We start from the raw sequence: 72,089 nt of genomic DNA on the forward strand, positions 1-72,089 counted from the left end.
GCTTTAGATCCCATTGTACAATAGTAGTACTTCAATCTCATTAAAATCAGACCGTGGTTCTCGCTACCACTTAACAAAGATCTGAGGACATCCCATTACGGGTCACGTCAGAACGACCTTTCATCCGACCAATGAGAATGTCGCTTACCAGATCATGAAAGTGACAGTCGGAATGTGATTTCTGATCATACAACTTCGAAAACTTTAAAAAGGGGTATTCCGAATGATAGTTACAGGTTTAACCACTGAATGCATACAATCTAGACCATCTATTAACCATTCCAGAATGTTCTTTTGTTCAGGTTTCAAATTTGTAATCGAGAATTTGTCAAAATATGTTTCGAAGCGTAATCGCCAATTTGAAATTAGTGCCGTAAAGCACGAGAAAGCTGCCTTCTGATGGTCATTCTATTGGTCGGTCAAAGTTCCGCAAAGTCGGTCTGACGTGACCAGTAATGGGATGTCCTCAGATCTTTGTTAAGCAGTAGCGAGAACTAAGATCTGATTTTAATGAGATTGGTAGTACTTATACTTTCGTTGTCTCATTCTGGGCCCTACATTGTTTCAATGTTTCTTGCCCCGGCGATACTAACATTTGAAACTTCTGGCTCAGCCATTGCTCCTGATAGATAGCTGTAGTAAACATTAAACAACAGTCTCGATTAACTGCTGATTCATTGGGCATAAAAGGCTAAATATCTATTACCGTATTCGACGTAATAAGCACCCCAGTCTAATAAGCGCCCACGGCGATATTTGCTAATGTATTGGCTAGTGAACGATCCCAATTAGCACCCCTTCCGATTGATCAATGTACACAAGACTTATTCGTGTATAATACGCACTCGTGTGTTATATGCACCCTTAATTATGGGCAATTAAATTCTGGAAAAATATATGTCATATGTAAACATTTCAGGCTGTCAGCATAAACCACGAAATTTATTGCCTTCCAACTTGTTTTTTCTCTCACCAAAATAATATTCTAATAAGAGCCCCCTATTTCTAATTTCGAGAACGTCCTGGGTGCTTATTACATCGAATACGGTATATGAATAGTTCACTGAATATCAATCCTGACAACAGATGTCAGCGGAAAGGGTACTCAGGTACTTGTTGTCTAAGTCTGTGCCCTAAATTGTTTCAATGAACTTTCTTGTCTGGGAAATATTAACATTTCGAAAATCTGGCTTAGTCACAATCTCCAATTCGTCTTACTGATAATGTAGACCATAACCTCATACTGAGGATCTCCGTGTAACAGCAGGGAGATACACACATACAGGATAACGAGTAGATAACACACCAGGGATAACGGTGATAACAGTACATAATGAACCAAAAAAAACAAATGTGAGTGATCAAATGTACAAATGTGCAAGATCAGATTTGAATTTTTTACATTTTTATTTCAAAATGTTCTGATACTCCATAATGAGCAGAAGTATGTAAGTAGGTCAATGTAAGGTTTGTTTGTTTGTTGTGTAACGCCTCACTCAGCACTATTCCAGCTATGTGATGGCGGTCTGTTCATAATCAAGTCTGGACAAGACAACCCAGTGATTGACATCATGAGCATCGATCCACACAATTAGAATCGATGACACGCATCTACCAAGTCAGCAAGCCTGACCACCCGATCCCGTTAGTCGCCTCTTACGACAAGCATAGTCGACTTTACAGCAAGCATGGGTTGCTGAAGACCTATCCTAACCCAGATCTGTAAGGGTTTGACTTAACATACTTTCCGGCTGTAAAATGTAAGCACCCAAAGTATAAAGTATTCCTCTGTACGTAATAACTACGATCACAAAGTGTGTTTGGTGTTACCTAGACTAACACTTAGTCTGCGAAAGCGTTTCTTTGAAACTCAACTCGGTTTTGTTTCATCTGGTTTTAAAAAGTATATAAATTCAATTCATGGCTCAGGACAAGGTGTTACCCCACTTCCAGCAATATTCCAGCTATGGCATGACAGGGCACACCAACTAAGGGGAATAAAACCCAATTATCCAGGTCTTTGATGTGCTGAACCATGCACAAACAACAGGCTATTCCACTGCCCCATCTTCACCCCAGGTCATCGGACACAAAATGCAAATCTGACCTTTCACCTCTACCATGACTGGAGATGTGGACATGACAGATCATATATCTTTGTGGGGAATGTTGATTTTTCACACATATAATGGACATATTACTTAATGACTGTGTGCAAGAAACGCTCCCCCCCCAAAAAAACCCTAAAAACATACAACATTTGAATTATTGGCAAAACAAACATGGTACAGAAAGACATCCCCTGTTCAAGCTATGGCAATCTACTCAGACGAGCTCACCCTGCTCTTTCAGATGAGCTTGAAATGGCTTGTACTGCTACAGTAATTATTCAAATTAAACAAACATTGTAAATCTGGCAATTGTGGTTGCCATGATTATCATCCATGTAATAAAAATGAATTCCTAAGTTTTGGATTTAACTTAATTCAGTAAGTTTTCTTCAGACAACATGAACCAAAAAAAATGTCTTTTAGACTATGAACTGTATCAAAAACATATTAAATTCAGTACTCTGTCACAACAACTTAATGCATCAGTGAGTCGGGGTACTCATACTCACACACCCCTCCTTCAAACAAAGAATGGGGGTTTCTACATCCCCTTTATGGAGTCCGGATGAACTTAGTTTTGAAAATAAAAACATTTTTTGAATGTTTGTTGCAATATTCCATTAATGATGGCTGCCTGTAAACAATGGAGTCTGGTTGGTTGGTTTGTTGTTTAACGCCGCACTCAGCAATATTCCAGCTATATGACAGCGGTCTATATAATTGAGTCTGGACCAGACAATCCAGTGATTAATGTCATGAGCATCAATCCACGCGATTGGGATGGATGACATGCATCAACCAAGTCAGCAAGCCTGACCACCCAATCCCGTTTGTCGTCTCTTACGACAAGCATAGTTGCCTTTTATGGCATGACCCCTGCTTTTGCGTGAGTTGTGAGTGAGTGAGTGATTATTGTTGAACACCGCATCAGCAATCTTGCAGCTATTCGCGGAGAGAGTTGTGTGATGAAACCTGAGCACTCATTGGTACGGAGTCCAAGCTGGTGTCCCTCTTCCTGGACCAGGTAGTGGCTTCATCTGATGGTGATAAGTGAGTGAGTGAGTGAGTTGGGTTTAACGCCGCTTTTAACAGTACTCCAGTTATATCACGGCGTGTCAGCTTAATGTGGGAGGAAAGCCCGAAGTGATGCAGGTCTAAGACGTTTACCACTTCGGTGAAACCCACGAGCACGGGTATGGTGCTGACAAACCTAGAAACATAATTGCGGCGAACCGGGATTCAAACCCACAATCATAGGTTTCTGGCGTGCCCAAGGGACGCAACTCTGCACAGCAAATCGCGGCGCCTTAGACGACTGGGCCACACGTGCCCCCGATGGTGATAAGTAGCAACCACACCTCAAAGCAGCTATAGTATTCATGGGTAATGGCAGAACATAGTGCATATACAAGCCTGTCAAGTACTGACAACGCATATCTAACTTCTTTGGTCCAACTTCTACAAGCATGCCCATCACATCTTCAAAACATATCACAGAGACAACATTCCACCATGTTTAAATCATCTTAACATCAACAATAAATACAGAACATCAACAGAACTCACTCATTTCACAATCTTTTCACTGAATTGAAGTTAAGTCTTTTCCATTTGGAACAATTTCCAGTACACTTCTCCTCACTCAACAGTACAATAACAATGGCTGAAGTCACATCATCAATAATTACATTCACAACATTTTACCTCAGATGGTAAGTGTCCATGACAGGCAATATGGGCAAAAACATCATATTGTTCATAATGGTGATTTAATAGATGCTTATGTTCGTAAACATAGGTAAAGATATAATTCAGCGTTAGAAATTGGCACTAGTCCTGTAATCCTTACCAAACTGCCCAATAGTAAAGGTATCCTAAGGACTAGTAGAAATTGGCCCATTTTAAGGGTTTTGCTGTATGTTATCATTATATGGACTATTGGACAAAAGCTGTTAGTTTCTAACCCTGATATTATAGGATTGTGCTCAATGCAATTATGCAAAACGAAATATATGTGCTCTTTTTCTCTTAACTAGTCCTGCCGTCAGTGAAATACAAGTCAACTTTGCAAGTTCAAATTATTGTTATAAAAACATAAATCTGGTATTTTTGTTGTACTGGGGTCAGATATGACCTGAGATCCCTATTCATGGTAGAAACAGTCTGTATTACGGTGACTAACATACTGACTAGAACCTCTCGGCCTGTGAATCCCAGATACTCCTCTCTACATTACTACTATCAGTCTTGATGGGAGATCAGAGTTCATCAGATTCTGCTGCCCTCACATTATGATTTGACTGCAGTTGTCATGACAACCAGACACCTGACCCAGCTATGTTAATGCTATAACTTCCATACTTAAACCTTGTTTAACAGAACTATTACTAGTCAAAACACAAAGCTTTTTTGTGTGCAAGTGATATTGGTTCCTTTGCTGAAATATTTGTCACAAGCCCTTGTGGTCTCCATACATCACATTAGGCATAAACACTAAAAATGGCTTGACTATATTTTTTCAAGACCGATGTCTTAACCCTGTTTACATGTATTATTTATCACATGTATCAATGGAAGTACAAGGTTTTTTTTGTAAATATGGCATAAAATTGTTACCAGTAATTGGTATACATTTCCCTCCATGTCTTACCAGCAAAGTCTGACTCAGAATTGACATCCCATTTTGGCAAGGCAGTCATTCTGAAGTTGTTTGTGCACAATGAAATCAGAAAAAGGTGAAACGTCAATGATGGATATCACTGTGCTGACATGACAATAGGTTTACATGTAAGCCCACCATGTGTACTTGACAACAAGGAGAAAAGTGTACACTGGAAAGACCTCTAAACTGAGGGCCCATGTTACAGGACACAACAGCACCATCACTTCCACCATTGGAAAGACCTCTAAACTGTGGGCCCATGTTACAGGACACAACAGCACCATCGCTTCCTCCACTGGAAAGACCTCTAAACTGAGGGCCCATGTTACAGGACACAACAGCACCATCGCTTCCTTCATTGGAAAGACCTCTAAACTGAGGGCCCATGTTACAGGACACAACAGCACCATTGCTTCCTCCAGGCTTCAATATTTGGCCAGTTGAATAATCAATATCACAGACTTTGAAACTTCTCCTTGAAGAGGATATCTGCAAGACACATACGATGCTGAAGACAAATAGCTGTGCTAATAGCAGATTCAGAAGACACACATCTGTCCTACAGCAGATTCTGAAAAATGCATCTCTTCCTACAGCAGTCTGAAAACACACATCTGTGCTAGAAGCAGATTCTGAAGACACATATCTGTCCTACAACAGATTCTGAAGACACATCTAGATGCAATTTGATGACATATTTCTTAAAGAAGATTTCCCGAGACACAAGTGCCGACACAAGAATGCCATTATTAGGACATGACACACATCTAGAAGCAGCATCAGCATCTCTCGTTTGGTGGTGACCTTGTCTGTTACCTCTGCTTCTTCCGCGACCTCTTCCCTGTGGGCGAGGCCTGCGCTGCCGCGGCCCCCACGATGACCTGCCCCTCCTGGATCTCCTCCTGGGAGATCTCAGTGTTGTTGGACAGCTTCTGCTGGGCCTCCAGGTAGAACATGATGTCTCTCAGCTGATCCTGCAGGTCGCGCACCTCCTGCAGGGGCACACAATAGGCATTTTGTCAGTCAGTGAATGCCAGTATATAATTCAGTCTTGTTAAACCCCTAGTCTCTGAGTTTATGCTTGTTAAGCCCCTAGTCTGTGGGTGCATGCTTGTTAAGCCCCTAGTCTGTGAGTGTATGCTTGTTAATTCCCTAGTCTGTGAGTGTATGCTTGATAAGCCCCTAGTCTGTGAATATATGCTTGTTAAGCCCCTAGTCTACGAGTGTATGCTTGTTAAGCCCTTGTCTGTGATTGTTTGTTTGTTAAGCCCCTAGTCTGTGAGTGTATGCTTGTTAAGCCCCTAGTCTGTGAGTGTATGCTTGTTAAGCCCTAGTCTGTGAGTGAATGCTTGTTAGCCCATAGTCTGTGAGTGTTTGCTTGTTAAGCCCTAGTCTGTGAGTGTATGCTTGTTATTCCCATAGTCTGAGAGTGTATGCTTGTTAAACCCCTAGTCTGTGAGTGTATGCTTGTTAAGCCCCGCCCCTAGTCTGTGGGTGTATGCTTGTTAACCCCCAGTCTGCGCGTGTATGCTTGTTAAGCCCCTAGTCTGTGAGCGTATGCTTGTTAAGCTCCTAGTCTGTGAGCGTATGCTTGTTAAGCCCCTAGTCTGTGAGTGTATGCTTGTTAACCCCTAGTCTGTGAGTGTATGCTTGTTAACCCCTAGTCTGTGAGTGTATGTTTGTTAACCCCTAGTCTGTGAGTGTATGCTTGTTAATCCCTTAGTCTGTGAGTGTATGCCTTTTAAACCCCTAATCTGTGAGTGCTTGTTAAGCCCCTAGTTAAATAGTTTGAAGCGATTCTCTGTTGTTTGTGTCCTATTGTACCCCTGAGGACTGTGCCAACGTTCTTACATCAAGCATGACACCAGGAGTTGACAGAGGGGCTGATTGCGATCATGTTTGTGTCCTACCTTGTCCTTGATGTCGAGGCTGTCCTTCAGCTTGTTCTCCAGGGCCGTCACTTTGTTCTGCCACAGCTGCTGGTTCTCCCGCAGACACGTGTTCATCTGCTGTTCCTCCTGCAGCTGCGACAACGACTTAGTCAGACGCTCGTGGTACTGCCAACAAATCAACAAATCTGATCCAGCATTTCAGCAGTGCGCATTCTAGACTTGTCAAAATGTCAGCCAAGAAAATAAGAAAATTAATTATTCGATTTTGGATTCATATACCTTAAAAAAATGTGTTATATGAGAACAGAGTACTCGACTTATTTTTATACTTATCCTGACACAACAATAAGCAATATTCCTTCTTGCTTCGATTAATAACAGTGTAGAACAATGCACCAGTATTTGAATCCAGGGACCCCCTTAATGTTCCTCTGGCAACAGTAGACCCAGTCATCAAAGGACGACTTGACTTTGAAGCTTAATTTCAACGCTGACAGTGATGCTAAGCGGCCCTCAACTCACATGAGAACACTTCTTATCAAGACTCTGTCTCTCCTTGCTGACGTCTGTGAGTTGTTTCTCCAGTTTCTCCCGCTCCAAGTTCACCTTCTTCCACCTATCCTTGGCTTCCAGCACCTGGACACACACAAACCGAGTTCAATCTCATTAAAACAGATTTTAGTTTTCGCTACCACTAAACAAAGACCTGAGGACATCTCATTACGGTTCACGTCAGAACGACCTTTCGCGCATTTTGACTGATCAATGAAATGAATGATAAGAAATCGACATTAGCCAATCAGAAGGCAGCTTTCTTGAGCTTTACGACACTAGTTTCAAAATGGTGACTACGCTTCAAAACATATTTTGATGTATTCTCGATTGAAATTTTTCAAACTGATAAAAAGAACATTCTGGAATGGCTTATAGATGGCCTAGATTGTATGGATATAATCATAAAACCCTTAACTGTCGTTCGGAATACCCTCTGTTGAATATTTTGAGGTTGCATGATTAGAAAAAACACATTCCGTCTGTCACTTTCATGATCTGGTAAGCGACGCTCTGATTGGTAGGATGAAAGGTCGTTCTGATGTGACCCATAATGGGATGTCCTCAGATCCTTGTTTAGCAATAGCGAGAACTAAGATCTGATTTTAAAGATGACATCATTCATGAGTATCTAGTATGTTTACATAATGACAAATTCTTTTCAAAAAGTACACAGTTGAAAGTGGTATTAGTCCCTCCTCACACTTTAGCATCTAGATCTTCAGAAGAAACATTCCTGGAACCAGGTGTTAAATAATTGAATACTCACCCTCTCCTCGGATTCTTTGATCGTCTCCTCCATCTTTTCCTCGAAGTATTGTCTCTGAGATTCCAGTTGAGTTGTCAGAAGGTATGTGTACTAAAATGATAAATACAACACAACTATTAGACCAACACTGTGTGTAGCCAGTATGTCAAATGAGTGAGTGAGTGAGTGAGTGAGTGAGTGAGTGAGTGAGTGAGTGAGTGAGTGAGTGAGTGAGTGAGTGAGTGAGTGAGTGAGTGAGTGAGTGAGTGAGTATGGTTTTACGCCACTTTTAACAATATTCCAGCAATATCACAACGGGGGGGGGGGACACCAGAAATGGGCTTCACACCCATTGTACCCATGTCGGGAATCGAACCCAGGTCTTCGGCATGACGAACAAACGCTTTAACGACAAGGCTACCCGACCAAACGCATGTCAAATGAAAGAACAACAAGAGTTTGCCACTAACATGGCTATATCCCCTGCCCCTGTTGCAGAATTTATGACATAATTAAATCTAAACAAACCCTAACCTTTCATAACCGAGGTGGAACTTGTCATGGAAATTGTGAAAAAAGAGGAGTTTTTAACCTAAGTCCATCTTGTTGCCATGGAAACGTAAAAAATTAAAAATTTCTAAAATTTTTAAATAGCAAAAGGCACCAGTTCAGCATGTACTTGACAGACCTGCAAAGTTTCATGAAAAAATATTGAACAGTTTTTGAGTTATGCTCCGGAAACGAAACATGATGGACGGACGGAGCCCGTTTCTATATCCATAGCCCAACAAAGTTGGATAATGAAAGAACCTTGAGTGGCAGAGAGTCAAGTTCAGGTAAATTAACAGAGCTCCAGATAAGCTGCATATCTGCGTGAAATACGCATCAGAAATGCAGAAATACGCAGTAAAATATAATCCAAGCGTATCAAATACGCAACAAACATTACAGATACGCTACAAAAATAAAATTTGTGCGTATTATCAAAATATTGTGAAGTAACCCTGCGTATTCGATTAGCAAATCAGCAAATTATTTTGAAATTATAAACGGGCATTCCGTCAACCTTGCCAAACTCCACGATGACAGTCACATCATGATCATTTGCCATCACACTTTCTTGTCGAAGTATCGTGGTATTTTTCAGTCCTATAAAGCTCTCGAACCCACACGACACCAGTTTGCAGGGACTAGATGAATAGTGTTTTCAAATATTTAACTTAAATACCCACTTGTGTAAAAACTAGTGGGTAACAGAAATTTGAATACGCAGATAGAATTACTGATACCCAATGATTTTAAAATGCATGGGTAAAATACCCACAACACCAAAAGCTTATCTGGAGCTCTGAATTAATATTGTGTTGCACAGAGAAAAAACTAGCATGTCCACTGTGGACAGATGTTCCATGCATTATTCACCTTGAGTGTGAGGGAGTCAAGGTCAGATGAGCTAATAACCGTGTTAAATATATGTTTTTTGTTTTCAATGTTTTATCATTCCACCTGATGAAGGGGCAAGAAGTAGCCCTGAAACATTGTGTATGTATGATATAGAACTTGTTATCCATAATACTTCTGTGAGGTTAGAAGTGAGGTTAGAAGTGATGTTAGAAGTGAGGTTAGAAGTGAGGTTAGAGGTGAGGTTAGAGGCGAGGTTAGAGGTGAGGTTAGAAGTGAAGTTAAAAGTGAGGTTAGAGGTGAGGTAAGAGGTGAGGTTAGAGGTGAGGTTAGAAGTGAGGTTAGAGGCGAGGTTAGAAGTGAGTTTAGAACTGAGGTTAGAGGTGAGGTTAGAGGTGAGGTTAGAGTCGAGGTTAGAAGTGAGGTTAGAGGCGAGGTTAGAGGCGAGGTTAGAAGAAAAGTTAGAAGTGAAGTTAGAGGTGAGGTGAGGTTAGAGGTGAGGTGAGGTTAGAGGTGAGGTAAGGTGAGGTGAAATGGGGTTTAACCTCGCATCCAAGATTATTACACTTATATTGCAACTTGCATGCACGAGTGTGCGTGGCTGCTTGTATTAGTCTGGACTAATGCCGATTATCTAGTGCTAGCCCACTGATATACCATACCACAGTTTAACATGAATAACCCAATGCCGAACACCAGGAGGGTACCAAAAGTACCATATTTTAATGTCTTTTGGTATGACACAGCCAGGGATCGAACCCACGACCTTCCGCTCTACGGACGAACGCTCAACCACAAGACCATGGAGGCGGTCAATCCTGGTTAGAATAAGAATCCGCACTACTCCTTGTCATGATACATACATCCAACTTCTAAATACCTATAGAGACTCATGTGTCAAGTACGTCAAACATCATGGAAAATGTTGTGTTAATTATTCACCACCAGTGCCAGAGAATTAGATTCTGGTGAGTTAATAACACTGTCCACTATGTCTTATGTCACAATTGGAATCGATGACACGCATCAACCAAGTCAGCGTGCCCGACCACCGGATCCCGTTAATCGCCTCTTACGACAAGCATTATTTACCTTTAGTGTAAGAGTCAAGCTTAGATGAGTTAATAATTGTATCTAGTAGGGCTGAGTCCAAATTTACTACCCAGGTACCCAGGTACCCATCCCCGGGTATCCTCTGTAGGCCTCAAGAGATAGGTACAAAATATTTGATTGGGAACTTTTTTACCATAGCCCTGGCAAAACGTAATTTGGACACATGTATTAAACAATCTGGTCATGCATACACTGAAATTGACTTAAGTTATATCTTTTATCAACCACATGAAAAGTCAGAAGGAATGGGTGCAAATTTTTTGTCATTAAACAATATATCACGTGACTAACCATGGGTCCTGGTAGTCCTGTGGGTACCCGGGTCCTACTCAGTACCCACCCGACCAGGGTACCCGAGTTACCCGTCCCAGCCCTAGTATCTAGCAAGTCTAGTGTGGACATATGTTTCATTCATTATTGACCACAAATGTGCAAAAGTCAAGTTCAGGTGAGCTAACAGATGTTCCGTTCACTATTTACCTCGAGTGTAAGAGAGTCGAGTTTCTCGTCCTGGACGACATTCCCACCTTCATCTACTTCCACCAGTTTGCCGTCAGACTTGTTCTGAACGAGACGGTGGACGTAGTTGTCACCGGCGTAGTCCCACACACGGTTATTGCCAATCTGCATGGCGTAGGTGTGGTTTGTGTCCTGGAAATGTCTGGGGTAAAAACAGCGAGGAGTCAAAATATAGTGAGTGAGTGGGTGAGTATGGTTTTATACCACTTTCAGCAATATTCCAGCAATATCACGGTAGAGGAAAACCAGAAATGGGCTCCACACATGTGAGGATTGGAAACCGGGTCTTCAGGTCAAAATATAAGTTCTGTTGGTCCTTTGGATAACATTGAGGAAAATACAAAGTAATGTCCTTATAATCCTGGTATGGCTGTCCTCTCACCCTTAATACAATAGATTTAAACATGTTAAATATGAACTGGCAATTTCCTTAAAAAACATAACGGCTACTGTAAGTAATCATTCATAATATACATAATACCCAAAGTTCAAAACATCATAAAATTTTTAAAAAAAAGAAGTGTTTGACTGTAATCAAGTGTGGACCAGACAATCCAGTGATTGATATTGTGAGCAACAATCCACGTCTTTGGGGTAGGATAACACACTTTCAACCAAGTCACCAAGCCTTTTTCACCCAATCCAATTAATCACCTCTTATGACAAAAATAGGTTGCTCATGCCCTTTTCTAACCCGAAATCCCTACCGGGTTCCAAGTATGACAGTTAGGTGACTGATTTCATTGATTGTAATGAATGCTACCTGTAGGCGTGAAGTCCGACGTATCTCCCACATCCAACATGGCCGCAGATGAGACAGATCCACAGGCTCTGTGGAGAAACAAATGTGTAACAACACTGTCACTATCAAACATTATGTAACAAAGAAAGTTAACTTTAAAAATATAAATAAACGCATCGTGGATCTGTTGTCAATGTGACCAATTTTGTGGAAGGAAAAGATTTTATGCTGCTTTTATCCAACACGTGGACACACAAACTGGGCTTCACAATTTTTCCTCAACAGGGGAAACAGATCTGTTTGTTTGGTTGTTGTTTAACTCTGTACTCAACAAACTCAACAATATTCCAATTATATGATGTGGCCTGTATACAATTGAGTCTGGACCAGAAAACCCAGTGGGCAAATATCGAAGAGTTATTATACTCCTGGGGGCACATGTGGCCCAGTCGTCTAAGGCGTCTTGATTCGCTGTGCAGAGTTGCGTCCCTAGGGCACACTAGAAACCTATGATTGTGGGTTCGAATCCCAGTTCGCCCCAATTATGTTTCAAGGTTTGTCAGCACCATACCCGTTCTCGTGGGTTTCACCGAAGTGGTAAATATCTGCGACCTGCATCACTTCGGACTTTCCTCCCACATTCAGCTGACACGCCGTGATATAACTGTATTACTGTTAAAAGCGGCGTTAAACAAAACTCACTCACTATTGTACTCCTACTTTCTACCCTTATGGGTAAGTATAGGAAAGACCACTTGGATCTGATGTAAATCATTGAAATTGTCAGTTTAACCAACGATTAAACACTCCAAGCATAGGGAGTGGTCTATTCTTATAAATGTTTAACAACATTGTTTCGACAACTGTTTGAAAACAGTGTTATCACTTTCCCCCGCCATTCTGTTTGTTCATATAGTGGAAAATATTAACTATAAAAAAAGTCCTTCCAAGTCTTAAAAAACATAGGCACTTGGACTGCCTAACGTCATCAGAAAAATGGATTAAATGTGAAATTAATACACTAAAAGGCTCCTTCTCCAGAAAAAACAACTCAGTCTTGATAAGTATCTCTTAGATAAGTTAACTTCAGTAGTTTCTGAGAAAACTTGTGAATGTATGATACCAATCTTCTGACTCATTTGAGGTTGTGACCAGTGTGTAAAATTTAATTTCTCTAACTTGAATAGTTTTTGAGAAAATGTGTCCATATTGAGAAGCAGACGGACAAACTCTGTTCCTATATCTCTTGCACCACTTCGTGGCGGGGGATAAACAGATATTCGACTGTGAGAACACTGTGTGAATTGGTGAGGGTGGTGCACATGAAAGTGTTCCTCAAACCCTTGGCATGTGCACCTTGCTCTTTGGCGACTCACGCTATGAAATGTTGTCCTGGGACACATTTATCACCAACATAGGACCTGCTCACAGATAGAATAACATGCTGAATAAATCACAAATATAGCAGTTCATAAACAGATTAACTCTTAGTCTTGATGTCAGTAAATACGTCATTGTTAATTCCACACAATTGTTGCCATCAACTGTTATCCTTCGCAAACTTCCTGGGTTCAAATCTCCCACTTTTCTTGTAATTGTTCTATCAAGTGAAGAAGGAGGTTATGACACTGCCAAGTGGTGTTTAACTTACTATTCAAGTAATTATTGCCTGGTCAACCTGGTCAAAGACTCAGCCGTGGTTGCTGGATGCCCTAAAAAAACTTACATTTGCTACACAACTCACCACATCCCTGCTGTAAGACAAACAATTGGTGCATATAATCACACAGGGGCCAGCCAAGTACATTCACGTCTGTGTCTCACCTCATTGGATCCACACTTCATGCAGTGGTTGTCTGCCACCTCCTCCGGTGTCTGGCTGTACCGACACACGGGGCAGCTGTAACACAATAACACAACTAACTGTACCAACACACGGGGCAGCTGTAACACAATAATACCTCTGTACCGACAAACGGGGCAGCTGTAACACAATAACACAACTGACTTTACCGACACACGGGGCAGCTGTAACACAATAACACAACTAACTGTACCAATGCATGGGGCAGCTGTAACACAACTACTAACTGTACAGACACATTAGGCAGCTGTAACACAATAACACAACTGACTGTACCGACACACTGTGCAGCTGTAACACAATAACACAATTAACTGTACTAACACACTGTGCAGCTGTAACATAGTAACACAACTGACTGTACCGACACACTGTGCAGCTGTAACACAAAAACACAACTGTACCAACACATGGGGCAGCTGTAACACAATAACACAACTGACTGTACCAATGCACGGGGCAGCTGTAACACAATAACACAACTGACTGTACCAACGCACGGGGCAGCTGTAACACAATAACACAACTGACTGTACCGACACACAGGGCAGCGGTAACACAATAACACAACTGACTGTACCGACACACGGGGCAGCTGTAACACAATAACACAACTGACTGTACCGACACACGGGGCAGCTGTAACACAACTACTAACTGTGCAGACACACAGGGCAGCGGTAACACAATAACACAACTGACTGTACCGACACACGGGGCAGCTGTAACACAATAACACAACTGACTGTACCGACACACGGGGCAGCTGTAACACAACTACTAACTGTGCAGACACATTGGGCAGCTGTAACACAATAACACAACTGACTGTACCGACACACTGTGCAGCTGTAACACAATAACACAATTGACTGTACCAACACAAAGGGCAGCTGCAACACAATAATACAACTGACTGTATTGACACATGGGGCAGCTGTGACACAATAACACAACTCGGGTATCATATTGTGCAAAGTCTGCCGATGATGTGTAGCGATGAATTGCAATATCACCATGTAGCCTGCAACCTCAAGGTATCCAGTACTTGTCATGTACGCTAAACAGAACAAAATGCACTCACTAACCTTTAGGATTATTCGTGGTCTCTATATCAGATGTCATATATTTTTTCTAACAATGCATATTTTACTGATAAAAGTTCATTATTTACATTAGCAGCTCCGAGTAAAAGCCGGGCCTCGCGCTCAGTTTCATCTAAATTCTAAAAGTTAACAAAACATTCACACAAGCATACCTGATCTATGTATCTCGAAAAGAACTTAAATGATTAGTTTCAAAAGTAGAAAGTTTGTATTTTGTTCTGGAATTTCACGCATCCTGTCGTTTCTGAGAGCCATGGCATCTGCACCAAAAAGGGAGCACCATGGCAGAAATATTTGTAATCGTAAAAGCTGACAGCTGATTGGCTCAAGAACCCACTCAGCATCTTTCCAGATAGTTTGCTATAGAGTAAGTGAGTTTGATTTGATGCCGCTTTTAGCAATACTCCAGCAATATCACGGCGGGGGACACCAGAAATGGGCTTCACACATTGTACCCATGTCGGGAATCAAACCCGGGTCTTCGGTGTGACAAGTGAACACTTTAACCACTAGGCTACCCCTTCTACAGAGGTGACCTCAGACCTTAACATAGAAATGTAGCACATCAGAGTAAATATCTGTCATAAAGAGATTGTATTGTCCTGTAAATTGTTATGTTGGTATAGCAGCCTACCTTGTGTCTCCCCACTTGGCCAGACAGGAGGTGTGGAAGGAGTGGTTACACAGCACGGTCAGCACCCCGTCCACAGACTCATCCTGGAGACAGAGGACAACACACACTAGTGTCACGTAATGGCATCTTGTGACTTCAGACTTTGACACAGTAAACCAAACTTTTAAGGAAAGTCCAAAGTTTTGTTTGTTTGTTGTTTAACGCTGCACTCAGCATGCTCAGCAATATTCCAGCTATGTGACGGCGGTCTGTAAAATAATCGAGTCTGGACCACACAATCCAGTGATTAATATCAGGAGCATCGATCCACGCAATTGGGATATGATTACATGCATCAACCAAGTCAGCGAGTTTGACCACCTGATCCCTTTTCACCTTTTACGGCAAGCATGGGTTGCTGAAGACCTATTCTACCCCGGAGTCTTCATGGGTATGGGTCCAAAGTAAAACCTGACCTAGAGATGATCTTTCAATACACCAAAACATTCTTCGAGTGACAAGCTTGATAATGTTCATTTCATTATCAATGACCTTGATCTTTTAAGCCAACCAATTAAGTGCCATGTATATCAAGTATTGTCATATTCTTTTCACAAAGAATCAAGATATCATATTCACAACTTTATTTAAAGACAAGTAGGTATAATTTTCTTTTTTAACCCTTGTTGACCCTTGTTAAGGAGGTACTGTATTCAACGTAATAAGCGCCCAGGGTGCTCTCAAAATAAGAAATAGGGGGCTCTTATTAGAATATAATTTTGGTGAAAGAGTCGAAAGATCATAAATTTCCTGTTTTATGCTTACAGCCTCATATGATACAAAAGAAAAGTCTGTGCGTATTATACATGCAAGATATATTTTTCCAGAATTTAATTGCCTGTAATTAAGGGTACACATAACACACAACTGCGTATTATACACGAATAAATAAGTCTTGTGTACATTGATCAATCGGAAGGGTGCTAATTAGGATTGTTCACTAGCCAATATATTAGCAAATATCGCCGTGGGCGCTTATTACGTCGAATACGATAATTGTTTTAGAATTTCCTGATGGTTGAAAATCATCTCTGAAATACTCATATTTTCTAAGTAAGCAATGTGGTTCACATTTCCACATGACCAAAGTGGTTTACCCCGTCTGCAAGCTGACAAGGTAAGAATGTCATCTGTGGGATGACTCCACATCCTGCTTCAAAAAGCTTGAAGTTTAGAAACAAAACTTGGGACATTCCAGTATTGGTGACATTCCAGCAAACACGTTCATCAGTCCCCTGCAACTTGACCACAAGTGTTACCATGGTGACTCACCATTCTCTCCAGACAGACCGGACATGTGGGAAGCTCCAGCAGACCCGGCACAGGAAGGGTGGCACCCTGAAACATCATGGTCAGTTACTGACTGCATCACTAAACACAAAACAGTCAACAACTGTACATGATCAGCAGCCTGTATTAGACAGGCAATGTAGTCAGCTGGTTCACATAGGTCCTGAAGTACTTTAATATATAGAGTTGGTTGATGGGTTCATTAACGCTACACTGTACATGATCAGCAGCCTGTATTAGACAGGCAATGTAGTCAGCTGGTTCACATAGGTTCTGAAGTACTTTAATATATGTAGAGTTGGTTGATGGGTTCTTTAACGCTACACATGGCAATATTCCAGCTATATGACAGCTTCCTCTAAATAAACACGTTGTTCTATGTACAACTGACTGCATCACTAAACACAAGACAGTCAACACATTCTACCATATATCATATCAGTCTGCTGTGTAACAAATGATCATTTGAACATGTTGAAGAATGTTGTTTGTTTGTTGTTTAACGCCGCACTCAGCAATATTCCAGCTATATGACAGCTTCCTCTAAATATTCAAGTCTGGATTAGATGATTGTACATGCAGATAATATTTTCTTTCCAGTGAAATAACTATTACTGAGCATGGTCAGTTGCCACCATTTTGTAGTCATGGATACAGGGGAGATAACAACGTCGGAGAAAAGTCACTTCTCTCTTTCTGCTATTTTGTCAATCAATTTCACAGGGAAACATCATTTGTGAATGAATTTCTGTGTAAATTTAGGTTTAAACATTACAAACAATAACAAAATTGATGTTATGTTTAACTATCATACCAGAAGAGAAAACATATTGCAATACAGATCGTTTGAACAGCGTATTGCAGTGTACCGGTAATTCTGTGCAGTCCTAATGGTTACTATGGTTACCTCTGATTCCTTCATAATCTCCACCTTCGCTACATACACCAGGTGGCAGATGTCAGGCTCGATGGAGTTGAACGGACGGTTGTTGAAGTGGGTGTAAAACTCGTCAGCTGATTTCTGTCAACAGAGCATGACAAATATGATATTGATTATGTAAGTGAATAAGTAACTATTATTTTATGTCACAATCAGTAATATTGTAGCTCGTAACAATAGTCCTGACCAAGAACAGCAGTTATTGAAAACATGAGTAACCATCCACGTCAGCGTTAGAAATTGGCACTAGTCCTGTAGTCCTTTCCAAACTGCCCAATAGTTAAGGTATCATGAGGACTAGTAGAAATTTGCCATTTTTATGGATTGTCCTGCTGAATATGACACAGGGAGTGACTGATGTAGAGCACCTGCTGAATGTAACACAGGAAGTGAATGACGTAGAGCACCTGCTGAATGTAACACAGGGAGTGACTGACGTAGAGCACCTGCTGATTGTAACACAGGGAGTGACTGACATAGAGCACCTGCTGAATGTAACACGGGGAGTGACTGACATAGAGCACCTGCTAAATATGACACAGGGAGTGACTGACGTGGAGCACCTGCTGAATGTAACACAGGGAGTGACTAACGTAGAGCACCGGCTGAATGTAACACAGGGAGTGACTGACGTGGAGCACATGCTGAATGTAACACAGGGAGTGACTGACTTAGAGCACCTGATGAATGTAACACAGGGAGTGACTGACGTAGAGCACCTGATGAATGTAACACAGGGAGTGACTGACGTAGAGCACCTGCTAAATGTAACACAGGGAGTGACTGACGTAGAGCACCTGCTGAATGTAACACAGGGAGTGACTGACGTAGAGCACCTGCTGAATGTAACACAGGGAGTGACTGACGTAGAGCACCTGCTAAATGTAACACAGGGAGTCACTGACGTAGAGCACCTGCTAAATTGTAACACAGGGAGTGACTGACATAGAGCACCTGCTAAATGTAACACAGGGAGTGACTGACATAGAGCACCTGCTAAATGTAACACAGGGAGTGACTGACGTAGAGCACCTGCTAAATGTAACACAGGGAGTGACTGACATAGAGCACCTGCTGAATGTAACACAGGGAGTCACTGACATAGAGCACCTGCTAAATGTAACACAGGGAGTCACTGACGTAGAGCACCTGCTAAATTGTAACACAGGGAGTGACTGACATAGAGCACCTGCTAAATGTAACACAGGGAGTGACTGACATAGAGCACCTGCTAAATGTAACACAGGGAGTGACTGACGTAGAGCACCTGCTAAATGTAACACAGGGAGTGACTGACATAGAGCACCTGCTGAATGTAACACAGGGAGTCACTGACATAGAGCACCTGCTAAATGTAACACAGGGAGTCACTGACGTAGAGCACCTGCTAAATGTAACACAGGGAGTGACTGACATAGAGCACCTGCTAAATGTAACACAGGGAGTCACTAACGTAGAGCACCTGCTAAATGTAACACAGGGAGTCACTGACGTAGAGCACCTGCTAAATGTAACACAGGGAGTCACTGACGTAGAGCACCTGCTAAATGTAACACAGGGAGTCACTGACGTAGAGCACCTGCTAAATGTAACACAGGGAGTCACTGACGTAGAGCACCTGCTAAATGTAACACAGGGAGTCACTGACGTAGAGCACCTGCTGAGTGTAACACAGGGAGTCACTGACGTAGAGCACCTTCTAAATGTAACATGAACCACATCATCTCAGCCCCCTCGGAAAAGTTTCCAGAAAGTTTTCTCACCTGATCAGTAAACTTGAGCAACACCATGTACTGATTTGGGATTGAACATCGAATGATCCTCATGTACTCTATCGTAGATGATGAGCTTAAAAGAAACATGTTGATATTACAGCAGATCAGATGCTAAACGCTGAATTCAGTTTAAGTTGAAATTGAAAAAATGCAATTTTCACTCATATCCTTCATTTCAATGGAAATAACAGTCTTAATCTCAATCATATCAAAATTACCTGATCTGAACAATACTGATGTAAATATATATTGGCAATGTTGCATGACCAAATATTGATTATGTTTTTTTAAATTCTGTTAGACTGGTCATATCAGCCTAACTGTTTCCATAGAAAAAACCAAGAAGTTGTATAAAGTCCCTAGGTTGAGCACAACTTAGGTGGTTAGATGAATCTAAAAGAAGGAACTGAGGTCATGAAATAAAAAAGATTGCTGCATAATTCTACATGTAACAAAGATTTTACGAGAAGTAAACAAATAATCATGATAATATGTTTGGTACAGGTAAATACAGTTCAGTACAGTTCAGGTAAATTTGGCATTATTCCACGATCCCCTCCGGCAAACATGTTCCCCCCTGTGTATTTGCTGTCACTCACCTCATGGGGGCGGCAAACATGAGCAGGTCGTGTATGGTGTGCGAGGCCGGCACCCCCAGCATGCAGATCATCTCACTCCTCGCAACACCCTCATCCAGGGATGTACGCTCACTGAAACAACAAGACTGCAGTAACAGAACAATCTACAGACAGGACAGAGGAAAACCTGCATTTTATCCTATCAGTGATAGACACTGCGCCCACAAAAGTAAAAAAAGACTGACTGATTGACAATGTTGCATAGTCGTCATTATCTGCTGCTGCTGCTGCTATGGCTGCTGATATTCTTCCTCATTATCAATAATAATAATAATAGGTCACATAACAGAGCAGTGCTCCACACAATGGGGCATGTTCAAAGCACATAACATCCTTACCCTGGTCATTGGATCAGTGCGCATCTTAATAATATTCTCAACACCATGAGGAGTATACAGTATATCAGGACAATAGTTTGTATATAAATAACTCATACAGTTTACTAAAATTCCCATCCAGAATGCAGGATATATTTGAAGTATAAGTGGAAACAAACATGAGTGAGTGAGTGAGTGAGTGAGTGAGTGAGTGAGTGAGTGAGTGAGTGAGTGAGTGAGTGAGTGAGTGAGTGAGCGAGTGAGTGGGTGTTGGGTGAGTGAATGAGTGGGTGGGTTTGTGAGTGAGTGAGTGAGTGAATGAGTGAGTGAGTGAAGGTGTTGGGTGAGTGAGTGAGTGAGTGAGTGAGTGAGTGGGTGGGTGGGTGGGTGAGTGAGTGAGTGAGTGAGTGAGTGAGTGAGTGAGTGAGTGAGTGAGTGAGTGAGTGAGTGAGTGAGTGAGTGAGTGGGAATAATAATCAGGGTGAATCTGGGAGTCACACACATGATCATTGCAACTATAGACAGAGAATAATGGAGCCTTAGATGACTGTGACACATGTGCTCCCGGTCATAAAAGCAGGATAACAAGACAACAACCATCAGAAACACCACCACAACACAGACAGCCCTACCTGTCCTTGTATATGTGCAGGATGCCCTTAGTGATCTCGACACATGGGTTGCCGCTGAAGAAGTGAATGGCAGAGGGCATGTGTGACGTCGGACTGTGACTCTTGGGTCTCGCGCTTCCCGCCCTCTCAAACACAGGCTTGGCATCACTCGAGGGTACTGGCTTAAATGGGGTCTCGGTGCTGTCATTCAGACCTTTGGATGGTCCAGGACTTGGTACTGGGGTCTTCTCTTTTTCTTTGCCAGATTTCTGTTTGATGACCTCCATGTCTGCCCCTGATAAAAGTATGTCTGAAACAGAGAATCCATAAAGTTTCATCATTACAAATATTAGTCTGTGAATGAGAGCGCTGCTCTCATTAATCAATGAATGGTTCTAAACAATTCAGTATTTGAAATTATGAATGGAAGTCAGGGGATGAGCATTCTAGCCTTAGAAATGTGAAAAGTTCAGATTTGAAGAGTCCCCAGGTTTAAAGTATCTCCATATTTGAAGTATCCCGAGATTTGAAGTGTCCCTAGATATAAAAACTATAGCATCAAACAAGGACATGAGGACCCCTGTCATTTCTAACTGTAATGGCAGAGAAGCCCTGATTTCCAGACAATCACCATCAAGAATAAATAAGAACATTGCTTCAAGACACCCATGGGGATTCCAAGTAAGAACATAGGTCCCCAGCAACCAATACTGATTGTAAAAGCGACTAAATAGATCGAGTGGTAAGGCTCGCTGACATGGTTGAAGCATGTCATCATATCCAAATTGCGTAGAGTGACATTCATGATGTCAATCACTGGATTGTCTAGACCAGACTCGATTATTTACAGACTAGTATCATATAGCTTGAATATTACTGAGCGCAGCATAAATTAAAATCAAACAAACAAACCTTCACAAAGATTTGTTGAACCAGAAATTTGATCAACAGTCTTCAGCATTTTCAGTGCATTTAAGTTCTTTTTGATAAATATTTGGGAATACATAGCTGTAATAAATCATAAACGTCTCATAAATCATGACAATAGAGAAGCTTTAAATGCATGTTGCTAAATACCACAAGGAATTGTCTCACATGCCTAAGCACTTGGACACTGTGTGTGAAAAGCTCACCTTTGAAATCAAAACTCTCAAGGGTTATATCATCCAGGAGCCTGAGACCTCGATGTTCTGACACCTGGGCCTGGAGTGATTCTGGTGTTCTGTAGTTGCAGGCTTCTTCTGGGGAGGATGTTACAGTGGTCGGGGACAGCACCGAGGCATAGCTCAGCTTGGACTCATCAGTGGCCTGCCTCTCCTTATAGCCTGGGGCTGGAACATGAGGGAGACGGTGAGTTGGTTTTACTTTGGTTGGTTGGTTGGACCTACTCTACCCCGGATCTTCACGGGTCTGGTTTTACTGCCGCTTTGTGCAGTATTTCAGTTACAGTAGAACATGATGTAATGAACTGATAATGACCGGAGAAATCAGTGCGATATACACAAACTGCCCTAATCACAACATCAACTGGGACAACGTCCAAATCCTCTCCAACAACCTCCATGATTTCACTAGAAGAAAACTAACAGAAGCAGTCCAACACTGGCCGCCCAAGAGATCAATCAACAGAGATCAAGGCTATTTCATTCCATCCGCCTACTATGAACTCATTAAGCAAGAGTCACTACACCTATACAAACTTATCCTGTCTAATCATGCTAATTGGCTTCATGTCTCATTGGCTACCACCTACAGTATGCGTTCTCTGCCCATCACGTTTTGACAGTATTATCCTTCTGTTGTCATTAGTGTCTCATGTTATCCCACTCATGTATGCTATTGTTGTTACTGTTAATCCTCCACCTACTATATATATTCTGTACTATGTATCTCTTTCTTTGCTTGACAACAGTATATTGTATTCAAGAAGTTGTTATCCATAAATTGTGTCTACTTTGTCATCCGTCAAAGCAAAACCTTTAAAAATGTCAAAATTCTACTAGTCCTTAGGATACCCTTACTATTGGACAGCTTGGCAAGGACTATAGGACAAGTGCCAATTTCTAACCCTGCAATACACGTAATTGCTGCATTGCCTGCCTGGATAGCATATGCAAGTGAAGTGACACTTCAACACAATTTTGTGAAATTTATGTTTGTCTTACAGGTAAGATTAACAAGGTTGAATCATCTCCGCTGATTGTGTTGATTCACCTCTTACTCACCTCTTTCAATTCGCTAAACATATAATTAATTAGTGATATTTGGGCTTGTCATGGATCAGACATCAGTTCGCTATATACATCAGTTCGCTGTAGAGAGTTTGTTATTTATGCACATTTAATATGATGATATAGAGGAGATAAATCGGGGATTTTTTAACAGTTCGTTGTATCCGTTTGTTGGCTCTATCTATGTACATCACAAAATGCCAGCTTGATGTGGGAGGAAAGCCCAAACTGAAGTAGATCCTAGACATTTACAACTTTGGCGAAACCCACAAGCACAGTTGGTGCTCAAACCTTGAGGCCATGCGGCTCAGCTTCTGACATGCGTAAGAGACGCAAGTCTGTACAGAGAAGTGCGCCATCTTAAGACGACTGGGCAACCTGTACCCCCCACCTTTAACATGAACACCCAGTAATCAGGCCTAAAAGTTAAAATTTTTACCAGTAGCCACATGGCCACAAGTATTTTTTTCCAGGTAGCCAGTGGTAAAATCAACAAGACAAGCCAATATTGTAGGTAGCCAAAAGCATTTGAAATTATCTTTAATCAAATAACTATTATATGAACAAGTCATAGCACTAGTCTTGGAATTGTATATTAGTGGAAACTGTTCTTGAGTTTTTTTATTTGTGACTCGAACAATGATGCATATTTTGTTACTTGATTATATAGGTATATCCTTGCTCTATCAACTAAAATAAAATACTAATTACATTAATATTTATGTATTTTGTTTCATTGTTGACTTTAGGAATTATTTGCGAGTACAATTAGTAGTAGACATGTTTATCTTTGTTTCTACATATGTGTAGCAATAGAATTAAGTCGCCACAAGATATGTTTCAAGGTAGTCATTTGGCCACCTCTGAATCTTAGACAGTAGACAAATTGAAATTTAGGTCACATCGGCGACCGTTTTAGTCGCACCTTGAGGCCTGGTAATACTGTTACTTGGCAAACAACGTATGTAAGTACATGTATAGCAGTGATGGATGCAACCACTTGTCTGTTAGTCTAAAACTAGTGAAAATCTAAGGACTTCTCCTAAATCTAGTTATTTTGAATAAGTCACAAGTCATAAATGAGTTGGATATGACCAATGGTATCTACCCCTGTATTGTGAAATACCTCAGGCCTCAAAGTTCACTATGCTATATTTCCCCTAATAGCTGCAGGACCGCCAAAAGGCATTGGGTCAAAACAAAATTGGAAGAAAAGAGGCCACGTTTTAAAAAGATGCTTGGTCAAGTATAACCATGATAACAGTAAATCAAATTAATGAATGATCACCATTTAAACTGACCGTAAATTGTCCCTAATTTACGGTCAAGCAAAAGAGGCAAATAGATGCTGGATCACCAAAGCATGTCAGGTGATTATTATGTGAACAATATTCACAAGGGGTGCATCTATTAGCAGGGATTTATCTAGACCTGCTTGGAGGCTTATGTCCAGCCCCAAGTCTGCAGTAAATGTCGGTATATATTCCCAAACTGGAATTACACATTTCTTAAGTCATCCTGTTATAGTTTCAACTAATGTTATGGGTAAGTAGATGTGACTTGTATTTCACTGATAACAGGACCAGTATAGAGGAGGAAGAGACTTTAGGGGGAAAAAGAACATTAAAATCCCAAATTTGAATGAAATAATGATTCTTCCCAATTTGCCCGCCAAGGATGCTTAGTTTTGAATCATAGATAAATCCCTGATCAGAAGAATAAACATTGATAAATTCCAAAATTCAGTTGATTTAAATACTTATCATAACTCCAATACTCAACCATGTTGTTGTTTGTTTGTTGTTTAACACCGCACTCAGCAATATTCCAGCTATATGACATCAGTCTCAGAGCTCCAGATAAGTTTTTGGTGTTGTGGGTATGCATTTTAAAATCATTGGGTATCAGTAATTCTATCTGGGTATTCAAATTTCTGTTACCCACTAGTTTTTACACATATGGGTATTTAAGTTAAATATTTAAAAACACTATTCATCTAGTCCTTGCAAACTGGTGTCGTGTTGGTTAGAGACCTTTATAGGACTCAAAAATACCACGATACTTCCACAAGAAAGTGTGATGGCAAATGATCATGATGTAACTGTCACCGTGGACATGGTGGAGTTTGGCAAGGTTGACGGAATGAAAGTTTATAATTTCAAAATAATTTGCTGATTTGCTAATCGAATATGCAGGGTTACTTCACAATATTTTGATGATATGCACAAGTTTTATTTTAGTAGCGTACCTGTAATGTTCGTTGCGTATTTGATACGCTTGGATTATATTTTACTGCGTATATCTGCATTTCTGATGCGTATTTTACGCAGATACGCAGCTTATATGGAGCTCTGAGTCTGTAAATAATTGAGTCTGGACCAGACAATCCAGTGATTGACATCACGAGCATCGATCCACACAATTGGGATACGATGACATGCATCAACCAAGTCAGCGAGTCTGACCACCCGATCCCATTAGTCGCCTCTTATGACAAGCAAAGTCACCTCCAACAGCATGCATGGGTTGCTGAAGACCTATTCTCTACCCAGATCTTCACAGGTCTCATTTTCTCTTAAAATGTCCATGAGTAATATTTAGAATAACCATGAGAACGGAATTATGGATCATCTGCCTCTCGTGAAAGATTGCTGAAAGTCCATTTGCCAAAGGCTTGGGATAAACACCTTTCATTTTCTTGAGACAGATATTTCCTGGTAGCTAGTTGGCCTGTTGTCTATTCTCTAAATCTTCAACACTGATTACTGAAACCAAAAGTGATATTTAACTCACCACAGTAGTGTTGAAAGGCCTGGGGAAAATCGCAGTCGTCCGAGATCTCCAGACGAAACACAACCATGTAGATTAACATTGGAATGGAGGGAGAGCAGCGCGCTCACTTGTGAATAACAGCATGCTAGTGCTGAAAACATGTAAAAAGAACACCCTTTAAGTTAACTTATTTATCACCTACCATACATAAACAAACTGAACATTGTTCAATTTACTCACCAAGACATAACATGCTTACTTGACTTGCATTCATCATGTGTTCACAGCTTGTTTTGGGGTTGTGGGGTAGCCTAATGGTTAAAGCATTAGCTCGTCAGGCATGCATACAATGTGTGAAGCCCATTTCTGGTGTCCCCCGCCTTGATGTTGCTGGAATATTGCTAAATGTGTCACTCACAGCTTCTTTTAATTTGACCGCCTCTGTGGTCTAGTGGATAGAGTGTCTGCCGGGAGAGCGGAAGCTCCAGGGTTCGATCCCAGGCCAAGTCATACCAGAAGACATTAAAAGATGGTACTTGTTACCCTGCCTGGCTCTCGGCAGTAAGAGGCTAAAACAAGGACGGGTCGGTATTATGTGTCATGAGTGGGGTATTTATGTAAAACTGCGACATGGTATCTCAGTGGACCAACGCTATAAAATAATCATTAGTCCGGACTAGTACAAACAGACAGCCACACACATGCATGTCACTATATAAGTGCAATAATCTTGAACGCAACATTAAACCCCATTCCACCTCACCTTGTTGTATTTAACTAAGTGGGTAGTCCTGTGTTGAGTAACCCTTTCCTGTGTCCTTGTTACATTTGTATTGCATTGTTAACTAATTTAAAATACAGTGTCAGTATGCTAAATGTATATATGGTATACTTCATCTGCATGTGTTGTGGCAACTCTTCATATGCTCACTTAATTTATTCACTGGATTCTTAATATTATATTAAAAGTAACATATCAAGCATCATGTCATAAGTAACAGTGTTTAAATACAACCAAATGAAATTCACATCTCCAAGATCAGGTTTTCAAACTTAAGACATGTCCGCTTCAGGAAGGGCTAGGGAAATTTCCTTGGGAACTATCAGTTTAACTTTGAGGTATATGACAATTTGGCAACAATGCAGATTACCGGACGCAGCTTTTCCCGCTACCAACAGCTCAATTACCACGCAATAACACTACCACTGTCTTGCTATACTGTAACTGTGGCTCACACTCGAATGCATTCATACTCGTCTCAGGGAGCTGACATGCCTTGGTGATCCAACACCTCTTTTCAATCTGAAGGAACTGACACGCCTTGGCAATCCAAAACCCCTTTTCGATCTTAGGGGCTGACACGCCTTGACGATCCAACACCCCTTTTCGTTCTTAGGTAGCTGACTTGCCTTTCCTAACCAACACTCCTTATTGATTCTTAGGGTTAGCCTGGTGAGGGCTAGGGTTAACCATAAATATTTACCATTTCACTGTGTTTCCAACAATCCATTGAGGGTAATCCTATGAGAGTATTTCGCTTTAACACGTTTTGTCACTCGACTGGTTACTCATTTTGATGTGTGAATTCCTCAAAATGGTCCACTGGTCCAGCATCAGCTAAGTAATGCACTAATTGGCCAAGCTGGTAAGTCAGCGTTCGAGACCCCACAGCACAAATTGGATCTGAAAAAGTGCCCCAGGTAAAGTGCACTACTCCCAACAATTCTGTATCTGATACGTTCTTGTGGACCAGTGGAAATAAAGGGAAATTTCTGCCCCCGCAGAAGACTAATTTTTTTAAGATGTTTGTTGTTTGACATGTTTGAGGTGTAGGATCAGGGCAAGCAATGTAGAATTTGGGATACCATATTGTCCAATTATTAACAAGTTTTATGTCAAGAAAACATCTGAAACAATAAACATGATACTTTACATATTTCGAAGACCCATTTATTGTTGGGAATATATCTGGCCTGTGGCATGTATGACGCTTTGCTCATTAGGGATGAGAACGGACGTTTTTTTTCTCACTTAACACGCCTAACATTGACTGTGATCATGTCCATATTATACATCTCTGTTTGAGGCCTATGTTTCCGACATTTTCTTCTGATGTAGGTCACACACTTGATCACACAGAGACCACACTGCAATCCTTGAGTCGCAAAAATATGAAATCTTATATTCCCTTACACTCGAATGTTATTCTCGTCACATTACCTTCCTCTCGGATACAAAAAAAAGATATATTTTGTGTCTAATATGTCGTTACGACAACAAGTGCATCGAAAAAGTACTTACCCACTCTTTAAATAACCTTACTTGATGATATTTCCTAATCAAAACAACCTTCTAATTCTACGTCTCTAGAAACCGGAAGTTATTCTAAATGAACCGGTTGATTACAAAAGTAGGAACTACATGCTGGAAATAGGAACCGATACTAAGCTTGACGAAAAGAATAGGAAGTCCCCATCATATATCGACATTCCACCCGTGATTATCCAGTGTATTATATATTTATCCATAAAGTAATGAGAAATATGATACACTGAATAATCGAGTATACCTCTTTTCTTGTGTGCAATGGGGATACACCAATCCTTTAACTAGCCTGATAAATGTGCTATTTCATGGAGAAATAATGATAGTTTGATGAGTTTGGCTACAAAAACAGTTTTACTGAACAAGTTTCCTGAAAACTATAATGCACACTCCAGCACTTGTCTAAGGCGTATACAGAGGTTCACAATTAAAAATTGAACAGGTCATGAGTTATACTCTGGAAATAACATCTACCCTGATTTAAACATTAATCTGACTTGTTACTTTGAAAACGTAAAATAATAATACAAATAAATGCGACAAAACCCTTTCCATAGCGGACAGAATAGGTCTTCAGCAACCGTGCTTGCGGCAAGAGGCGACTATGCTTGTCGTAAGAGGCGACTAACGGGATCGGGTGGTCAGGCATCTGACTTGGCTGATACATATTATCGTATTCCAAATGCGTAGACTGGTGCTCATGATGTCAGTCACTGGATTGTCTGATCCAGACTCGGACATTTACAGACCGCCGTCATATAGCTGGAAAATTGCCAAGTGAGGCGTTAAACAACAAACAAATTGTTATAAACACCGTTTTTAGAATCCATTCGTTCAGAGACCATCTATTATATGGTCTCTGATTTGTTCAACTATTAGAATGGACATGAGTGAGTGGGTGCCTGCGTGAGTGAATGAATGATTTGAACCTACGATCTGTCACGCCTTATGGATGCAACTGCATAGTGAATAGCGGCACCTCAGCCTAACCCCATTTTAAAGCTGAACCGTTTCTAGTTGCTGAGTTAAACAACATTCACTCACATTACTGGATCTTTTCAGTTTGCACTGCACTGATTCGCCCTGTGGGTGTCGGGGTTAGGACAGGCCCACAGCAACCTATGCTTGTCGTTCGAGGCGTATAGAATGGCGAGTGCCCGGACAGGCTGGCACGGTGACTTGGCGGATTGTGTGTCTTAAATCTACGATGGCATGAATCGTTGCTCATACTATCAACCATTGGATTTCTGGTCCAGACACGGTTATTTACAGGGTGGCGTCACACAGATAAACTATTGCTGAGTCCGGCGCTAAACAACAAACACACTTTAGAATCCAGCCATTCTATAGTCACGTGTGAGAATGAGTGTACCATCATATTCACCATTTCAGCAACACCACGGAATGTCAGCTTAATGCCACAGGCCATTGACATTTACCCCTCTGATAAAACCACAAGCCATGCATCTGTTGTGAATCCCATGCATAATGAGCGGTGTGCTTAACAAATAGCTGTTAAAATAAAAGACCCAGGAAATTCTTGAAATTTGAGGTGAGGTGAAATGGGTTTTAACGTCGCGTCCAAGATTATTATTGCACTTATATAGCGACGTGCATGTACGTGTGTGTGTGTTTGTGTGGCTGCTTGTACTAGTCCGGACTGATGCCGATTTATAGTGCTAGCTATAAACCATGCCGCAGTTTAACATGAATACCCCACTCAGACACAGTATACTGACTCCGAGCCGACCAGTCCTTGTTTTAGCCCCTTAATGCCGAGCGCCAGACAGGGTAACAACAAGTACCATCTTTTAACGTCTTTTGGTATGACGCGGTCGGGATCGAGCCCCGGACCTTCCGCTCTCCGGGCGCACGCTCTACCACAAGACCACGGAGGCGGTCATACAGCTTGGAAGAAGAGATAGCAACTACTTAGACACAACCAGCGATGGCAATATATTGCTGGCCCTCGCAGGCAGAAAAAAGCATGTATTGTCTGGCAACATGTCTTGCTTTGCAGGTTTGAGGAGGCGAATTGAAATATATAATTCTTTATCATCCAAAACTGGCTCCCACAGGAGATATCGCTTGGTTGAGATCAAGCGATATCTACATTGTTTAGCAGACTCCGACTCCAGGACCCACTTGCACAAAGCGATCTTAGCGCTAAGATGATCGTAACGCCAATACTTTAACATAGACTTACAATAGTCGCTGCGCTAAGGTCGCTTTGTGCAAGTGGGCCCAGGTCCATTGTCTGTCGTGTGAATTTACGTTGTCTTTAAGCAGACTAAGCTTATATTGTTGATCGATTTGAGAACCATAAATGAGTCTTGGTTTCACCACTATCAGCCAGAGACTAAACAACGGTCAAAACATAGCATACAATGTGTAAAGCCCATTTCTGGTGTCCCCCGCCATGATATTGCTGGAATATTGATAAAAGCAGTGTAAAATTAAACTCACTCATTCACTCACTGGTTCTCTTGAACTGTCACGACCATCAAGAGTGAGTGAGTGAGTGAGTTGGTTTCTATCGCGGCGTGTCAGCTTAATGTGGGAGGAAAGCCCGAGGTGATGCAGGTCTCAGACGTTTACCACTTCGGTGAAACCCACGAGCACGGGTATGGTGCTGACAAACCTAGAAACATAATCAGGGCGAACCGGGATTCGAACCCACAATCATAGGTTTCTGGCGTGCCCAAAGGGACGCAACTCTGCACAGCGAATCGCTGCGCCTTAGACGAATGGGCCACCTGTTCCCCCTGACCATCAAGAGACTGCAGGGTTCCCTACACTATTGCTTGTTTGTGTTGTTTAGCGCCACACCCTGCATTATCCACTGTGGCCTGTGAGCAAACAAGTCCGGTCCAGACAAAATAAGGGATCGATATTATGAGGGTAATATGAAAGCAACTAAGTAAAGTCACCTCTTACGACCAGCATAGGTTGGAACCAATCCTAACCCGGATCCTCATTAGGCTTCACTGTTGGTAATCATTATAGACGTCATCAGTCTCTGGTATCTTTTGGGGCACGGGAGGCCGGTCATCTAAGGCGCCGCGATTCACTGTGCAGAGTTGTGTTCCTTGGGCACGCCAGAAACCTGTGATTGTGGGTGTGAATCGCCCCGATTATGTCGCCTTTTTACGGCAAGCATGAGTTGTGAAATGTGTGACCAATGATCATTGAAACAATGTCCAGAATACTCAAAATACTTAAAATACTTCTGATGTGGGAACAGCCATCAAAATCAATGAAGAAAAGGAAGTTATCAAAGCAGCCACTGAGAGAGGTTGTTGCAATCCCTTTTATAAAAATATTGTCATCATCCAATCATAAGTCATGTTTCAAAAGTGAATATTCTGCAGTCAGACTGACAAGTAAGTTGGGGAGCACAGGTGGCCCAGACGTCTAAAGGCAACGCAAGCAGTTTGCTGTGCAGAGTTGCTTCCCTTGGGCACGCCAGAAACTTATGATTGTGGGTTTGAATCCCGGTTCACCCCGATTATGTTCCTAGGTTTGTCACCACCATATCCATGGGTTTCACCAAAGTGGTAAACATCTGAGACCACTTCGGGCTTTCCTCCCACATTAAGCTGACAGGCCGCGATGTAACTGGAATGAGGTGCCACTAAAAGCAGCGTTAAACCCTACTCACTCACTCACTCTGGTATCTTTTGACAATGGTGGCCCACAAGCAAAAACACAAACAGAAGACCAGCAAATATTCATCTTGTTTTTAATTACCATTGTATCATATACAATTGATAACAAATGAAAGGTCACATGTTGATAAACAATTGTAATAACAGAAAACTAATACATCATAAATCATGAACAAATTTGGAGTATTGTAAAAACATGTGCAGGATCTTCACAATTCATTAAAATAGTTTTCAATGTCATATTTTCCATCTTATTTCCCACTGCTTGCATCCCGTCAGTTGCGGTAGAACACTGGAGAGGCATCATTGTTAATACACCCTAAAAGATGTAACCTAAAAACTGACTCTTTTGTATCAGAATAAAATAAGATGTATTTCTAGATTCTTACAACCAAGTAAGAGTGAGTGAGTGAGTGAGTATGGTTTTATGCCGCTTTTAGCAATATTCCAGCAATATCACGGCGGGGGACACCACAAATGGGCTTCACACACTGTACCCATGTCGGGAATCGAACCCGGGTCTTCGGCGTGACGCACAAACGCTTTAACCACTAGGCTACCAGACTACCCCTCAACCAAGTGAGAAGGCAACTTTGCCATAAAAACTCGCTACTGTGCCGAAGAAACTTCTTCTGTAATGATATAAATGACACCCAGTGTTGACAGTAACTGGTAGTTAACCACATTCAGGGTAGCTTTCTTTCGCATGTCAGAATTATATATATATATTTTTAAATTTTTGCAGGGAAAATCAGAAAACCATGAAAAAAAAGAGAGAAAAAGATAGGCCTGATTACCAATGTACCTAATCACCATATGTCCCTGACCAACTGTTTGACACCAGCGCTGTAACCAGTGGTCAAGTCTCTGTACATTTGAGGGCGACACTGATAGCACCTAAACACATGTGTACTTATGCCAGACTTAACTAAAGATGAAAATACATCAGTTCTGCAGTCTCAGCTGATTTAGCTCCAACCATGTTGTATTGGTTTTCAGTAAGCAATAGTCCAGCTAGCCTGTTAATTATGGAATCGTTGACTGATTCAGCTCCAACCATGTTGTATTGGTTTTCAGTAAGCAATATTCCAGCTAGCCTGTTAATTATGGAATCGTTGACTGATTCAGCTCCAACCATGTTGTATTGGTTTTCAGTAAGCAATATTCCAGCTAGCTTGTTAATAATGGAATCGTTGACTGATTCAGCTCCAACCATGTTGTATTGGTTTTCAGTGGGCAATATTCCAGCTAGCCTGTTAATACTGGAATCGTTGACATATTCAGCTCCAACCATGTTGTATTGGTTTTCAGTGGGCAATATTCCAGCTAGCCTGTTAATACTGGAATCGTTGACAGATTCAGCTCCAACCATGTTGTATTGGTTTTCAGTAAGCAATATTCCAGCTAACTTGTTAATTATGGAATCGTTGACTGATTCAGCTCCAACCATGTTGTATTGGTTTTCAGTAAGCAATATTCCAGCTAGCCTGTTAATACTGGAATCGTTGACAGATTCAGCTCCAACCATGTTGTATTGGTTTTCAGTAAGCAATATTCCAGCTAACTTGTTAATTATGGAATCGTTGACTGATTCAGCTCCAACCATGTTGTATTGGTTTTCAGTAAGCAATATTCCAGCTAGCTTGTTAATAATGGAATCGTTGACTGATTCAGCTCCAACCATGTTGTATTGGTTGTCAGTAAGCAATATTCCAGCTAGCCTGTTAATAATGGAATCGTTGACAGATAAACCAGTGGTTGACATTATGAGCAACACCCTATGCCATGGCACCATGACGCACAATGATCCAACTTACAGAACCATACCATCCAAACAATCCACCGCTTAGAAGCTATAGTGTGATGGAGTCATAGTGATGTGATTTGGCCTGAATTTCATATGGCAATTTATTGCAATAATGATTCATGTATTGTGATACATACCACAAAATATAGTATGTGGTCTTCCTTCTGGATTGGTTATGAACCTGACTACAAAAAACAAACTCCCCCTGCACATTTTTTATCACTTCATAATTTGTTTGAAGTTGCTATGGTCACAACGGTTGCATTAGACACATTATATGTACAGTATATCGGAAACTGGTCGCAAAAAGTTTTGCTTTTTCTATTGCAGGAAACAGTTGCCATAATTTCAATATGACTTGTCCATTGCTGTCACTTATGTGAACTTGATGAAAAGATGCCTGATTTTGTAAACCCCAATATACCAGAATTTTCCAAATATTGTGATACATATTCATTATTACTTCATATCATGGTATATTGGTAGCTGGGGACTGCTGACTTATTATAAGACAGGTCCCCCTTGGGGTACACAAACTGTATCCCTGTCAAAGTGGAATAGCATACATATTGTAAGTACAAACAGAATACATTTCAGGGCCTGTAACATGTTACATCAGATGCATGGTTATAACAATTAAACAAAAATTATGAATTTATGAATTTTTGTATTTTCTTAAAAAAAAAAAAAAAAATTAAATACAACTTGTTACTCTTTACAGCATGTAACCATGGTAACTACCCACATAGTTCATGTGTTCTGTAACAATAATATCATATGTAGTTAAGAAACCCTGCATGTGGTTCACATGTTTTCAAAAACAATGTCAGGTTTAACGTAAAGGCCGACAACAGCAATAGGTTAGGCAGAAACACAAAATCAGGTCATCATATCGTTTAGTTTGTTAGGCCAAACTATGTGTGTTTCCCATATCAAGCAATCCAAAATAGGAGAGTTCCCTTTTTTTCTTCTCTCTTTTAGTTTGAATTCTTTGAAATTCACAATTATATTTCTTTTGAAAACAGTAAATGTGCATTTTATCAGTAAAAGCCTGATTTTTTTTCAAACAAAGAAAATGACTGGTTTATCTGGGTACTCCGGTTGCCGAAAGTATGTTTCGGTTTCTTTGTCGTTTTACGCCGCACTCAGCAATATTCAAGCTATATGCCGGCAGTCTGTAAATAATAGAGTCTTGACCAGACAATCCAGTGATTGATATCTCGAGCATCGATCCACGCAATTGGGATATGATGACATGCATCAACCAAGTCAGCGAGCCTGACCACACGATCCCGTTAATCGCCTCTTACGACAAGCATAGTCGCCTTTTACGGCAAGTATGGGTTGCTGAAGACCTGTTCTACCCCGGAGGAAGTATGCAAACCCAGTAATGTAATAACACCTGCTTTAGCTCTTCCACCACATAGCTCTGTTGTCCATTGGACAGCAGGTCAATTTTGACCAGGTTTCCAATATTTCTTTAAAGGAATACCAATATTTTTGCGATACAACATAGTTCCTCTTATACTGGCTAGACACCACATTTAACCATGGTTAAAATGCTACTGCCTTGTGTCAAGCTTGCAATTGGTGAGGAACTCTGGATATCTGCTGACAACACGTTACTGACCTGCTGACAGTGTTACTACAAAACAAGATCCTTCAAAATGGGACATTTTCTGTGAATTTCACTGGAATTTGTACTAAATTTATGTTAGCGCTACAAATGTGCACAATACCAGGATGGCGCTGAAATCTACAAGGAAGTAAAAAAAAGAAACAGATGATGATCATTCTCGTAAGAGTTTCCAGATTAGGGTAGTCTTGAAAGTGGAAACACACATATTTTTTTATTTGGCCTTAGACATGATCTGAATGCATATTGCTGTAACATACTTTTGTGTGTATTTCCATCCATCAGGTAACACCGGGAAACAGCAGGCTCAGTGTCAAAGAGCATATAACAATATATACAAAGGAACAACCAATTATTTTCAGCTGACATTTACCGTTTCGACGTAATAAGCATCCACGGAGATATTTGCTAGTATATTGGCAAGTGAACAATCCCAATTAGCACCCCTTCCGATTGATCAATGTACACAAGACTTATTTATTCGTGTATAATCCGCACTCGTGTGTTATATGCACCCTTAATTATTGGCCAATTAAATTCAGGAAAATATATCTGTCGTGTATGATATGCACATACTTTTCTTTTGTATCATTTCAGGCTGTCAGCATAAACTATGAAATTTACAATCTTTCAACTATGTTTTTTCTTTCACCAAAATAATATTCTAATAAGAGCCCCCTATTTCTAATTTTGAGAGCACCCCAGGCACTTATTACATCAAATACGGTATGCTCTTATGACAATGAAGTAACCCAGAACAAACAGAACAAGAAGGTCACCCTTGGTTTAACAGATCCATCCACATCTTAAGGGGAAATAACCCACATCCTTGCTTAAGGTTTTATTTCAACCAGAATCATATTCATCCTACATGATACAATGTCTGTGGAGAACTAACTGGCTATGAACACACTCTTTCAATCATTCAATGACAATAACTTACAAGCATTCACAAACTCATTAATGACAGACTCCCAGGTTGGGCTCATTGGGGAACATTCACAGGCAGTCAGTATTTCTACAAATCCTCAAAAACCTCGAGTTTTCTATCATTTCAGACCATTGTCCTTTGTTTTGAAGTTTATTCTTATTAATATCAATTTATAATGTGGCATTCAAGTGGAGAGGCATCCAGACAGTCATCGTTTGAAATTGGCACTTGTCCTATAATCCATGCCAAACTGCCCATTGTTAAGGAATCATAAGGACAAGTAGACAATTGCCATCTTAAAACGGTTTTGTTATGTTATCATTAGGAGGACTAGTGGACTGAAAAACTGGCAGGTGTGTTTGTTTTATAATGGTTTTTTGATAACATCTTTAAGTGGCATTATGCAAGCTGTATTATATCACAATTCCAAATCTAGTTGTACAAGACTTTCTTGATAACAGTACCAGCATCTGTACCAAAACATTGCACTGAAAGAATAAAAGAAGATGAAATCTGAAAGTCTTCCTTGTTAACAGTTCTTGAGTTAAATTGAAATTGACTATATCAGCCACATCAACTAAAATGGTTTTTGTCAGGATATGAATAATGAATAGGCATACAATAATGTCACTAACAGCTACACGTCTTCAAGGCTTGTGAAAGACATATGCAGTATGGTGTACAAGCTCAGATGGTGCTACTTGTACACAAAAGATCCTGATGTATTGAGGCTCCAGCAAATCATTCTTGTCCTATACCAGCTGCTTAGTAGAGGTTGCAATCTTTCTAGCTCTGTTAGCTAACATACATGCCATGTCTTCAAAAGTGACTCTTTTCACTCCTTGCCCAGAAACCGTAAAAGATGACTGGTTCTGGAAAGGCCTAATCGCTTTGATCAGAGTCCCACCAGCCACCCCCGATTTTCAACGTCAGACTACTGTCAGCCTCTCTGTCAGCCTCTCTGACAGCATCTTGATCAACCTTAGAAGCCCCATGTACTATCCTGACAGCACCCCAACCACCCTGGCTGCTATTTGAACCACCCTGGCAGCCTCAATACTCACACTGGCAATCCCACGGAATATCCTTACAACCCCATGGACCACCCTGGCTGCTCTCTGAACCACCCTGGCAACCAATGGACCACCCTGGCTGCTTTCTGAACCACCCTGGCAACCAATGGACCACCCTGGCTGCTCTCTGAACCACCCTGGCAACCAATGGACCACCCTGGCTGCTCTCTGAACCACCCTGGCAGCCCGGGTGAGCCACCCTGGAGAGACATGTCCTCATCACAGATCAGCTTGTATACACATTCATAACATAAGGCTAGTCTTCATCATCAGAGTCATCCTCATCATCAGGCATGGGGAAGCGCAAGATGGCACACACACCGGACAGCTGGCCCAGCTCTGAGGGAGGAAAAGGTTACAATGATTAACAAGTAGTGAGTGAGTGCATGTCCTACACCGCAGTTAGCAACATTTCACCCATGGAGGTCAGTAAACAATTGGTCTGGATGGTGGGACAAAGAGTGAGATCAGTGGTCGATAACATGAGCATGTCTGACTACAATGATGCTAAATCACCCTCTCTAAAAACAAGAATGGGGTGCTGGAGACCTATTCTCATCAGAGTCCCAAAGGAGTGATCAACAAGTAAAACCAACAAATAATGTAAGGGTTAAAAACTTTTGATTCTAGCCCAACACAAGGTAAACTTAAGCTACTTTATTAATTCAACAACAGTTTGGAAACATTTGTCATTAGAACCATCAACAACAATTCAATTTTTCAAATTTGCTCTGGAATCATGAAAGAGAATAATGTTTAATGCCAGGCAGTAATACCGGTATTCCAGGTATATCACAACAGGCTGTAAATTATCAAGTCACGACAGAGCAAACCAATGGCTGATATCATGAGCAATGATCCATGTTGTCAGGGAAATGATAAAACACAAACTGTTTGTCACCTGGGACCCTCACGTTTGTCTCTGACATACCTGGTATCATCACTATTTGATAGTGATTCATAGACACATGCTCACAATATAGTTGGAATCGTACAATCGACTATGCTTTTGGCAGAGATTTCTATTGAATATGGAAAGGGTTTTGTCGCTTCTATTTTCTTACAGCAAACAGTGGAGACAGGGGACCTTTTCTGTCCCAGATTCCTCAGAGAGTCAAATCACAGACAACACACAGCCTATACTTACGTTCTCCCGACACATGTAAACTGGAGAATATCCTCACGTCTCCTCCATTGTCACGCACCTTGTCCACCAGGTTCACGTACCGCTTCCGCTGTTGTATGTCATTGGACCTGGAACAAGAAGCTGGCTGGTGAGGGACTTAAGGTTCACGTTGCCTCTCTACATATTCCAGCAACAATAGGCTGGGGAACGCCATAGTGAGGGACCTAAGTTTCACGTTGCCCCTCTACATATTCCAGCAACAATAGGGTGGGGAACGCCATAGTGAGGGACCTAAGTTTCACGTTGCCCCTCTACATATTCCAGCAACAATAGGCTGGGGAACACCATAGTGAGGGACCTAAGTTTCACGTTGCCTCTCTACATATTCCAGCAACAATAGGGTGGGAAAACACCATAGTGAGGGACCTAAGTTTCACGTTGCCTCTCTACATATTCCAGCAACAATAGGCTGGGGAACACCATAGTGAGGGACCTAAGTTTCACGTTGCCTCTCTACATATTCCAGCAACAATAGGGTGGGGAACACCATAGTGAGGGACCTAAGTTTCACGTTGCCTCTCTACATATTCCAGCAACAATAGGGTTGGGAACACCATAGTGAGGGACCTAAGTTTCACGTTGCCTCTCTACATATTCCAGCAACAATAGGCTGGGGAACACCATAGTGAGGGACCTAAGTTTCACGTTGCCCCTCTACATATTCCAGCAACAATAGGGTGGGGAACACTATATTGAGGGACCTAAGTTTCACGTTGCCCCTCTACATATTCCAGCAACAATAGGCTGGGGAACACCATAGTGAGGGACCTAAGTTTCACGTTGCCTCTCTACATATTCCAGCAACAATAGGGTTGGAAACACCATAGTGAGGGACTTAAGTTTCACGTTGCCTCTCTACATATTCCAGCAACAATAGGGTTGGGAACACCATAGTGAGGGACCTAAGTTTCACGTTGCCTCTCTACATATTCCAGCAACAATAGGCTGGGGAACACCATAGTGAGGGACCTAAGTTTCACGTTGCCTCTCTACATATTCCAGCAACAATAGGCTGGGAAAACACCATAGTGAGGGACCTAAGTTTCACGTTGCCTCTCTACATATTCCAGCAACAATAGGCTGGGGAACACCATAGTGAGGGACTTAAGTTTCACGTTGCCTCTCTACATATTCCAGCAACAATAGGCTGGGGAACACCATAGTGAGGGACCTAAGTTTCACGTTGCCTCTCTACATATTCCAGCAACAATAGGCTGGGGAACACCATAGAGAGGGACCTAAGTTTCACGTTGCCTCTCTACATATTCCAGCAACAATAGGCCGGGAACACCATAGTGAGGGACCTAAGTTTCACGTTGCCTCTCTACATATTCCAGCAACAATAGGTCGGGGAACACCATAGTGAGGGACCTAAGTTTCACGTTGCCTCTCTACATATTCCAGCAACAATAGGCTGGGAAAACACCATAGTGAGGGACCTAAGTTTCACGTTGCCTCTCTACATATTCCAGCAACAATAGGCTGGGAAAACACCATAGTGAGGGACCTAAGTTTCACGTTGCCTCTCTACATATTCCAGCAACAATAGGCTGGGGAACACCATAGAGAGGGACCTAAGTTTCACGTTGCCCCTCTACATATTCCAGCAACAATAGGTCGGGGAACACCATAGTGAGGGACCTAAGTTTCACGTTGCCTCTCTACATATTCCAGCAACAATAGGCTGGGGAACACCATAGTGAGGGACCTAAGTTTCACGTTGCCCCTCTACATATTCCAGCAACAATAGGCTGGGGAACACCATAGTGAGGGACCTAAGTTTCACGTTGCCCCTCTACATATTCCAGCAACAATAGGCTGGGGAACACCATAGTGAGGGACCTAAGTTTCACGTTGCCTCTCTACATATTCCAGCAACAATAGGGTGGGAAAACACCATAGTGAGGGACCTAAGTTTCACGTTGCCTCTCTACATATTCCAGCAACAATAGGCTGGGGAACACCATAGAGAGGGACCTAAGTTTCACGTTGCCCCTCTACATATTCCAGCAACAATAGGTCGGGGAACACCATAGTGAGGGACCTAAGTTTCACGTTGCCTCTCTACATATTCCAGCAACAATAGGGTGGGGAACACCAGAGTGAGGGACCTAAGTTTCACGTTGCCTCTCTACATATTCCAGCAACAATAGGCTGGGAAAACACCATAGTGAGGGACCTAAGTTTCACGTTGCCTCTCTACATATTCCAGCAACAATAGGCTGGGGAACGCCATAGTGAGGGACCTAAGTTTCACGTTGCCCCTCTACATATTCCAGCAACAATAGGGTGGGGAACGCCATAGTGAGGGACCTAAGGTTCACGTTGCCTCTCTACATATTCCAGCAACAATAGGCTGGGGAACGCCATAGTGAGGGACCTAAGTTTCACGTTGCCTCTCTACATATTCCAGCAACAATAGGGTGGGGAACGCCATAGTGAGGGACCTAAGTTTCACGTTGCCTCTCTACATATTCCAGCAACAATAGGCTGGGGAACACCATAGTGAGGGACCTAAGTTTCACGTTGCCTCTCTACATATTCCAGCAACAATAGGGTGGGGAACACCATAGTGAGGGACCTAAGTTTCACGTTGCCTCTCTACATATTCCAGCAACAATAGGGTTGGGAACACCATAGTGAGGGACCTAAGTTTCACGTTGCCTCTCTACATATTCCAGCAACAATAGGCTGGGGAACACCATAGTGAGGGACCTAAGTTTCACGTTGCCCCTCTACATATTCCAGCAACAATAGGGTGGGGAACACTATATTGAGGGACCTAAGTTTCACGTTGCCCCTCTACATATTCCAGCAACAATAGGGTGGGGAACACTATATTGAGGGACCTAAGTTTCACGTTGCCCCTCTACATATTCCAGCAACAATAGGCTGGGGAACACCATAGTGAGGGACCTAAGTTTCACGTTGCCTCTCTACATATTCCAGCAACAATAGGGTTGGAAACACCATAGTGAGGGACCTAAGTTTCACGTTGCCTCTCTACATATTCCAGCAACAATAGGGTTGGGAACACCATAGTGAGGGACCTAAGTTTCACGTTGCCTCTCTACATATTCCAGCAACAATAGGCTGGGGAACACCATAGTGAGGGACCTAAGTTTCACGTTGCCTCTCTACATATTCCAGCAACAATAGGCTGGGGAACACCATAGTGAGGGACCTAAGTTTCACGTTGCCTCTCTACATATTCCAGCAACAATAGGCTGGGGAACACCATAGTGAGGGACCTAAGTTTCACGTTGCCTCTCTACATATTCCAGCAACAATAGGCTGGGAAAACACCATAGTGAGGGACCTAAGTTTCACGTTGGCTCTCTACATATTCCAGCAACAATAGGGTGGGAAAACACCATAGTGAGGGACCTAAGTTTCACGTTGCCTCTCTACATATTCCAGCAACAATAGGTCGGGGAACACCATAGTGAGGGACTTAAGTTTCACGTTGCCCCTCTACATATTCCAGCAACAATAGGCTGGGGAACACCATAGAGAGGGACCTAAGTTTCACGTTGCCTCTCTACATATTCCAGCAACAATAGGCTGGGGAACACCATAGTGAGGGACCTAAGTTTCATGTTGCCTCTCTACATATTCCAGCAACAATAGGCTGGGGAACACCATAGTGAGGGACCTAAGTTTCACGTTGCCTCTCTACATATTCCAGCAACAATAGGTCGGGGAACACCATAGTGAGGGACCTAAGTTTCACGTTGCCTCTCTACATATTCCAGCAACAATAGGTCGGGGAACACCATAGTGAGGGACCTAAGTTTCACGTTGCCTCTCTACATATTCCAGCAACAATAGGCTGGGAAAACACCATAGTGAGGGACCTAAGTTTCACGTTGCCTCTCTACATATTCCAGCAACAATAGGCTGGGGAACACCATAGTGAGGGACCTAAGTTTCACGTTGCCTCTCTACATATTCCAGCAACAATAGGGTGGGAAAACACCATCAATGGGCTTCAGAAGACGTAAGTAAACACCTTAACCCAAAGGCTACCACCTGGTGCTGTTGTACAAATCAACCTTAGTGCTAAGATTGTCGGAAGTCTATGTTAAGGTATCGGTGTAACGATCACCTTACGATCGCTCAACCTGGACTCTCTATTTATCAGAATGGCAGCAAGATCAGAACAGTGGAAACCAAACTTCACAGACTTTGAAATTCACTCAAGTTCACTGGCCCTAGACTAGTCAAATTGTGCTGAGGACATGTAATAATCCTCATTGACTAGTACTTGTCTAGCAGCATTTGAGGGCCAAAATCTGGAACCAGTTCTCAATGCTTCAAGTTTGCTACAAATTGCAACACAATAAACGTGACAGAAAGTGTAAACATAGAAACATTGTTTTTCTTTCAAGCAGGATTTGCTAAAAACTCATAGAACTAGTGAAAGGATTTTGCTACACGTCTTCTGAACTAGTCTTATAAACAATAACAAATTTCTAATTCTGATTTACACAATGTACCAGTAATGGAATCTGCAAGTCAAATACACCTCAACATTTCTGATAACAGACATGTTTACAACAAATGTGACCTAAGAAACAGCCTTACAATCCTTGGGAAAGTAGCAAAACAACTGTTTAAAAATTGTTAGGATTGAACTGTCTCAATTAAGGACTAGTTATTTGGGAAAGAGTATCTGAACCAAGAGCAAATATATCATAACAAATAGGTTACACTGTACTGCTCATTCTCCACATACAATAGTTCATCCGAGAAAAACCTTGGATGGAAGGTCCCCCATCCAAATCTAAAAGGAGTGAGTGAGTGAGTGAGTGAGTGAGTGAGTGAGTGAGTGACGCCGCTTTTAACATTATTCCAGTTATATCACGGCATGTCAGCTTAATGTGATGCAGGTCTCAGACGTTTACCACTTCGGTGAAACCCAGAAGCACGGGTATTGTGCTGGCAAACCTGGAAATATAATTGGGGCAAACCTGCATTCGAACCCACAATGGTAGGTTTCTAAAAGGAGAGATAAAGTGGGAGAGGCATACAAACTTATACATGCACTAATAACGACTTACCTGTAAATCTGACTGCAGAATATTCACTTTTGAAACATGACTTGTGATTGGATGATGACAATATTTTTATAAAAGGGATTGCAACAACCTCTCTCAGTGGCTGCTTTGATAACTTCCTTTTCTTCATTGATTTTAATGGCTGTTCCCACATCAGAAGTATTTTGGGTATTCTGGACCTTGTTTCAATGATCATTGGTCACACATCTCACAACCCATGCTTGCCGTAAATGGAGACTATGCTTGTCGTAAGAGGTGAATAACAGGATCATTTGGTCAAGCTTGCCGACTTGGTTGAGGCATGTCAACTCCCCCCCCCCCTTCCCCCACTCCCCCCTCCAAATAAATAAATAAACATTACACAACTAAAAATGAGATAACTTGTACATGTATGAGAATAATCACTGGTCATGTCCACGTTTCAAATGCACAATACCAAATGTTCTTACCGAAAGAGTTCGTCCGACACCAACAAGATCTCCACAGCCTGCAGGTCGGCTGCCTTCTCCACATGCTTCACCCTGGAATTAAAACACTTCAGTTCATAACATGTAACCACCATTGATACTCACAACACCGTTTTTCCCCATCTGTTCTGACCCCATCAAGCATCATTTAAATGAAATACAACAAATAAGGAATTGGAGGCAACCACAATGGCCAGTGCAAACAATTTTCTCTCCCAATCAACCAGAGCACCTGTGTGAGATCTTGTGAGATGTGTGTATACTTGATACAAAGTCTAACTAGTGCTTAGTTGTGTTTTTCAAAAAAAATTGTGTCTACTCAAAACAACCAGGGATTGGACTTTGAGATAACTGGGTTTGACTGTAAATAAATAGACAAAGGAGTCATCTTTCACCAAGTGTCACTTCACCTTGCTCCAGCAACATTTTCCCATTGTCTGCCCTTGTCTATTTGTACACATTACAGATCATGACCCAGTCAACATGATCAAGGCCCCTTCATTCAAGAAACAGAATCATTCTGCTGGGTTTCACAATCTAAGTTTTCAGCCCGAGTCAGTTCTGTTTATCTCTGTTAAGAACATTACTACAGTCTCATCAAAGCTTTGAGTGAGAGGAACGCCCCAAATGATGCAGTCCTAGTCACATACACACTATCATGGGTATGGTGGCGACAAACCAAGCTTAGTGATTTGAGGCATAGACCACAGGAACACCTGTGCCACTCTAATTAAGCTTCCAGCACCCCATTCAGGGTAAGAATTGGTCCTGAGCATCCTATGTCCTGATGGTTGGCTTGGTGACTTAGTTGATAGTGTGTCATCATAACCCAACAGGGTGGATCATTGTGGATCGTTGTGGATCGTTGTGGATCATTGTGGATCATTGTGGATCTCATTGATCCCTTGATTGTCAAGTTCCAGGCTTGATATTTAACAGGTAGCCGTCATTTAGCTGGAAAATTGCTGAGTGTGGCGTTACACAACAAACACACAAAACCTACTAAGCTCGAGCAAGCTGGTGGTCATGTTTTTCTCCAGCCTACACTCTGTGCTGAGACCTACCCATAGTACGCCCTGTTGGGATCGGTCTGCAGCATCTGATAGAAGTCCTCCAGGGCCCTCACTTCCCCTGCTGCCTTGGTGTCTGCCAGCTTGGACGTCACAGTCGGGTCCGACAACACCTCTGCAAGCAAGCATTACTTGTTTACAAGTCAGAACAAAATGACATTGAAACTTTCGAGAAGCACACCATATCTTAACAATTACACTTGGGAATGTCTGTACATAAATAAAAGTTGCACAGCTGCATACTCATAATTTCAAATTAAGACAATTACTGTACAGATTAACAGATCATATTTAAACTGAATCATTAAAAATCAACAATAAAAACAACAGGGTTTTTTTGGTTTTAGTTCACAATAATCATGCCACTGTTTATCATGTAATTTAACAATAGTCCATTGTTTTATATTTTTAATAACCTTAGAGCTGTAAGAGGAGCTGTTAGCAGGAATTTCCATCACATATATCATATTCATGTGCATTTTATAAACATTTTGGTACTACTTTATTTAGGAGGGAACAAAATGTATCATGTGATGAGTCATGTGACACAATAACAAGCACCTGTTCAGAAAGTGTTTAAAGAACATAAAAGTCCTCAAGAGAACTCCTATCTTTACATTGTTCTGATATTAACAAAATATGAATGGAAAAAAACAACACAAAACCAAAAAAGAATAACCTTTGTCTTAAAAGTTATGTCTCAGACATTATCTTCACTTAAAGAAGTTAAGAACTTCCAGTGAATACTGTCCTTGATAACTGCTTACCCTTCAGTGAGTGTTTGAATCCTGAAGATGAGTGCACAAGGACAAACTTGGACTTGTTGTCAATCAGCAACTTGTAGTCATTCTTCACAGCTGTGGTTGTCATGTACTCATGGAACTGATCCTGAAGTAAACAACAAGTGGTAACATGTAACGTCTCAGTCAGCAACATTCCACCTATATCACATCTTCCCGAGGCAAGAGAGTTAACTGACTTTAAAAGTCGTTTCCATCCTTGTCGCACTAGTGAAATTTCATGGCTCGATCTCAGTGCCACCAATGCCAACTACGAGTTTTGTCCCTTCTGTGTCCCTCATTAACCAATCAGATTCTACCACTGATATAACTTGCATTTGCTTCACACGAAATGGCTGCACCCGGTCAAGATGATCTGATCAATAATTAAGATTCATGTTGTAATCACTTCAGTAAGTTGATCATACACAGGATAAGATTTGGAACATATCTGTCGATGCCCAGTTGATGCTGCACATTCTTTTCAAATCCTACAATCGTCTGAAATCTGACCGGATGTCGATTCCCTTAGATTTTGATTGGCCTCTGCATAGACTTTTTAGGCCAGCCAAAATATAACTCCAAATTCCAACCTAGGTCGGCAAGAGTTAACACCCTTGCCTCAGGAAGAATCAAGCTCCTTCCCAGCGCGTGACACCTTCGTTACACTCTCAGTAACATCGCTGCCACCAGTGTGTGCACGCCCATTACAAGTATCTTGAAATTTGCCCTCTAACCCCAAATGAAGTAACGTTCATACTTTTGTTTATGTCTTTGGGAATACCATCATAGTGAATTTTGAAAAGGTTTATGACAGATCATGTTTTCCAGATGAATTTACTTTGTTGTTTGTATAATCAGATTGGTTCCAGATTGCAGACTAATGGAAAATCAATCGACTTCTCCCTTACCTTCTTACTATATCAATAACATGATAGTTTTAATGGGTGGGTGGTGAGTGGGAGAGTGAGTGGGGAGAGCGAGTGGGGAGAGTGAGTGAGTGAGTGAGTGAGTGAGTGAGTGAGTGGGAGAGCGAGTGGGGAGAGCGAGTGGGGAGAGTGAGTGAGTGAGTGAGTGAGTGAGTGAGTGAGTGAGTATGAATTTACGCCGCTTTTAGCAATATTCCAGCAATATCATGACGGAGGACACCAGAAATGGGCTTCACACATTGTACCCATGTACCGGGTCTTTGGCGTGACGAGCGAACGTTTTAACCACTAGGCTACCAGACCGCCCCTCTTCCCGAATGAAACTTCAACCAATGTCATCAGGATCACAACAAGTCTGGTCAGTTGTGTTGGTTAGCAATCTGAATATTGAATCAGTCAGATCAATCAGCAATGGACAGGACTATCAATGTGTTTTGTAATTTATAAAGTCTGATAACATAACTTGTTGATACCAACCTTTACAAAGCCTGGACTTGCAATAAGCACACATTTAACAACTGAAAGAAAAGAACACGTATTAGAAATTGGCACTAGTCCTATCTATAGCCCTTGCCAAACTCCCCAATAGTTAAGGTGTCATAAGGACTAGTAGAAATTTGCCCTTTTTAAAGGTTTTTTCTATATCATGCTATATGTTATCATCATATTAAGTAGGCTAAAGCTGTTAATTTCTACTGCTGAGAACACATTTTTTTGTTGAAATGTTATTCTAATAACATTGTTAATTTTGTATTTGAGTATTTACTGTTTCAGTAACAAAGTTACGATTGTTTATTACAAAAATAATTGTCCCTTTCGAATGAGATTTCAATCATTCTACATAAAGTTTATCACTTACTGTCAAAATTGATGTGTCTCAATATTGCTTGAACAATCTGATCATAAAACCTATTAAGACCCTGAAAAAAATATCAAAATCAAAATTATTGCCAGCAAACAATGTTGTTATAAACAAATTTTGCATAATCATGCTCAACTTAATTCCACCCAGTTTGAAGTAGAATCATTACAACACATTCTTGTTTGTTTGTTGTTTAACGCTGCACTCAGCAATATTTCAGCTATGACAGCAGTCTGTAAATAATCTAGTCTGGACCAGACAATCCAGTGATTGACATCATGAACATCGATCTACGCAATTGGTATCGATGACATGCCTCAACCAAGTCTGCGAGTCTGACCACCCGATCCCGTTAGTCGCCTCTTACGACAAGCATAGTCGCCTATTACGACAAGCATGGGTTGCTGAACACCTATTCTACCCCGGATCTTCACGGGTTTACAACACATTCATCACACTTGCCAGTGTTTGAGTATACGGTGTAGCTGTAGAGATGTGCCATCACTTCTTTATTTATACAAGGAGTTTGTGATAGCAGGATCCTTGTATTGTCATTATGTGACTATCAATACGCTATCAGATGCAACCTTCAGAATGTGGGGAATTGCACACATGAGTCTTCAGCATGATGAGCCAATAGTTTCACCACATCGCTCAACATCCACATCCACATCCACTCCCCAACTCACCACACACGTTTTAGCAATATCTCGAAGGGAAACACAAAGACTAGACTTCACACATTTTAATGAAGTGTAGAATCACACCAGGGTTTTCAGCTTGACAAGACAATGCTTTTACCACTTGACTACCCCCACCCCCAACCTGACACATTGTGAAAGTGTTTGCACATGTTTTAGAATTCTCCAAGCAATATCCCAATAGAGAACACACGTGGGGAATTGAACCCAAATTACCTTGGTGTGTTGATCACACATCCCCTTCCTCTTCCTGGGGATGTTGACCTCTATCTTTGCCCTAACCAGCGTCATACTGGATGTGACAAGACACACGTGGGCAAGCCCCTCCTGCATCACCACGGCGGCCAGGTCAGCGTGCTGCGTCGGGTCACAGGCATTCTCTGTAACAGAGAGTCATGATGAGAATAGACTGCAACAATCTTTCAATTGACAAGATAGACACAATTTTATGGATAACAACTTCATTAATACTGTGAAAAGCGACGTTTCGGTATAGATCCGTATACTCATTCAGTCTTGCTTGACAACGGTATAAGGATCTATACCGAAATGTCGCTTTTCACAGTATTAAAGAAGTTGTTATCCATAAAATTGTGTCTATCTTGTCATCCGTCAACTTCTAAGTAATGCCTATCAAACAATTTATTCTTTCAATAGTGGAAAGTTTTTTGGGGGGTTGTTGTTTTACGCCGCACTCACTATGTAAAGTGTATTGTGGTATTTTAATCAAGTGCCCCTGGCAGGCAAATTAGGACTCAACAATAGTCCAGCTATATGACGGCGGTCTGTAAATAATCAAGTTGGGACAGACAATCCAGTGATTGATAGCATGAGCATCGATCCATGCAATTGGGATCGTTGACCTGCTTCAACTAAGTCAGCGAGCCAATTGTGGAAATGAGTGAATGTTGTTTTACACTTTAATTAACATTATTAAAGAACCCCCTGAAAATCAGAGTTAGAATCAGTGTCCAAAATAACAGCCTGCCCCGTGGTTGATAACCTTTCTGTCGGGCTGTATGAAATTTTCCTCCACCTGCCTCACTGTCTGGCAATTGTCCTTGCGATGTCTCAATATTTATAATGTTTACATTGCAGGCAGGTCACTTTGAAGATGGTCAGGCAACATTAATTTCAAAATTATTTTACACATTTGTTAGAAATGGTCTTCAGCAAACCATGTCGTAAGAATGGGATTGGGTGGTCAGGCTTGATTTATTTACATACCGCTGGAATGTTGCTGAGTGTGGCATTAAATAACAAACAAACCTTATTACAGATATATCACAGTGGCTTCTAAATACCCGAGTAATTGATATGTAACGTCATAAATTGTCAGAGATTTTTTCATAAATGGGAGGATTTTGTAACTATTTGAATGAGGAACTGAATTAATCTTCATTAATGTCGACCATGTTAGTGATGAGTTGGGTTTAACGCCGCTTTTAACAGCATTCCACTTATATCACAGTGTGTCAGCTTAATGTGGGAGGAAAGCCCGAAGTGATGCAGGTCTCAGACGTTTACCACTTCGGTGAAACCCACGAGCACGGGTATGGTGCTGACAAACCTAGAAACATAATTGGGGTGAACCGGGATTCGAACCCACAATCATGGGTTTCTGGCGTGCCCTCGACCATGTTAGAGTGGCAAAGGCACATTCAAAATCATAGTACAGCCAAAGTTAGTCCCCAATTCCTAAACATGCTAAGGGCTCACATCTCAAATAAAATTTCTTTGACAAAATAACCTCATCATGATACATGTTTATGAAGCAGGAGATAAATGTACTTTCACACACGTTACTGGACAAACACATGGAAAGTGATGAACATATGAACACACTTAATCAGCATGTTAAAGAAAAGAATACCCATTTCATTTTTATCATTAAAAAGTATTCTTGTTGTAGGGAAGGTAGCATACCTACTAGTATATTGTGGAGAGCCTTACACTGAAGCTGACATACCTACCAGTGCTAGAGAAAGTGTGTGACTACGTCAAACTCTCTGGTGCAGGCAGTCACCACTCAACATTTGTTGATAACAGTATCCATAGCCCCAAACTTCCCCCGAACACTTACCCCAAATACACGGACAGCGTTGTCTCCACACCCTGCAGGTATGCCACCCAATTAATTATTAAATTTCAAAGGGCACATTAAATATGTTTATGACTGTAGCACACTTGCATGAAGCAATATTTCTGTTCCTGGGGTCAAAACACATGCTATAAATAATCAAGTCTGTTTAACATGGCAAGTCAAAATAAGTGTCAGTTGGCTATAACAGAACAAACAAGCTTGTAGCTTGAGAAGACGAGGCTACCTATCCTCTCCATGCTGACACTGTCCCACTCATGTTTGCCAATAGTAAACTGACGGTTCTGCTCCAGGTCTAGGGTGTGGTAGGCCCCCATCTGAAATGAAATCCAAAGTTGACAAACAATGTGAACGAGGATTTTTTTTAATGCTGCATTCAGCAATATTCTGGCTCTTTGACAGCGGCCTGTGAATAATCAAGTCTGCGCCAATACAGCAACTGAGATTTTGAGCAACTATCCTCACTATTGGGGTACGATGACATGTCAACCAAGTCACTAGGCAGGCTAGGGTTGTGACGATTCACCAACTGTGCCATCTGATATGTATCACGATACCTTGCATGATAAGTGAAACAAAGTGGCAGACGATGGTTTGTTGTATGTAGGTCTTTGGCACATAATGCAAGTACAATACAGTTTTAGAATTAAGTGGGGTCCTTCAGATCTTCAAGGGTATTTAAAAGCAGAGACTCCCTAGATGTCCCTGCCATCACGCTTAGTCGCACATACTGACTCTCACAGATGTTCCTGCTTTAAACTTACCCTGACATACTGGCTCTCACAGATGTTCCTGCTTTAAACTTACCCTGACATACTGGTTCTCACAGATGTTCCTGCCCTTGACCCGCAACACACACGCCTGTGTGTCGAAGTCGATGCCCTCCACCTGAATAGTCAGAGTTGTCCGCACCTTGTTGACGCTCACACTTCCTGTCGCCGACTCATTTTGGACTTTCCTAGAATTAGAGGAATAAAGTAACATTGTAGCTTGATATGGATCCACATGTTCAATTTAAATATCCTGGACCTTTGTAAAACCAAAGCAACTTTTCGGAAGTGACAACATCACAATCTCTCGTATAGCAAACTTGCCACATACTTTCACTCACTCAGAAGTGTAATTTGATTTCACGTTTTTTTCTTCGTAGTGTAGTTTGAACTGGTCTGAAATTGTAGCAAATGAACCAGGGAATACATTTGTTTTATTAAAATAGAAGGGAGATGACTTAGATAATCAAGGATGCTTGATATGAGAATCAATGATTTCATCATGATTGTAGATTATCATCATGATCATAGAAAACCTGTCAAATCCAAACTTCAGCGTACCATGGGCATCACCACAAATATTTTGAGCTTGTTTACCGACTGTTTTCAATTGTCTGCATGTGTGGTATTCAGTCTTTTGAGAAACTTGATAAAATATTCACAGATCTACCTTGGACTACCTTGAGATAAATTTGTTAAGAGCGATAGCCTCCCCTAATCCACAACTAACCCTGGGGATTGTTAAGGTGTGTTTGATCAGAAAGTGGTGCCCAACCCTAATGGTCCTAAACATGCTAAAGGGGTGCTTGATCATGTTGAACAAAAAGGAGACCCAAAGGCTGAGGATAGTGAGTTGGGTTTACTTCCCCTTTGAACAGTATTCTAGGTATCATAGTGTGGCCAAGGATAGAGCTTGGGGGTAACCTGCCCTTAACCCAAACACAAGTATCACTAATGACTGGGGGGTACGCAGGATTGTGAAGCGTGAACCACAGCCAGAGCGCTAAACAACTGCACACAGTAAACTTGTGTAATCAAATGTATTAAACAATTTTCCTTTGTGAAAAAGTGAAAAGCTGTATTTAATAGTAACAAATGACCATGAATCACCTAATAGTAGTTGAGCGTAGTGAGTCCGACACCTGCACCAGGTTATACGCATGCCACATGTCTTCAGCCTCCTCTGGTATCAGGGTTACAGACCTGAAGTCAAATGATAACTGTAAATTAATAAATTGGAACAAAACTCCAGCATAAGCATAAATGCTGATTATGCATGATGATGAGCTTTACAAAATCAAAAGTTGCTAGTCCAGTTCTAGTTGGAAAAGGTTCAGATTTCTACATTGATTTACATATATTTTAAAAATTGTAAAATTGTGTTTCAACTAAAAACAGACGACTAGGTAATAATCTCAGAAAAGGTCTAGGTTTCAAGTTGTCTCCTTATAACTTTAAAAAAGACAACTTGAAAAGAATTCAAGTAATGATGATAACTGCACTCTTAAATGTTTTCCAATTGTAAAATTATTGTTTTCTTGTCTTTTATTTCCTCCTAAAAAAAAAAATTCAAAAAAATGCAAAAGATGAAATTTCAGTATATTTTACTAATTGTCTTTTATGGTCCCAAATAAATTCTAGAATGTAATGATAATTGATATCCATTGACTTATCAGAGCACAATGTCAGTTATTAATGTTGACTTCAAATTTTATATGAATGTGCTTTATAGTAAAGTGCATGCACGTACGTTGAAATTATGTGTAAAATGTACAAATATGTTTCAAGTCGTACAATTACCATTAGGTCCCAAGCAACCTCTGCTTGTTGTTAGAGGTGTCTAAATGGTGGTCAGGCTCAGTGACTTGGTTGATGCATGTCATCACATCCAAATTACATGGATCGATACTCATGATGTCAATCTCTGAATTGTCTTGTTCAGACTTTATTAATAACAGACCATCACCAAATAGCTGGAACATTGCAGAGCGTGGGTTTAAAGAAAATCAATTAATTTATATTTCTAAGTCCAAATGACAATGAGAAAACAGACCTAGGCAAAAACTAAGTAAAAAAACTGTTCTCGACCTGGGTATCATCGACATGTACCAGGGGTACAATGTGATGTATCTTTTTGTACCATAGTTTTGTTTATATCTTCTTTTACCCAGCTTATTTCTTGGGACACATAGCTTTCTTGTCGCTAGTTTCACGATTCCTGTTCAGTCCATTTCGATGGTACCCAGGTCGAGAAAACTTTTTGTTTACCCCATCATTTGACGAGCCCAAATGTGCTTGGTGTGTCGTGTATAAACTAATGTCAGGTCATGATAGATTAAAAAATGACCGAGTCATACACTAAGAAATATTTTTCGAATTTCAGAATTTCGAATTCCATTTGAAAAAGTAGCATCACATCAATAAAAACTGAAGCAAAAACACAAGAGTCTTGCATTGAAGAGAGTAACCACAAGTGACAAGAGAGCCACCACGAATGACTGTTGATTTTTGTTCTATTCTATTTTTTTCTACTTACCCTTCACCGTTTTTCTCAATATCTCTGTGTAAGAGCTTCATGATATTCCTTTCTTCACCCAATAATTTTATTTCTAATGGTCCACTGAAGGACAGATGTTATACACGAAAAATAGCAATGACTGCAAAATTGCACATTTTGGCGTAACACGGAGAGAATCGTTCCCTGTAAAAGAATCGATTTCATTGGCCAAAAGATATCTTGCATCCAATCAAAACAAGCCTATCAATGACGTTTTCGTCTGCTATATGAGGAAAAGACAACTCTTACAAACACAGAATATTTGAAAAGTGGAAATCACATCCGAACACCGGTCATCATATGTAAGCTAGGCGTCAGTGAACGAAAAACATAATTCTGCGGCTTTACCTAGCTTTTGTGAGTCGACTTGCTGCCAAAGAGAAACTGAGAGCGACAAGATACTGGGCTACTGTCTGTAAGGACAGCGGAGATAATCTTTGTGGCAATCGCATTTGTTACGTTTGTGGACACAGATTGGTTACCCTTGATCAGTGAAGATTTCGATATTACAAAGGGCGAATATCAATTATCTACAATATACACCAACAGCTAAAACAAGAACGGTGGAAGCTGTTATTTGAAGAAAATGCCCCGCAGTGAAAGCATATTTGGATTGTGTGGACCATTGCATGATTATTGTATACCATCTGCCTATGCAAATTGAATAAATAACAACTATTTAATTAACTGTGCATGTATACTTATGTGTTTAGTATACAGCAAATACGCTAACTAACTAACTAACTAACTAACTAACTAACTAACTAATTACATATTATACAACATATAGGCTGTACTGCGTCCTTTGAAGTCACCCTATGTTTCAAGACATATAACCCTACTCTTGTTTATTTGTCGTCATTCACTGACAAATTACATGACAAAAACTATGCACAGTAACTCAAAAAGCAGATAACTTCTTTCAGTGGCACTTAGGAGTTGGTGTGGTGAAGAAACACAAGTTCTATGGATGAACAACTACTTTATTACAATAAGTAGATGTCGGCTGTCGTGCCAGGACCAACGTGTATCCCCGGCTCTGATGTGTCCATGTATGTTTATGCAGATGATGGTGTGTACCGTCTAGGATATATAGCAATCAGTGGTTCCCATTTGTCATTTCTCGGGCCTGGGGTATTTTTTTAATCTAAGATTTGGTTAATTATGAACCCAGGCCTGATGCGGTGAATGTATTACATGTTATGTGATAAGCACGTGGCAAACGAGGTATGATCCATCGAGGTATGATCAGCGATCAAAGGATTAATCGATAACACGTTGATGGATTAATCACTGTTATCTTACACACTGGATTTGTCAGAAGTAAGTGTTTATACACAGCTTTACCAGAACAGACGGGATACACCATTCTGAAGTGCCTATGCATGTTGTAAAAGCAGTGTTCATGGTCGATAATACGTTGAGGGATTGGCCATTGTTAACTTATCCAACTAAATGGATGTGGTTGTTTTTACAAACGTGGGCATCATTAAAAACGTTGTCACATGTGATATCTCAGTTAACCGATCAGACTGGACACTGATCTGAGACAAACTACTTACGCGATCAGTTGAGAAACAAACATGTGTCATAATTTCCGAAACGCTTCATAGATGTTAATGTGAGAATGTTACAAAGACATCGAATGTGACATCGAACAATTCTCTTTGTATGGGTGCAGACTTTTGGGCTATTGTTAATTTATGTGGTTCTTGGTGAATAAAGACCTAAAAATGAAGTGCCTCGTGTTATTCATGAATATAACTAGATTTATCGGTTGTTAGTTTTGGCATTTTGTTTTCATCCATTTGCTGTAGCATTGAACAGAATTATTCTGGTTCCTTTACATTATCTTTGGGAATTTCTTCTATGCCAAACAAGACAACACATAAATCATTATTTCAAATGTGACACACGATATCCTAAGCTTTTGTTTGTTTGTTGTTTAACACGGCACATGTCGGCGTCCTGTAAATAATCGAGTCGGGACAAGACAATCCAGTGATGGACATCATGGGCAGAAATACCTAGCAAATTGCTAATCAAAACTTCGTCAACATTTCGCCTCGCGAAGATGCTTACATTGCGCTAATTAAGTTGTAACACTGGGTGCGCTAAACACGAAAAACCTGTCAATTTGTAGCCCAATTCGGCCGACGTCAACATGGTCACAATTTAAAAGAAACAAACAAACCACTTGGTCCTGGAGGCTTGATTCTGGTGATCCGAATGGCAATACATACGGTGTTGACAGCTGTATCCACATGAACAGTGGTTGATACTCATCTTTTCCTCAATAATTAACATGAATGAAGTAAGGAAACTCGGAGTACATCGAGTGAGTAAACATGACACTGAAGAAGACGCTTTAACATTAATCACACAAAAATACATTTTCAGACCCTCAAATAAAGTATGCTTTTCACACTTATATTTGCACGTGTCAGCCAGGGATACTTTTAATTGAATACTTTAGACAAGATGTTCTTATCTGCTGACTGAGATGCGAGTGTGGTTTGTTTGCTGAGCAGAGCTAAAAATACATGTTCTATTCTATGCTTCGATCTTCGTGATACTGGATACACAATGTTTATTTAATTCTTTGAACAGGAATTAGCTGTTTGTTAAAGGTGAAGTCGTATGGTTGAAGAAGTGAGCGAGTATGGTTTTGCTGCGCTTTTGACAATATTCGAGAACTATCATCAGAAATGGGCTGCAAACATTGTACAGTGTGTGACATCAAACCAGGAACCTCGGCGTGACGAGCGAGCGCTTAACCACTAGATTACCGGCCAGTCTCTCGTTAAAGAAGCAACACGGAGGTAGTTTTATATTTAGTTGTCTTTAAAGTAAATCATTTGCGACTCGTGGTATAAAACCTAACGCGGGACGCATAAAACCCCATGTACCCCTCGTGATCCTGCTACACTTATAATGTGGACATGCTGATATAAATTAGATTAAGAATTAACTATGTATAGAATATGAAATACACGCATTGCGTCACTTCAAATTAGCGGTATTAACTAATATTTCGAAGTTGAGAGTTATCTCCCTTCCGTTAGTGCCGCCCGTTGCCTAGCTACCGATCTCAGTAAAGCGACGCCATTTTGTCTTGCTTCATCTGCTGTGTCTCTCCTTTGTCAATCTATAATCTACCTTGGATATTGAGCATCGCTTGAGTTTTTCAAGATGCAGTCAAGTGGTTATGTTCAAGGTACCAATGCATCACAGTTTTATGATGATTTTGTTTCACCTTACTGTTATATACTGTAATACAGCATCGATGTATTCGGTGACCGCCAGGTTGATGTCCATCTCTAAGGTCTCTACATCATTGATCAACGTTTTTTAAAGATATTCTAAACGCGTTTCTTGGCTTTTTATATTTATTCTTGGTACTTAAAGTCCTACAATGGCCAATCCTTACATAAATAAAGAATTGTTTCCTGGCCAAAGTGAAGTGCACAGATAATTCTGAATAAATAAATAAATTCATACAACTGAAACGAACGTATATAAGATATACTTACAGCTTACGTTTTTAATTACAATGACTCTGCAGTGTAAATAAGCGTGTACATGTTTTATTTATTTTCACTTCTCCCCCACACAGAGAGGATGTTTTACCCGGCTTTCACCCCTGCTGCCACTCCTGTCCCACGTCGAGTAGGTGTGCTAGGGTTGTAGAACATAACCAACGTTTACAACAGATCCTTGTCTAAATCTCAGTGTGTCTAAGTGTTGATGTTCCATAACCTACTGTATCACCACTTTCCTAACTAAAGATACGCCACACCCTACCTATCACTAGTATCAGTATCACGTTTGTCTCATCATTTCTCTCTTTCCACTTCCCTCCCCACCAGCGCCCTTGTGTGTACCACCCTGAACCCCTGTCCACCCTCCCCACCTCCTACACCTCTGTCCCCGACCCAGCCCCTGTCTCCGTTTCTGTCAACATCACCGGCCACGTCATTATGGTTGACACCGACTTTGTGGAGATCGATCTCGGCCGTGAGGAAGACACACAACCCCTCCCACCCCAGTCCTTCCTGAGAGCCTTGCTGTCCCATTTCATCCGTCTGGTCAAGAGAGTCTTCACCTCCAACAAAAACGACGCTTAAAGTGACAATTTGTAACAATCTGAGAAGTCACCTTTTTTTTATATGGACACTTTGGCAAATTAGTTATCATTCCCATTTGGTTGTTCTTTCATAAGCATGATTAGTAAATTTTGTTGTTGTTGTTGTTCAAATTGTTGTTGGTTGCTTTATTCTATTATTAGTGTAGGAGCCTCCTTACGTATGGAACAAACTCAAACATAACCTAAAGCTACGAGTCACATTACACAATTCTGCATTCTGATTCTACGTTTGTAGATCTCCTTGGCGAATATCGTATGCAATAGTTAAATATCGTAGTCCAATAATAGGTTTCACTAATTACTCATGTTAGAAATCGAACCTTTATCAGGATGTGACAAGCGAACACTAACTGCTGTGCCACTCTTCAGCCAATCTGTTTTCAGATGTGCCAGTTTAAATGTTCAAATTTCATAGACCAGTCAATAATAACTCCTCAAAGATTTATAAGTCGAGTGTTTATATATACTAGTATATATATATGGAATACAAAAATATATACTGGTAATGCGAGCTCAGAAATTTATTTGAGGACAATTATTTCCCCCAAAAGACTTCGAACATTGTGTTAAAAGAGGGATGGTAAGAACATGAATAGGGATGTATCAGGAAAGTTTTTGGAGATAAGTTCCAACTCAGTAGACCATGGGCCATAAGACCTGGACATGATTTTCAGCACCTGTCTCCCTGGTCTTGAAACAAAAATATATTTAATGTGCTCTTGATGCTGATTTTGATGCTGAACAAACCTGAGGACAATTATTACCCCCACCCCAAATTCAAACATTGTGTTTAAAAGAGGGATGGTAAGAACATGAATAGGGATGTATCAGGAAAGTTTTCAAAGAGAAGTCCTAACTCAGTAGACTATGGGCCATAAGACCTGGACATGATTTTCATCACCTGTCTCCCGGGTCTTGAAACAAAAATGTATTGTTTCCGCTCTTGATGCTGATTTTGTGGAACATCACAGGCCATGTTATTATGGTTGCTTGGTAACAGCATGCTATGAAGTTCTCAAACGATTTCTTACCTAAACATTGAATTGAATAAGGTGAAACAAGTCAATAATATACTGGTATACTATATATCTGCATAACTAATTACAGTTGACAGGATAATTATGATAATAATTTGTGTACTGTACCATCCAAATACAATTCGGAAATATATAGGAAATATTTCTTCCTTGCTAATTATTTCCTAGCTTTCATAACTTATAAATAAATTGATACAATCTTTGTGATGGTCATGACAATAATATGGTTGACACTAACTTGAGACTGACTTATTTAAGATTTTGGCAGTGAGGAAGAAACACAAACTAAACCAGCCATCCTTCCTGAGAACCATGATGTCCCGTGTCATCTGAGTGGTCAAAAGAGTCTTCACCTCCAGCAACAATGTTGAAAGCTTTCCTTGGAACAAGTTCCAGGATATTTTGTTGGATTCATTAACTTTTCGTCTTGTTAATTATTTCCATATGGTTTCAGGTGATATAAATAAATGTTTTTGTTGTTCAAACTGTTGTTTGCTGTTATATTTTATCAATGTAAGTGCCTCCTATAATTATCAAAAGCGTGAATAGCATCCTAAAACCATGCTAAAGTATTCTGGTTCTTGTCTGGCAGTAAGTCTAGGTTAGATCTAATAACCAAATAGGTTTACACATGAGGTATAGATTAGCTCATCTTTTTTATATTGTATGCACAATCATTGACGTTTTTTTCTGAAATAACATCAAGAATGAATTCCGCCACTGTGGACAGGGACGATTTTGAAATGACTAAAGTGCTTGACAGTTAACAAACCTAGCCTGACTGTAGCTATTGAATCACAGCTCTCTATTAAAAGAATGCGACCAGACCATCATGACACTTCTAATGGATATCTACATTAAAGAAAGTTCGTCGCCATTCCAAATGAACCCTGTAGGAAACTAGGAATTCCACAGAGTAGAAAAGGTCCTTGGTATCCATAGCTGGCCACAAGAGCCAAAAACAAGATTCTTGCTCATGCTTTCAGTCACTGATTTGTGTGATCATGACTTGATATCATATACAAGCCGGCGTGATACAGCTTACTTCCGTGTGGTCATAGATATCAATGTATATTTTCAGTTTACGAGAGCAAATAAAATGAGACAATTGCAACACTGTTCAACCTCAATAGTTTATGCTTCGAAAAACTTGAAGCTTCTGCCATAGCTATCACAAATGACAATTGTCCCATTTAACATTTTATTGAAAAAAGTCCAACTATTCTTTTGCCATACTTAGTACTGTTGATTTTTTGTTTCGTTTGTTCTTTAACGCCGCACTCACCAATATTCCAGCTATATGACGTAAGGTATATGACGTATGTAAATAATCGTGTCTGGACAAGACAATCCAGTGTTGACATCATGAGCAACGATCAACGCTTTTGGCATAAAAAGACATGCATCAACCAAGTCAGCAATCCTGACCAGCCGATCCTCGTTAGTTGCCTCTTGAAAGCTTGTTTGTATGTTTGTTGTTTAACGCCGCACTCAGCAATATTCCAGCTATATGACGGCCGTCTGCAAATAATCGAGTCCACAGGACTAGTGCCAATTTCTAACGCTGGGTATATCAGACAAGTAGGCAATATCAACTCCTACTAAAATGAACTGAAAGGCAAAAGAAAGTAGCCACCAATTTCGAGGACTAATAAAGTAAAGATTTCATTCGGTAAATATAAACCTGTTTAATTCATAGACAAAACAGGCTCTTACAGGATCACATGACCAATTTTGTGTCACAAGCCACAATCTGTCACTGTTTCATTGAAGGTGAGGGGGGCACGGGTGGCCAGTTATAGTAGATATAACTGGAATACTGTTAAAAGCGGCCCCACTCACTCACTCTGCCTGTCTTAGACAGTCTATCAGCATCTTTAATATAAAGGGTAAAGTCTGTGAAAGTGACCTTCATATCCTCTACATTATCCAACCAAGTTTCGGTTACACCAATTATATCAAATTTGTTCACATATTTGACAAACTCATTATCTGTTAACTCATATATTATGCCTGAGACATTCCAGAAGAGAAAGTTAATGAAGCTATTATTACTGTCGCTTCTCTCCCTTGATGGGTTCTCTTGATGAGCAGTAAAATCAGCGTATAGGCCCTGGCCACACCCTTAGCTCTGTCCCCCTACTGCTGGCCTGTGTGACCTCGAGCGCGTATCCCGTCTCTCATCCTTACGTTCCCATCCATCAAGCTCTCTCTCTCTCTCTCTCGCCCCCAAATGTGCTTTCCTGTGCAGCTTCATCTTTTCTAGTATCTCTCTCTCCTCTCCTCTCCTCTCCTCTCCTCTCCTCCCAATTTCGAGGACTAATAAAGTAAAGATTTCATTCGGTAAATATAAACCTGTTTAATTCATAGACAAAACAGGCTCTTACAGGATCACATGACCAATTTTGTGTCATAAGCCACAATCTGTCACTGTTTCATTGAAGGTGAGGGGGCACGGGTGGCCCAGTCGTCTAAGGCGCCGCGATTCGCTGTGCAGAGTTGCGTCCCTTGGGCACGCCAGAAACCTATGATTGTGGGTTCGAATCCCGGTTCGCCCTGATTATGTTTCTAGGTTTGTCAGCACCATACCCGTGCTTTTGGGTTTCACCGAAGTGGTTAACGTCTGAGACCTGCATCACTTCGGGCTTTCCTCCCACATTAAGCTGACACACCGTGATATAAATGGAATAGTGTTAAAAGCGGCGTTAAACCCAACTCACTCACTCATTGAAGGGGATGAAAGATGGCTGGATCTTGAACAGAAGTTCAACAAAAACAACCGAGTAGTAGTTTTAAGCTCAACAATGTCATCTTCTCCAAAATCAGACTTCGTTCCTGTTCTGGCTTTATAGTCTCCGCCACAATTAACAATAGCATCTCTTAATTCTGATAAAATGTCCAACAAACTGTTTGGAAATATAGGGGTGCCACTTTTACAATCAACAGATAAAATGTAATAGGAGCTAGATCCCTCAGGATGGATATATACACATGCATATTATACGTCAGATTGACGGCCGAGCTAGGAATTATCAACACACACACACACACACACACACACACACACACACACACTTTTCCGTTATTTTACACCGTTTTATAATATATTTCTGTAGTTGCTTCTTTACAAGTACTATTATCCAACCTGAAATTCTGCCTGTCTTAGGGGGCACGGGTGGCCCAGTCATCAAAGGCGCCGCGATTCGCTGTGCAGAGTTGCGTCCCTTGACCTGCATTACTTCGGGTTTTCCTCCCACATTAAGCTGACATGCCGCGATAAAACTTGAATACTGTTAAAAGCTTCGTCAAACCCAACTCACAATCACTCACTCACTCACTTAGAAGTTGACGGATGACAATGTAGACACAATTTATGGATAACAACTTCTTTATTTTACTGTAACATCGACGTTTCGGTATAGATCCATGGTACAAAATATATATAGAATTAGAAGGTGGAGGATTAACAGAAACAAACAGTTGCATACATGAGAGAGATTGACATGAGTAGGTTAAATAATAACAGAAGGATAAAACAGTAACAAAATGATGGACAGAGAACACATGACGAGGAAGCCAATGAGACAGGAAGCCAATTAAACAGGATAAGTATACATAGGATGGGTCGTTATTGTTTAATGAGTTCACAGTAGGCGGATAGGATGAAATGACCTTGATGGTTTGTGGCGGCGAATGTGGACTGTTTCTCTTAGTTTGCTTTTTGTGAAGTCCTGGAGGTTGTTGGAGAGGGTATGGACGGTCCATGTTGTGATAAGGGCAGTTGCTGATATGGTCCGAATGCCTGATTTACTGTCGATTTGATGGTTGAAGTTTTGTTCTCTTTGATTCTGGTGTTGATGGGGCGGGATGTTTCACCTACAAGGGATTGCCCCATATCATCAGCCGCCTCCTCAAACAGTAACCCAATATTGACCCCGACTTCGCCAGATCCACCTCCTTCAGTTCTCTAAGAAGGGACAACGGCAGAAACACAACTAAACGCCAACAACCTAAAGGTGTAGTTTATAAAATTGGCTGTAACTGGACAATTCTATATGGGGAAAACATTCCGCCCTATAACCATTTGCATTCATCTAGCACCCCCACATTTCCAAAAAGAATACACGAAACACAGATTCAATAATTGTAGCCTTTTCCTGTTCACAAATCCTAAAGTGGACACTCATATATTAAGTCGACTATGAATTAATTAGTCAGAATATCAAATAAACGCAACACCACATCAAATTAGTGGTATTAACTTATACTTTGAAACTGAGAGTTATCTCCCTTCCGTTTGTGCCGCTCGTTGCCAAGCTACCGATATCAGCAAAACGACGCCATTTTATGTTGCCGCATCTGCTGTCTCTTTGTTCTCAATCTATAACCTGCCTTGGATTTTGTGCATCACTTGAGTTTTTTAAACATGCAGTCAAGTAGCTGTGTTCAAGGTACCAATGTGTCACAGTTTTATGTTGATTACGTTTCACCGTGTGGTTATGTAATCGGTTACCGTCAGGTTGATGCCAAGGTCTCATCACTAAAGTCTATAACTAGGCCTATAGAAATCTGAACGTACTTCAACGTTTCTCAAGATATGCTAAACCCGTTTCCTCGCATTTTATATTTCTTCTATGTACTTCAATTTCTTCAATGGCCAATGCTTACATAAATAGTGATTTTATCCTGCCCCAGGTGAACAGCCCACTAACAAATAGAAGGAATTAATAAATACAACTGACACGAACGTCTATAGATATATATAGGCCTACCGGTATATGGTATATACTTACAAGATTACGTTTTTAATAACTTTACAGTGTAAATAAGCGTGTACATGTTTTATTTATTTTCACTTCTCCCCCACACAGATAGGATGTTTCACCCGGCTTTCACCCCTGCTGCCACTCCTGTCCCACGTCGAGTAGGTGTGCTAGGGTTGTAGAACATAACCAACGTTTACAACAGATCCTTGTCTAAATCTCAGTGTGTCAAAGTGTTGATGTTCCATAACCTACTGTATGACCACGTTCCTAACTAAAGATACACCACACCCTACCTATCACTAGTATCAGTATCACGTTTGTCTCATCTTTTCTCTCTTTCCACTTCCCTCCCCACCAGCGTCCTTGTGTGTACCGCCCTGAACCCCTGTCCACCCTCCCCACCTCCTACACCTCTGTCCCCGACCCAGGCCCTGTCTCTGTTTCTGTCAACATCACCGGCCACGTCATTATGGTTGACACCGACTTTGTGGAGATCGATCTCGGCCGTGAGGAAGACACACAACCCCTCCCACCCCAGTCCTTCCTGAGAGCCTTGCTGTCCCGCTTCATCCGTCTGATCAAGAGAGTATTCACCTCCAACAAAAACGACGCTTAAAGGGACATTTTTGTAACAATCTGAGAAGTCCCCTTTCCTTTTTTTGTATGGACACTTTGGCAAATTAGTTATCATTCCCATTTGGCTGTTCTTTCATTAGCATGATTAGTAAATTTTGTTGTTGTCAAAATTGTTGTTGGTTGCTTTATTCTATTATTAGTGTAGGAGCCGCCTTACGTATGGAACAAAATCAAACCTAACCTTAAGCTACAAGTAACATTACAGAATTCTGATTCTACGTTTGTAGATCTCCTCAAGTCTGTGACAACTTGGCGAATATTGTATGCAATAGTTAAATATTATACTACAACAATAGGTTTCACAAGTTACTCATGTTAGAAATCGAACCTTGGTCAGGGTGTGACAAGCAAACACTAACTGCTGTGCCACCCTTCAGTCAATCTGTGTGTGTTTGTGTGTGTGTGTGTGTGTGTGTATTTATATGGACTAAAAAAGTATATATTTTGAGCTCAGCAATTTATTTGTTTGAACAAACCTGAGGACAATTATTCCCCCCACCCCAAATTCAAACATTGTGTTTAAAAGAGGGATGGTAAGAACATGAATAGGGATGTATCAGGAAAGTTTTTGAAGAGAAGTCCTAACTCAGTAGACTATGGGCCATAAGACCTGGACATGATTTTCATCACCTGTCTCCCTGGTCTTGAAACAAAAATGTATTGTTTCCGCTCTTGATGCTGATTTTGTGGAACATCACAGGCCATGTTATTATGGTTGCTTGGTAACAGCATGCTATGAAGTTCTCAAACGATTTCTTACCTAAACATTGAATTTGGTGAAACAGGTCAATAATATACTGGTATACTCAGAGCTCCAGATAAGCTGCGTATCTGCGTGAAATACGCATCAGAAATGCAGAAATACGCAGTAAAATATAATCCAAGCGTATCAAATATGCAACGAACATTACAGATACGCTACAAAAATAAAACTTGTGCGTATCATCAAAATATTGTGAAGTAACCCTGCGTATTTGATTAGCAAATGAGCAACTTATATTGAAATTATAAGTTGGCATTCCGTCAACCTTGCCAAACTCATCATGATCATTTGCCATCACACTTTCTTGTGGAAGTATGGTGGTATTTTTGAGTCCTATAAAGCTCTCGAACCCACACGACACCAGTTTGCAGGGACTAGATGAATAGTGTTTTTAGATATTTAACTTAAATACCCACATGTGTAAAAACTAGTGGGTAACAGAAATTTGAATACGCACCTAGAATTACTGATACCCAATGATTTTAAAACTCATGTGTAAAATACCCACAACACCAAAAGCTTATCTGGAGCTCTGTATACTATATATCTGCATAACTAATTACAGTTTACAGGATAATTATGTGATAATTTGTGTACTGTACCATCCAAATACAATTCGGAAATATATAGGAAATATTTCTTCCTTGCTAATTATTTCCTAGCTTTCATAACTCATAAATAAATTGATACAATCTTTGTGATGGTCATGACAATAATATGGTTGACACTAACTTGAGACTGACTTATTTAAGATTTTGGCAGTGAGGAAGAAACACAAACTAAACCAGCCATCCTTCCTGAGAACCATGATGTCCCGTGTCATCTGAGTGGTCAAAAGAGTCTTCACCTCCAGCAACAATGTTGAAAGCTTTCCTTGGAACAAGTTCCAGGATATTTTGTTGGATTCATTAACTTTTCGTCTTGTAAATTATTTCCATATGGTTTCAGGTGATATAAATAAATGTTTTTGTTGTTCAAACTGTTGTTTGCTGTTATATTTTATCAATGTAAGTGCCTCCTATAATTATCAAAAGCGTGAATAGCATCCTAAAACCATGCTAAAGTATTCTGGTTCTTGTCTGGCAGTAAGTCTAGGTTAGATCTAATAACCAAATAGGTTTACACATGAGGTATAGATTAGCTCATCTTTTTTATATTGTATGCACAATCATTGACGTTTTTTTCTGAAATAACATCAAGAATGAATTCCGCCACTGTGGACAGGGACGATTTTGAAATGACTAAAGTGCTTGACAGTTAACAAACCTAGCCTGACTGTAGCTATTGAATCACAGCTCTCTATTAAAAGAATGCGACCAGACCATCATGACACTTCTAATGGATGTCTACATTAAAGAAAGTTCGTCGCCATTCCAAATGAACCCTGTAGGAAACTAGGAATTCCACAGAGTAGAAAAGGTCCTTGGTATCCATAGCTGGCCACAAGAGCCAAAAACAAGATTCTTGCTCATGCTTTCAGTCACTGATTTGTGTGATCATGACTTGATATCATATACAAGCCGGCGTGATACAGCTTACTTCCATGTGGTCACAGATATCAATGTATATTTTCAGTTTACGAGAGCAAATAAAATGAGACAATTGCAACACTGTTCAACCTCAATAGTTTATGCTTCGAAAAACTTGAAGCTTCTGCCATAGCTATCACAAATGACAATTGTCCCATTTAACATTTTATTGAAAAAAGTCCAACTATTCTTTTGCCATACTTATTACTGTTGATTTTTTGTTTCGTTTGTTCTTTAACGCCGCACTCACCAATATTCCAGCTATATGACGTAAGGTATATGACGTATGTAAATAATCGTGTCTGGACAAGACAATCCAGTGTTGACATCATGAGCAACGATCAACGCTTTTGGCATAAAAAGACATGCATCAACCATGAAAGCTTGTTTGTATGTTTGTTGTTTAACGCCGCACTCAGCAATATTCCAGCTATATGACGGCCGTCTGCAAATAATCGAGTCCACAGGACTAGTGCCAATTTCTAACGCTGGCTATATCAGACAAGTAGGCAATATCAACTCCTACTAAAATGAACTGAAAGGCAAAAGAAAGTAGCCACCAATTTCGAGGACTAATAAAGTAAAGATTTCATTCGGTAAATATAAACCTGTTTAATTCATAGACAAAACAGGCTCTTACAGGATCACATGACCAATTTTGTGTCACAAGCCACAATCTGTGACTGTTTCATTGAAGGTGAGGGGGGCACGGGTGGCCAGTTATAGTAGATATAACTGGAATACTGTTAAAAGCGGCCCCACTCACTCACTCTGCCTGTCTTAGACAGTCTATCAGCATCTTTAATATAAAGGGTAAAGTCTGTGAAAGTGACCTTCACATCCTCTACATTATCCAACCAAGTTTCAGTTACACCAATTATATCAAATTTGTTCACATATTTGACAAACTTATTATCTGTTAACTCATATATTATGCCTGAGACATTCCAGAAGAGAAAGTTAATGAAGCTATTATTACTGTCGCTTCTCTCCCTTGATGGGTTCTCTTGATGAGCAGTAAAATCAGCGTATAGGCCCTGGCCACACCCTTAGCTCTGTCCCCCTACTGCTGGCCTGTGTGACCTCGAGCGCGTATCCCGTCTCTCATCCTTACGTTCCCATCCATCAAGCTCTCTCTCTCTCTCTCTCTCTCTCTCTCTCTCTCTCTCTCTCTCTCTCTCTCCCCCAAACGTGCTTTCCTGTGCAGCTTCATCTTTTCTAGAATCTCTCTCTCCCCTCCTCTCCTCTCCTCTCCTTCTCTCCCAATTTCGAGGACTAATAAAGTAAAGATTTCATTCGGTAAATATAAACCTGTTTAATTCATAGACAAAACAGGCTCTTACAGGATCACATGACCAATTTTGTGTCACAAGCCACAATCTGTGACTGTTTCATTGAAGGTGAGGGGGGCACGGGTGGCCAGTTATAGTAGATATAACTGGAATACTGTTAAAAGCGGCCCCACTCACTCACTCTGCCTGTCTTAGACAGTCTATCAGCATCTTTAATATAAAGGGTAAAGTCTGTGAAAGTGACCTTCATATCCTCTACATTATCCAACCAAGTTTCGGTTACACCAATTATATCAAATTTGTTCACATATTTGACAAACTCATTATCTGTTAACTCATATATTATGCCTGAGACATTCCAGAAGAGAAAGTTAATGAAGCTATTATTACTGTCGCTTCTCTCCCTTGATGGGTTCTCTTGAGCAGTAAAATCAGCGTATAGGCCCTGGCCACACCCTTAGCTCTGTCCCCCTACTGCTGGCCTGTGTGACCTCGAGCACGTATCCCGTCTCTCATCCTTACGTTCCCATCCATCAAGCTCTCCCTCTCTCTCTCTCGCCCCCAAATGTGCTTTCCTGTGCAGCTTCATCTTTTCTAGTATCTCTCTCTCCTCTCCTCTCCTCTCCTCTCCTCTCCTCCCAATTTCGAGGACTAATAAAGTAAAGATTTCATTCGGTAAATATAAACCTGTTTAATTCATAGACAAAACAGGCTCTTACAGGATCACATGACCAATTTTGTGTCGTAAGCCACAATCTGTCACTGTTTCATTGAAGGTGAGGGGGCACGGGTGGCCCAGTCGTCTAAGGCGCTGCGATTCGCTGTGCAGAGTTGCGTCCCTTGGGCACGCCAGAAACCTATGATTGTGGGTTCGAATCCCGGTTCGCCCTGATTATGTTTCTAGGTTTGTCAGCACCATACCCGTGCTTTTGGGTTTCACCGAAGTGGTTAACGTCTGAGACCTGCATCACTTCGGGCTTTCCTCTCACATTAAGCTGACACGCCGTGATATAAATGGAATAGTGTTAAAAGCGGCGTTAAACCCAACTCACTCACTCATTGAAGGGGATGAAAGATGGCTGGATCTTGAACAGAAGTTCAACAAAAACAACCGAGTAGTAGTTTTAAGCTCAACAATGTCATCTTCTCCATAATCAGACTTCGTTCCTGTTCTGGCTTTATAGTCTCCGCCACAATTAACAATAGCATCTCTTAATTCTGATAAAATGTCCAACAAACTGTTTGGAAATATAGGGGTGCCACTTTTACAATCAACAGATAAAATGTAATAGGAGCTAGATCCCTCAGGATGGATATATACACATGCATATAAGACGTCAGATTGACGGCCGAGCTAGGAATTATCTATATATACACACACACACACACACACACACACACACACACACACTTTTCCGTTATTTTACACCGTTTTATAATATATTTCTGTAGTTGCTTCTTTACAAGTACTATTATCCAACCTGAAATTCTGCCTGTCTTAGGGGGCACGGGTGGCCCAGTCGTCAAAGGCGCCGCGATTCGCTGTGCAGAGTTGCGTCCCTTGACCTGCATCACTTCGGGTTTTCCTCCCACATTAAGCTGACATGCCGCGATAAAACTTGAATACTGTTAAAAGCTTCGTCAAACCCAACTCACAATCACTCACTCACTCACTTAGAAGTTGACGGATGACAATGTAGACACAATTTATGGATAACAACTTCTTTATTTTACTGTAACATCGACGTTTCGGTATAGATCCATGGTACAAAATATATATAGAATTAGAAGGTGGAGGATTAACAGAAACAAACAGTTGCATACATGAGAGAGATTGACATTAGTAGGTTAAATAATAACAGAAGGATAAAACAGTAACAAAATGATGGACAGAGAACACATGACGAGGAAGCCAATGAGACAGGAAGCCAATTAAACAGGATAAGTATACATAGGATGGGTCGTTATTGTTTAATGAGTTCACAGTAGGCGGATAGGATGAAATGACCTTGATGGTTTGTGGCGGCGAATGTGGACTGTTTCTCTTAGTTTGCTTTTTGTGAAGTCCTGGAGGTTGTTGGAGAGGATATGGACGGTCCATGTTGTGATAAGGGCAGTTGCTGATATGGTCCGAATGCCTGATTTACTGTCGATTTGATGGTTGAAGTTTTGTTCTCTTTGATTCTGGTGTTGATGGGGCGGGATGTTTCACCTACAAGGGATTGCCCCATTTCATCAGCCGCCTCCTCAAACAGTAACCCAATATTGACCCCGACTTCGCCAGATCCACCTCCCTCAGTTCTCTAAGAAGGGACAACGGCAGAAACACAACTAAACGCCAAGAACCTAAAGGTGTAGTTTATAAAATTGGCTGTAACTGGACAATTCTATATGGGGAAAACATTCCGCCCTATAACCGTTTGCATTCATCTAGCACCCCCACATTTCCAAAAAGAATACATGAAACACAGATTCAATAATTGTAGCCTTTTCCTGTTCACAAATCCTAAAGTGGACACTCATATATTAAGTCGACTATGAATTAATTAGTCAGAATATCAAATAAACGCAACACCACATCAAATTAGTGGTATTAACTTATACTTTGAAACTGAGAGTTATCTCCCTTCCGTTTGTGCCGCTCGTTGCCAAGCTACCGATATCAGCAAAACGACGCCATTTTATGTTGCCGCATCTGCTGTCTCTTTGTTCTCAATCTATAACCTGCCTTGGATTTTGAGCATCACTTGAGTTTTTTAAACATGCAGTCAAGTAGCTGTGTTCAAGGTACCAATGTGTCACAGTTTTATGTTGATTACGTTTCACCGTGTGGTTATATAATCGGTTACCGTCAGGTTGATGCCAAGGTCTCATCACTAAAGTCTATAACTAGGCCTATAGAAATCTGAACGTACTTCAACGTTTCTCAAGATATGCTAAACCCGTTTCCTCGCATTTTATATTTCTTCTATGTACTTCAATTTCTTCAATGGCCAATGCTTACATAAATAGTGATTTTGTCCTGCCCCAGGTGAACAGCCCACTAACAAATAGAAGGAATTAATAAATACAACTGACACGAACGTGTATAGATATATATAGGCCTACCGGTATATGGTATATACTTACAAGATTACGTTTTTAATAACTTTACAGTGTAAATAAGCGTGTACATGTTTTATTTATTTTCACTTCTCCCCCACACAGAGAGGATGTTTCACCCGGCTTTCACCCCTGCTGCCACTCCTGTCCCACGTCGAGTAGGTGTGCTAGGGTTGTAGAATATAACTACCTTTTACAACAGATCCTTGTCTAAATCTCAGTGTGTCTAAGTGTTGATGTTCCATAACCTACTGTATTACCACTTTTTTAACTAAAGATACACCGCACCCTACCTATCACTAGTATCAGTATCACGTTTGTCTCATCATTTCTCTCTTTCCACTTCCCTCCCCACCAGCGTCCTTGTGTGTACCACCCTGAACCCCTGTCCACCCTCCCCACCTCCTACACCTCTGTCCCCGACCCAGCCCCTGTCTCTGTTTCTGTCAACATCACCGGCCATGTCATTATGGTTGACACCGACTTTGTGGAGATCGATCTCGGCCGTGAGGAAGACACACAACCCCTCCCACCCCAGTCCTTCCTGAGAGCCTTGCTGTCCCGCTTCATCCGTCTGGTCAAGAGAATCTTCACCTCCAACAAAAACGACGCTTAAAGTGATAATTTGTAACAATCTGAGAAGTCCCCTTTCCTCTTTTTTGTATGGACACTTTGGCAAATTAGTTATCATTCCCATTTGGTTGTTCTTTCATTAGCATGATTAGTAAATTTTGTTGTTGTTAAAATTGTTGTTGGTTGCTTTATTCTATTATTAGTGTAGGAGCCTCCTTACGTATGGAACAAACTCAAACCTAACCTTAAGCTACAAATAACATTACAGAATTCTGATTCTACGTTTGTAGATCTCCTCAAGTCTGTGACAACTTGGCGAATATTGTATGCAATAGTTAAATATTATACTACAACAATAGGTTTC

General features: G+C 40.9%; 4 protein-coding genes across 5 annotated transcripts; 2 read left to right on the top strand and 2 right to left on the bottom strand.

Annotated features, from left to right (window-relative positions):
- Window positions 1-486: 486 nt before the first annotated feature.
- LOC139456310 (BRCA1-associated protein-like) lies at window positions 487-28,328 on the bottom strand. Of its 2 annotated transcripts, none has more exons than XM_071237938.1 (16): window positions 28,260-28,328; window positions 25,979-26,108; window positions 22,088-22,285; window positions 20,976-21,264; window positions 19,988-20,098; window positions 19,377-19,461; window positions 17,581-17,694; window positions 16,656-16,721; window positions 15,345-15,427; window positions 13,565-13,640; window positions 11,762-11,829; window positions 10,960-11,140; window positions 7,987-8,076; window positions 7,188-7,301; window positions 6,684-6,830; window positions 487-5,765 (listed from the first exon to the last, which is right to left on the bottom strand). In XM_071237938.1, exons 2-16 carry the CDS (start codon window positions 26,055-26,057, stop codon window positions 5,586-5,588), a joined length of 1,881 nt encoding a protein of 626 aa, XP_071094039.1. In that variant the 5' UTR covers window positions 26,058-26,108; window positions 28,260-28,328; the 3' UTR covers window positions 487-5,585. The 2 variants fall into 2 exon arrangements, with proteins under 2 accessions (XP_071094039.1, XP_071094040.1); XM_071237939.1 differs by lacking the exon at window positions 28,260-28,328 and adding an exon at window positions 26,376-26,441.
- An 8,956-nt stretch (window positions 28,329-37,284) lies between these two features.
- Window positions 37,285-54,011, bottom strand: LOC139456311 (protein pelota-like). Its single transcript, XM_071237940.1, has 12 exons — window positions 53,860-54,011; window positions 52,434-52,526; window positions 51,361-51,511; window positions 50,780-50,870; window positions 48,669-48,832; window positions 47,749-47,809; window positions 47,367-47,407; window positions 45,949-46,069; window positions 45,176-45,296; window positions 44,094-44,165; window positions 38,546-38,652; window positions 37,285-37,737 (listed from the first exon to the last, which is right to left on the bottom strand). The coding sequence occupies exons 1-12, from the start codon at window positions 53,898-53,900 to the stop codon at window positions 37,655-37,657; spliced, it is 1,146 nt and encodes a 381-aa protein (XP_071094041.1). The 5' UTR covers window positions 53,901-54,011; the 3' UTR covers window positions 37,285-37,654.
- A 3,061-nt stretch (window positions 54,012-57,072) lies between these two features.
- LOC139455531 (uncharacterized) lies at window positions 57,073-58,007 on the top strand. The gene is made up of 3 exons (XM_071237082.1): window positions 57,073-57,097; window positions 57,497-57,549; window positions 57,750-58,007. The coding sequence occupies exons 1-3, from the start codon at window positions 57,073-57,075 to the stop codon at window positions 58,005-58,007; spliced, it is 336 nt and encodes a 111-aa protein (XP_071093183.1).
- A 12,805-nt stretch (window positions 58,008-70,812) lies between these two features.
- On the top strand, window positions 70,813-71,768 carry LOC139455532 (uncharacterized). The gene is made up of 3 exons (XM_071237083.1): window positions 70,813-70,837; window positions 71,258-71,310; window positions 71,511-71,768. Exons 1-3 carry the CDS (start codon window positions 70,813-70,815, stop codon window positions 71,766-71,768), a joined length of 336 nt encoding a protein of 111 aa, XP_071093184.1.
- The last annotated feature ends 321 nt before the right edge of the window (window positions 71,769-72,089 follow it).

This window comes from Haliotis cracherodii, unplaced genomic scaffold, assembly GCF_022045235.1.
Source record: "Haliotis cracherodii isolate W230 unplaced genomic scaffold, xgHalCrac1.p SCAF_11, whole genome shotgun sequence".
NCBI classification, from domain to species: domain Eukaryota; kingdom Metazoa; phylum Mollusca; class Gastropoda; order Lepetellida; family Haliotidae; genus Haliotis; species Haliotis cracherodii.

What these genes read in the sequence shown, in the direction of transcription:
- LOC139455532 (XM_071237083.1), top strand. Translation starts at nt 70,813, where the DNA reads ATGCAGTCAAGTAGCTGTGTTCAAG. An exon ending in GTCAAGTAGCTGTGTTCAAG is followed by an intron (nt 70,838 to 71,257) that starts GTACCAATGTGT and finishes TCCCCCACACAG; the next exon opens with AGAGGATGTTTCACCCGGCT. An exon ending in CCACTCCTGTCCCACGTCGA is followed by an intron (nt 71,311 to 71,510) that starts GTAGGTGTGCTA and finishes CCTCCCCACCAG; the next exon opens with CGTCCTTGTGTGTACCACCC.
- LOC139456310 (XM_071237938.1), bottom strand. Translation starts at nt 26,057, where the DNA reads ATGTTAATCTACATGGTTGTGTTTCGTCTGGAGATCTCGGACGACTGC. An exon ending in GCCAAGTGGGGAGACACAAG is followed by an intron (nt 13,641 to 15,344) that starts GTAGGCTGCTAT and finishes ATTGTGTTACAG; the next exon opens with CTGCCCCGTGTGTCGGTACA. An exon ending in GTCGGACTTCACGCCTACAG is followed by an intron (nt 11,141 to 11,761) that starts GTAGCATTCATT and finishes TTTTTACCCCAG; the next exon opens with ACATTTCCAGGACACAAACC.
- LOC139455531 (XM_071237082.1), top strand. Translation starts at nt 57,073, where the DNA reads ATGCAGTCAAGTGGTTATGTTCAAG. An exon ending in GTCAAGTGGTTATGTTCAAG is followed by an intron (nt 57,098 to 57,496) that starts GTACCAATGCAT and finishes TCCCCCACACAG; the next exon opens with AGAGGATGTTTTACCCGGCT. An exon ending in CCACTCCTGTCCCACGTCGA is followed by an intron (nt 57,550 to 57,749) that starts GTAGGTGTGCTA and finishes CCTCCCCACCAG; the next exon opens with CGCCCTTGTGTGTACCACCC.
- LOC139456311 (XM_071237940.1), bottom strand. Translation starts at nt 53,900, where the DNA reads ATGAAGCTCTTACACAGAGATATTGAGAAAAACGGTGAAGG. An exon ending in GTGAGAACCAGTATGTCAGG is followed by an intron (nt 50,871 to 51,360) that starts GTAAGTTTAAAG and finishes ATTTCATTTCAG; the next exon opens with ATGGGGGCCTACCACACCCT. An exon ending in GTGTCGGACGAACTCTTTCG is followed by an intron (nt 38,653 to 44,093) that starts GTAAGAACATTT and finishes TTCTTGTTCCAG; the next exon opens with GTCCAATGACATACAACAGC.